The following is a 59718-nucleotide window of genomic DNA, read 5'->3' on the forward strand; positions in this document are numbered from 1 at the left end:
GAGGTGGAGGGGGCGGCCGGGCGGCGCGGGTGCCCGTCGGCGCTTTAATGCGGAGGAGCGTCATTTGTAGGGCCGTCCCGGTGCGCTTGCATTGGTCCTCCATCAAAAGACGAGACCCGCGCCATGTTGCCCGCAATTATACACACACGCGCGCACGCACGCACACGCGCGCACGCACGCACACGCGCGCACACCACGCGCGTAGTCCGACAGCGGCACATCTCCGCCGATTCCCTTCCGCACGCAATATATTATACGTGCGACCTGCGCGAGTCGGCCCCGCGGTCGACGACACTTCCGGCACGACAATGACAATGCGTAGACGATATTATGATGGCCTCTGCGGCCACACGATAATACCGAATAACAGGGCCAGGATTAGTAAATAATGCGTACCCGTGCGGTAAAAAAAAAAAAAATTGTAAGACATCATTATTTTCACAAACACGCGGAGAGAAAATATTTTTGATCCTAGCAGACGGAGTACGTTGTTATCGTACGACACTGTACGAGTGCAAATTATACCCATGATGGACTAATTAATAATTACATACATATAGGTCGATGTTAATACAATAATAACTGCAGTCTTAAATCGCAATTGCATAAAGCGTTATACCGCGACAGCGACAATACCGAAAAAATAATATTTACCTCGTAAGTGATACGTACACGTATATTACGGATATATTATACAATATCGAATACTTTTGTGACACAAAATATCGTTGTTCTCGTATTATACATATTTTATACATTTTATATCATGTATATAACACACGGGTAAGTGTATAGGGTATTGACATTAACCGACAACCGTACTTGGTGTTGGTGGATGCTTTTTTTTTTTTACTTTTTCTCTCGTACGATACGAAACAATTTGATGTCTATTTTTTTTTTTGGCAAATATAAGCAGAACTTTGAAGCTCTAAAGCGTCAATTATAATATTATTATTATACTTACATAAACGTTTACGACAAATATATATTATAATATATTTTCTTTTGACGTTTGCATGAGCGTTTATTCGATCGTAATTATTCGTATAATTATTTTATTGAAAATATAACAATATAATACGTGAGTGCGACTTTACTACACGCGTATAATATACATTTGTTTATTGTATTAAATTAGTATATGAGAGGTAGGTATACGTATACATTTTTCCTTTTATAGCGACTATATATATTATCTACAACGAATTTTTCAATTATCATTTGTATTATTATGGATAAATATCTACTTTATATACGAACGAGCGTCACAAACACAGGGTAACGTTTTTTTCTTTTTATCGTGAACCACTTCCATGTATCCTGCTATAGGTACCTATACGATTTTATTGTTTGTATTTGTTTTTCGCCAAATGCGTACGCCAAACCTTTCACATTTTTGTTTCTCATTAATATAACTCCAATCGTTTTGCTCTTCTCATATTTATAGCCGAAGAAATAGACCTGTTCAACGCTAGGCTTGTGACAAAAATATAAGACCCGCTCCCTGTATATAATTTTACATGTATACACGTTTATCCGTATCATAATTTAAATTCGAATTGTAAATAATGTACTTCGCCGAGACAGGAAGAAATGTTAATGGTCCTCGCCATAATAGTACCTATTGTGTATTAGGCCATCATCAGCAGTAACGCATATATATAATATCATATTATTATACTTTACGTCCGAGTTTTACGGTCAAATACTTTATCTAACGTCATTTATTATACAATAGACGGAAAGCTCATAGTGGACCGAATAATTGAGGTATTATTTCCTTTCAAACTAACTTTAAGAGTCGTAAAGATTTTTTTTTATCGTGCCCTATTTGTACTAATGTTGAATCGGCGACGTCGTGATAAATTAAACTATAATTTAATAGAAGACGTAACGATATAGTCCGGCGAATGAGAACAAAATAATAAATAAATGGCAACTAACATTGTATGATATACATAATACTTAAAGACACTCCTTCTTATACGTTTTATAGATAAAATTACCTAATCCAACCGAATAACCCAAGATGTGTTTGAAAATATTTGTTTAACATATTATAATCCAATAGTTCGTGAACACCGAGATAATTAAATTATATTTAGCTCTTATTATAATTAATACACATATAGTAAATTAGTTACTAGCAAATCGTAGAAAAAAGTGTTTAAACGAATTTGAAAAATGACGTAAAGTTGTGTATATAGATTATAGGTACAAAATACGGATTAAAATATAGCACCCGTGTGATATAATATGGGTACGTTTAGTGAGGAGCCAATGAATAATAATATACATTTTGGTCTAAAGTAGCGAACATTAATAGGCAGTACATAGGCATTATAATAGCCACCTATTTAAAATATACGCAAATGTATTGGATAACATCAATCTTTCGAGTTGTCCGAGAAATGACTGGAAAATTGGAAGTTAACGCAATTTATTCACGTGTAAGTTTCACTTTTATTTATCTGCAACTTGTATTATATGTGTATATAAATACCTAGTTTAAGGTGCATAACATTATTATGTATAAAAATGATGGTATATGATACCATAAAAGTGTACGAGAACGTTTTACGCGCTGTACGACGCGTTTAATGCAGTCGAATCCGGAAACACCGTTTTTATTGTCCACAGATAAAATCACCTATACATATTATATATATGTATACAATACTATCGTGAGATTGTACATAAACATCATGCATTTATATTTTATAGTAAACATATATAGGTGTGTGTGCGTGTGTGTACTTCGAAAATTGTTTGCCCAAGTAAAATTTGAATATCGAAATCGAATCCATTTTGAATACATTTACACTTGTGGTGTGGTCAGGTATATACACTATTATATTATTATAATAATATTATGTAGAAACAATACCCAGCACTATATATAGTAATACTGTATACGAACACCGTATAAATTTATAATATTATTGTGCTGCGCGTCGTGGTTTGTATGTACCTATGTCCTATACACAATATTATCCGATTATTATTATTATTATTATTATTTCCTTTTTAGGAGCGATCGTCATGGGTCGTCGCGGAGTCGTGTACACAAACATCGCACGCCGTTCGATATATTCGTTTTAACACTTTAAAAAAAAAAAAAAAATTACACACAAATATATATGTATATGGAATTTATTCATTTCCGTGTCCTATGTCAGAGATACACGCGTATAATAATGTACGATTTTAACATGGACTCGAAACTATCTTCGTGTGCAATGAAAACTGCAAACGTCGTCGTTGTCGTTTTTAGCTTACTCGCGGCTAAGTACACGAGAAAACGACAACAATCCGGGGGATTTACAACCCTACGACACGCGTGGTACATCGAAATTGACAGTTGGCCGAAGAAAAGTTTTTTTTCTATATATATACATCCATTATCCACACACATGTCCGTTATACTTGTATTTGTTCCCGAGTCCATCGTCTGTATATATGTACAATAAGTATCGCAGCTACACGACCACGTGGTGCACTTTTAACCCGATACAATGTTATATATATATATATGTATATATTATGTATACAAAATATTTTCAAACTACAATTTTCGACGGGCGTGTTTAAAACGTAAGTCACGTTTTGCATGCTCTGGTAAATCAAAAGAAAATATGAGCGCATTTCCTTCCTTTAGCTTTTGATTTTCTTTTGAAATTTGACCTGACCGTTTCCACACACCCCCCTTCCCCTCCACGCCACCCACCTCCTTACCAGCCGGCGTTTGTTATTGTTTCTTCTCTGCTACGGCGGCACATCATAGCCCTTCGGTATTTTTCACGCCGTAACTGTTCTCATTAAAATCAAAAGTGTAGAGTTTAAAAAAATCCCCGACAGTCACTGATCCGGCTCGTTCTCCTCTTCCTTTTGTTCTCCACACGGCGGCGGCGGCGGTGGCGGCTCCCTTTCATAAAAAGGCGTCATCCGAAAGCTCTCTTTTCAGACACGCTATAGGTGCTACGTACATATCGATCCACTAGCGCGAAAAAAAAAAATACCGTAGAAGAATAAGAAAACACCATTCAATTGCCTTCGTTTCCATAAACAGTTTTGAGGGCAAAAGTATATCTACCATCTCGAGGTATACATCATTATTATTACGACGGAAACGTCATGACGAGAAGAAGTAGAAAAAAAACGTAGTTTATTCTGCATGTACCTACGCGAGAAGGGAATGTGTGTCTGTGTGCATATAATATTATATATGTTGATAAATATTCGTCGATTTACCGAGACGTTTCCCAAATCTAATAAGACTCTCGCACCAGGTATATATTCTCGAGTTCGTGTTAACATTTTTATCCAGTTTAAATTCAAACCACTCGAATCAAGCTTTTCGCTCCCATTCACCGAATATGACGCATATAATATAATATGGGAATGCGTCATAAAAAGGCGTTCTCGTGTGTATTATAATGCATTAGGTAGAATATAATATAGAAATATATGACGTGTAATTAAATTTTCCGATGGTTCAATGGTTGTTTTTTTTCTTTTCGTTTTTCATTTTCTGTTTACAAGTTAATTTCCCGCCCTCCTGATCAAATTATTCCATTAATTACGAAGTCCTTAAAAAAACCTCCCTCCCCGTCGCCGCCATAACACCGCTCGTAATTGGACCGTTTTTTTCTTGGCAACAAGCAATTAAAAAAAAAAAAAACCAAGTCGGAGGAAAATAAATAAAAGATCTTCATCCCGCGCGTTTGTGTAACCGGATACCAATTAAAACCGCGGAACGAATTTCAACGAAAACCGCCTTTTTAACTTTGCGAGGTTTAATATAAGAAAAAACACCCACTCCGACGACGGAGATTACAACTACTGTGGATTTTTATTTTTATTATTATTCCGGGGTACGAAAAGTTTTAACGAGGAAAAATAAATTAAGAAACGACGACGACGACGACAACGGGAGCATTAATTTCTTGATTCCTCGAGTGGTGCGAGGGGGAACTCAAGTATTTTTTTTTTCTTTTTAATTAATATTACAAGGGTCTTTTTATACTTCTTATTACTGTACATTAATCTGCGTCTCGCAGACATTAAGCGTTTTTAATCCTATACACGACGCCTTCATTTATCACCCCGAGAAAGATAAAGTCAAACCCCGAGCAGCATTCGCCGGCGGCGCATATCCCCATCAAGATGAATTAAACACATATATTCATAATATGTATACAATGTAAGTACTGTGCACAATCGCAGCCGTCGCGATCGCTAGTAAACGATGCGACGAACAATTATATTTTATCATCACACCGTAAATCGCGCGTACATTTTTCTTACACACAATAATATCTATAAAATACAATAATAATATATACTTTACCTGTACGCGTTGTATTGTTTTATATGGCTGAAAAACTCGTGCTGTCGCCGTTAGTCCGCCTGCACCAGGACACGTCGCACAAACGCACAACATTTTTCAGGCACACATCGAACCGATCTGGTTCGATTTTTTTAGTAGGTCAGGGTGTCGACAATAGGACACACGGGGGTAAAATATATAGGAGTAATAGTAGTCGTAGTAGTAGTACAAGTAGTATTTTTTTTTTTATACCGTTGTGTGCCAGACCCAGAGGGGTCGAAAACTACTATAGTGTGACCCCACCGTGTGCATGTGCGTGTGTGTGTGTGGCACGGTGTTCAGGGTCAGGGCAGACAAACGCGAAAAAAACACACCCAGATAAACAACAGTTTAACAGCTCGCACAAAAAACAGCTTAAAAAATAATGTCTTTTCCGGTTGTCGAGGAAAAATAAAACGCCGCTCATACCGTTTTCTCTAAACGCCGTTCGGCCATTACGTGTAATGTACTTACAATAGATATTAGGTACATACACCTAAATTAGACATACCGACTTTATCGATTCGGGCAAAACCGCGGCGGTAACGAATTCGGTTAAAATCTGGTTGTATATTGAATACGCGTATACATCACGCTCGTTTTGAATGCGCCGAGTCGAGTGTTAATTTTTTCTGCGCTGAAAAAGCAAAATTTAAATATTTGATACTTTTTATTTAAGAGAATAGGAGCGTATATGTATAGAAGGTTGAGCACTGCACCAACGGTTTTCGTTTTATTAGAATGTGCACTGTACAGCATTATAAAAACAACAAATTTCCATTAAAAAATAAAAACGACTGTATACTTCTGCGCGTAAATATTATAATAGGCAAATGTTTTCCAGAATACATAATAAACTCGAGCTTTTAAAAAGGTTTAGAAAGAGTAAACCGTCAAAATCGACCAATAAATATTACACGTGTACCAAGATGTATATTGTCATTAATTTCAATTAATAATATTTGTCGTAATTATTCGATTACTTTAACCATAGACCGGTAAGTTAATGTAAAGTTAAGTGAACGTTAAGAACATCAAGGTTTAACTAAATGGTTAACAACAACAAACAATATTTTTAACTAAAAAAGTTGAGTATTAATATAGAGAAAAATATCAATTCAACTCAGTTAAAACTTTTTTTTTTAATTACCACCCGGGTTACTTACAGTAACCCAATATTGCTGTACACTTTTCAAATTATTGAATAAGCATTTAGTTGAAAATTCAGTAACACACTATAGCTGTAGAGATCTAGGCAATTATATGTTAAATAATCATTTATAGTGTCAACTAAATGATGTAAACAAGGAATATTTATTTGCTATTTTCTGTATATAGAATAATGTTGACTATACCGTTCGATTAAACTAAAAATACTTATTAAGTCAGAGTTATAACTACTTAAATATTATAAATTATAAATAGTTATGAATATAAGCTCTGGTCTCTGATTATAGCTTTAATTTACCTATTCATTTAAAAATTTAATTTAATTTGTTTAACTCTAATTAATTGAGTTATTAAATTAATTAATGAATTAACTAACTAGTAAAGTTGAAAAGTTAATAAAAATTAATTTAATACGTTCAATTTCGTCATTATCCGTCACATTTGAGTGTAATACAGTTTTCTGATCATCTTACGCATCACGATGACAATATTGTAAATAACAAAATATCCACCGTCTGTAGACTTCTAATAATTATAATGTACCGTATTTTCACTATCAGTTCTGTAACGGTGAATGTTTATCATTATACCGTGAAAATAATCTTGCCCGCGACTACCAATAATATTCATAGACGAGAAATATTGGTCAACATAGTATCAGTCGGTAATACATACGAGTAAATATATCGATTATATGTACCTACCTACCCACTCACCCGATAATAATTGTTATACATCGAGACATCAATAATTATAATTTACCGTGATCGAAAACGCTGAAGCTCGACCGTATACCTCAGGAGTCTCCGTCGATCTTTTTACACGGCGTACAGCATTTGTAATAATTAAAGCAAGACGTACGCATTGAGCGATTAAATCTGTTTTAAAAAATACGTGCGATGCTGGCGGACTGGAGACGACACTGAAGATATCATTCCTGGTATACGGGTAGGTACTTACTGTGATATCTCATAACGAGTCTTTTGTTTGCAATATCGCTCTGAGCACGGCCGTTTTGAGCACGACGTATATTATATAATGCACAATAATAATTATAATGCCACGTAGAACTTGTACGGATGCGTATCGCGGTGTATAACATTGCAGTATATATCTACACAATACGATATTTTACCGTATATATATATATATGTATGACGTGGTTAATATGTGCATCGCGCCGTGCCACCGTCGTATATTATATTATTATTATTATTATTATTATTATCGTACGCCGCTGCCGAGGAGCGGCTTCTCGCCCGAGACCCTCGGGCCCGGGGTATACGGTATTAACCCCTTTGTGAGCGCGCTCGTCGGCGAGGGGGTGCGGGAGGGACTAATGAAAAAAAAAAAAAAAAACAGGAACCGGCGGAGGAGTCCTTCGCACCCCCGTCCGTCTGACCGGTGGGGTTAGCCCGGCCCGTGGGTTCCGCATGCATATATATACATATACTTGCGCACCGTACACCGAGGGCGATTTAAAAACATAAAAAAATGTATATACGGCGCTCACCCCTAAGCGCGCGTGCCACGTGTTCCGGGCCGCAACCCCACGTAACTGCAGCAGAGGTCCCGGTCGGACGGGATGTACATTTTTTTCACTCTCTTACCTCCACCCCACGAGCACGGTTTTTTTTCCTTTTTTAACCGGCAAGGGTTCCCAAAGTGACGACCCAAGCCGGTTTTTTTAAACCGTTTTTTTTGTACATGAGTGTAGGTACTATGGTACGCGACGATTTTTTTCGTTGTTCACCTGCATAAAATTATATCGCATAGCACGTGTGCTGTAAACAAATTATAATATGTACAATAACAACGCATATTGTGTCTACAGACCGCAGATGACTGTTTTAACACCTAATACTAATCAATTATTACAATGCGCGTACGTATCGTGTGAAGTCGAAGGATATAGCGCCCGAAAAGAACGGAAATAATTCGCAATTTTTGCGATTTATTGCATCCATACCAAAAGCAAGACGATCACGGCATATAACGCAGACACGTTAAAAAAATGAAAATATGAGTTGCCATCACTCGATTTCGATATGCGAACATCTATTGAATAACATTCAGTGTCGCCCAAATTGTGGGTTACGAAATGGGAGTAGGCGGAATGTAGTGCTTATACAATTCACAATATATTTATCAAGAGTTATTTCAGCAGCTACATTTCAGTATTTCAGTTGATGTCGCTTGTTTTGTCGGTGACGAAATGTTTTCAGGCTATTTTAAATCTTCACCAGGACTACAGTTATTGGCTTAATGCGGTATATACTTGGTACATTATACAATATGTAGTAGCATGCTGGCCAGCTGGCGACAAGACTTATATGATATAATATAAACAACAGAGAATGCAATTTTTATACATCCTTTTTCTTTTTGCACGATGACGGGAAATTACGAATGTTTGTGATTTCTCATTAACATGCTTTAATGATTAGGTCTATACGTTCTAAAGACAATTGGATTGTTATTTAAACAAACGACAACATTGTGCCATGTTAAAACTATACCTTTTGATTATAATATGACCTATTACTGTCATTCAAATTTGTTTGAAAATTAATAAAATATGATTTGCTGACTTGATATCAGATTAAAAACACTTATTGGAGCATTTGTTTTATTTATAGCAGATCAAAATATAAGAGGCATTCTACAAAAAATAAATGCAAATTCTCAACTTGCCTTATCCCCCCCCCCTACCTCAAAAATGACGCTACTATATGTTGATTGGGTGATTCTTTATATTAAGTGCTTATTCTGTCCTCTATATATCTTATCCAGTTTGTGCATATTATAAGATCCTACTTTTTTTTAACTGAATACGCTTGAAACTGCCGTTCCAGTATTTTAAACGGTTATGACCATATGTTACTAACAGATGTGTCTTATGTAGTCATTCGGATTATTGTGGTTATTTCATACAACGAAAATTATATATTACAATTTACAATAGGTAGGTACATATAATCTCAACTCATTCAATAATAATATTTCCTATTGATTTTTATTTTTTATTAAAGAATTGGGTTTTCGAAATTATATTTTCAGAGAATATTATGTAATTTAAAAGATTCCCTGGTCAAATAATAAAAATTAGATCTAGTTTTGGCATTTTATTTTTTTCTCGGAGAAAAAAACCCCATTAAGGCCCAGATATAATAATATAAAAGCTCAACGAACCAGATGTAATCGAATTATACTGTTTTCCGCACCGATCAATAACAAATTTCACATTAGGGTATAATGTGCACTTAACTAATGTCGGGCGAATAGTAAACTTTAAAAATTAATGAACCTAACTGCAACTTCTATATACGACCGAGAAAATAACATCGTTGAATTCAATCCACTATAATAGGTAGGTAAATAAAATATATATTTATATATATTGTTACTTTAGTATAAAACATTTACTGAGTTATAAAGTTATTTCCCATTTCGAAAACACAATATTTTCGAGCTCGTACAATATTAAAAACACCATATGTATATGATGAATACATGACGCGTTTAACTAAAACAGTACAGTAGGTTTTAATAAAGGTTAGTTTTAATTTTCGCCGAAGGGAGCACAATTATTATTATTTCTAAGTCGAAAACAACGATATTAATATCCATTATATATTTATGTGCAATAGGTATTCATTATATTTAACCTATGAGCAAATTAGTGTTTTTGTGCCCTACTATTCCATTCACGGTAGATATTTGTTTATGTGAAAAAATAACCATTTTATTTATTTATTTTTTTATTGAACATAAAAACATCGGCTACTAGGCCATTAGTTATTGAATTACATTTGTTTTTTTTTACATTTTAGTTAATGCTTAAATTAGGTTATATAGTTTAATTTCTTTTAGGAAATTGACTACCTACCTAACCTTGATGTTTGATTGAAGATCGGGATGTAGAGCTTCTATTCATTTTTATTTTAAATATTGTATAAATATGCAAACCGTTTTGGAAAAACAAAAAATGAATAAATACGCCACAACAAACTATAAAAAAAAAGTTCAAAAATTACAACTTTCGGTTGCATTAACGAACTTATAATTAACGTGGTGTGGCTTTATTATATAATGCGTAAGTTTTTATACTGCTGAAAACCTTAAAATTGTACCAACACAAACTAATTGAAACTTTTATAAGTGGTGCATTATTATTATTTTTTTTTCACCCCACGCTCAGAGAATGCTTTTGAAATAAAAAAAAACCCTATATTTTTTCTCTTTTATTTTTGCGCCATTGATATAAGAGCGACCGCGAACGAGCGAACGCGAACGGAAATCATTACGTGACGTCATCTTTAAAACCGAATTAAAAATTTCCAAAAAGGAAATAATATATACTTTCTCTCTCGCTCTACGTGTCGCCGTTCCAAAGATGCAAAGCCCTCGGGGTGCTCAGTCTTTCTTTTTAGCCCCGTCGCTCTCACGTCGTATATACACACTATATACGTACTTATATATATATACGTAGTATACAAAGAATGAAAGAAATAACATTAAAAAATATCGGCGGTGGCGGTACCGCACGGTCGTTTAGGGTGTTTTGTCGTCGTCTTTCGCGTGTGTGTGTATATATATATATATATATACACAATATACATATATACATATATAGATGACAGGAGGGTGAGTGCTGACGGGGAGAGACGGAGAGAGCTGTTTTTTTTTTCTGTGGGTTTTAGCCCCCGGGGTAAGGCGGTTGCGGCGGAGGGACCCCTCCGGCTGTCCGGGGGCGCGGTGGTCCGGGAGTAAAAAAAAGAAAAACTACTTGCACACGCACACAGACACACACACATACACACACATACACACATACATATATAAGGGGTGGCCGATCATAAAAACACATACACATTACACACAGCAGTAGAGCACAAAATGAGAAAAAACAGCGGCCGTGTAATCCGTAATAAGTATTGATCAATTCCGCGCCCGTTTTCTTCGAGAGAGATTGCGAGCAAGAGAGTGAGAGACCGAGTGAGAGAAAGTGACCGGGCGGCGATGGCGGTGTGGTCGTCGTCGGTGTGCTTAGGCCATTTCGTTTATATATATATGATTTTTTTTCCTCTCGCCAAGAATTATTGTAAGCCTTTAAACGCACGACGAAACGTTATTCCCATAAACGTTATTGTACGACGTTTCAAAGTGTTTTGATACCTTTTCGCGTGTGTATGTATGTATATATATATATATATTACATACAGTACGAGTACATATAATATACTTTATGTGCATGTGTGTATGTATGTAATCCTTTTGGTTAGATCGCGAAAAAAATAACGCACAAGTTTAAATTCCGACGAAATACCAACACAACTTAGGCGTTTAAATGTTTAAGAGAGGTCACTGCAGTGTGTGTCTTGAAACTCCACGCCGATCGCCTTCCGTCTATGACAAAGTGTGAGGAGGTCATATTGTCGGATGAAGAGATCTAAGGTATGAAGACTGTCGACAAAACCAAACGAATAAATATGATCTTTATTTTATGTATGTGTCTGTGTGGATGGGTGTGCGTGTGTGCATTTTCTTAAAAATACTACGCGTCTGAAAACCTAACAAAAAATACAATTTATTTTATTGCCATAAAAATATTTTTATACAATTTTTTTTTTTATAACTTATTGTCAACTGCAGCTACAACAGTAGTGTTTATTGTAAAAACATAATGTACGAATATATGGCAGTAGTTCAAACATATTATTTAAATGTAAATATATATTTTGTAATCCAATAATTTTAAAATGACGATAGAACCCTAGCTGATAGTATAGTAATGAATAATAACCTATTATAATCAAGCTATTTATGCAGTTTATAGTCATTGTCATTTTTGTATTAGGTACTATTCGAGAGCTGTTTTGGTTGAGGTTTAAGATGTAGGTAAGATCTCAGCATCCCTATAGAAATTATATTATGTTTTCTGTTGTATTTGCGCTGTAATGAAGACTGCACAAGCGGGACAATATTAGACAATAATTTTCCACACGTGCAAATTTATGCATATTTCGTTATAATATGTAACATTCGTGCTCTTCAAAATTTAAACAACAAATTAACAATGAACAGTGAATAAGAAAAAAAGTAAAAAGATACCGGCAATCGTATATAAAAAAACAGGCCCTTTTCTTAATATTTTTTCGACCGGCATAATCTTGTGAACATTGACGGCACCTGTCAGCAGTAGGTACCTTTACATAGCGAGATGAACATTGAGTGTTGGTCATCGTTAACTATAACAACTTCTTGCTCAATAAGCTATAATTTACCAAAAAATCGTTAAATTAAAATGTACATTCATCGTTTATTCTTACTATATTCTATCTTAAGCTTATCTCAAGTAGCCACTAGCCATAATCATCTTGTATGCTATCTACCAAATACAAGAATCTATTTCATGTTGTATGTATGGTTCAAATCAAGTAACTGTAGTGTCATTTATAAGTGTAACACATATTTTCATTTCTTATGTTAATAAAAGACAGCCTCGTCAATGTCAAATGATATTGGATTTCTATTTTCTTAGGTTTATATTGTTTTTATGTTATTACAGACAACTTCTAACACAATATCTTCTTTTATTTTTAAATTGATAGCCACCAAACTTCTGCAGTTAGCAATATAATATTTTTTGTTTCATCTTGCATTATTCCATATTTTACTTTAATTTATTATCCAAAAGCATAATATGCATATGCATTAATAGTTTGATTTTATGAACAATATCGGTATACCAATCATAGACCAGCATAGTGACTAAAACCTAACGAGTTTTTATGGCCGTAATCTAATAATATTTATCAAAATAGCTGATAGTTAATACTTAATAAGTAATAACATATATTAAAAATAAATATAGACCTTAGTGAAATTATTATAATTGGTGGCATATAATTATTTTATGGTAGGTAGCATACAACACTAGCTGCATAGTAGTAAGTAGGATCGGCGACAAGTACCCGAGTACCCTAATATACTCAATTCGTACATAATTTCCTATATTATATATTTTTTAAATATTATATTCGTTTGTTAAGAAGTAAAAGACGTTTTCAAAATAGCATCATTAATAGAATGCAGGAGCCGGCAAACTGCGGAGTGAACTGACCAGCCTAAGAAAAATGTCACGGTCTGTTTATCACAATCTACCTTATGTATTATTTTTAAAAACTGGAAAGCAAACACCGGTCGGAAAAACCCATAGACATATATAAACAACTAGATAGCCGACTAACCTCAAGCACTGTACAGAATTTTGAAGTTTGTCCGCCATTTGCCTAAACGGCAAATTATAATATATAAAAAAATAAAAAGGAAAAGACTGTTGTATATTTTTAGAATGTTCTTTTGAAACTTTCAAAGCTACAAAAAATATGTTCTTAAGATACAAAGGGAAATCAATGACGCATTGTCTACAGAAATACAGAATAACGAATAAACAATAAACGCAATTATATACCTAATTCAGTTCAGCAGATGGGGTTCTTAAACTCAAGAATGGAATCAGAGCAGAACCGTTATCGACAATGCAGGTTTCCTGCAAAATCTCACCTTTTTTTAGGAAGTACAATTAAAACTCATTAAAAAGAATTTGGTAACCTTTATATTTTATTACCAATGTTTTAATATTGAATTTGTATGAATCAATAATAAATAATCAAATGTTGGTATTTTTTTAATAGTGATTTGTATAAATTTATTTTGAACAGAACCGTTGTACGCAGTGACTACGGACTATTAATAAATTAATTAATATCAACAATCGTAACTATGTACCTATTGTACCTACTACTAACCAACGAAAATACGGACACAACGGAGATTTCATGTGTGCTAAAGTTATGTATAGAAACCTATACACTGAGTTTATATATTTTAAGATTTTTGGTTACAGAATAACTAATAAGAATCTGTTTTAAATTGTCCACCCTTACCTATAAAAGATGAATATTTTATGATGTTTTTGCTACAAGATGTTTACTAACTATTGAAAAAAGGAAATGGTTTTTGTTTATTTACAAGGTTATCATCGGTTATATATTATATTACTATCATAACTAGTAGAAATATGGCATGTGCGTATTTTTATTCACAAATATATGCATAAAAAAAATAAAACCTTTGCCTAGGCTGGAACATCCAGTATAAAATATAATACATAATATTATAATAATATATAAAGTACGCTTAAAAGGAAACTCAATATATTTTAATATTTTTGATATCGTCGTATCATATTTAAGCAAAAATTCATAGGCAAAAATAGTGTTTGAGATTTAAGGGGGGAGAGAGCAAATTAACTGTACCTATATAATGCGACAAAGCCCATTGATCGACTTAATATATTATAATAGACTTCGATCAAAATCAAAATACAATAATAAATGTCAGTGTGGTGGACTTAAGTATTGTGGGGGGTCTCCTTACATTGGTTGTTGCATCCGTGTCGAATTCAACATAAAGCTTTCGATACAGGTAACATTCAAATCTCCTATTCCAATTATTTTCTTCAAAACCAAAACGTACTGACAAAAAGAATTGCTGATAAATTCTTAATAACGATGGTAATAATTTTATGCCTGCAAATAAATGTAGTATAATAAATATTTCTTAAGAAGTTTGTTCTCTAAAACGCGTTTTAATAGAAACTGTTCATCATTGATTTTTATAAATTTATTTTACCTTTTTCTTCCGTTTTCTCACAATTTACTGGGAATTCGAATAATTGGCTTTTTAAATTACGATCTTACATTTATAATCTTTGTTCAATTTCTTAAAATGTTGCAATGTAAATATTTAATAGGTAGAGCAATATATTTTTAGTAGTTTCCATATAATTCGTCTATTATACTTAAATACTATTTGGCGAAAATAACACTTTTAGAGATTATAGGATTTTTAGGAAATATTATTAAACTGCGCATAAAGAATTTTTATTTTTCCCCATATGCAAATAACGTAATAACATTAAATTATAGAATCTTTTATGGCGATTAAATTTGGATGTAAACATAAATAATGCGGAAGTTCGGGACTAATAGCACCCACCTCACCCGCATTTATTTATGTAGTTATAAATCCTCTGATTTACCTGTTTTATTTTAGATTTTATTAAACGCCAAAGTGAATTCAGAAGTATATTTAATATTGCAGATTGCTGTAGTTTATGAAAGTCACCATCGTAACTCTATCCAAAGTTCATATAAAACACATATTATTGTTCCCAATTTCGTAATTCATAAATTCGTATCAGTTTAGTACCATCTGGTAAAATATTATCTACCAAAAAGAACTTTGAAACTGCTCTAGCATAACACTTTTCTAGTAAAAATATAAAATAAGTGTTATATTTTATTGTTTTATCACTAATTTGTAAGTTATGTTTTTCTTTGCCGATTTAGGTTCCTGCCCAAAATGTATTTTTTGATTGCTTTTGTCTGATTTTTAAAACACTAATGTGTGCAGAAAATCGAAAAATATATTTTTAAACATAAAATAGCTTTATAAACAAGCAACATAAGTATAATAATTTATTAAAAGACTTCTTTGTGTGTTAGTGGTTCCATTTACCACCGTGCAAGTTTAACATAAATCATAATGCCACAAAAAAACAAATTTATGAGAAGAAAACACACCATTTTTATTTTTTACACAATATTAAAATGAAAAAAATACATAAAGAAATAGATATATTATTAAGTAAAACAACATTACGTTTTAAAAATCAGAGATAATTGCATAATATGAATATACTAAATATTGAGTTTAAATTGCATGAAGACCATCAGTTGTAGGTTTGTGGGAGGGGGAAGGGGATGCGTGGGAGCTGAAACACCCTCCATTCCATATATTGAACTTTTATTTTATTATAAATTAATTATGTATCATAAAAAACCAAAAGTATTAGTTATAGATTACTACCAAAAATAATTTAAATTTTGTTTTGACCCAAAAGTTGTTCATAATAAGCACCTAAGGAACTTTATTATCAATAAAACCCACCATAAAAAAACCAACATCCGTCACTGAAGACTAGTAATATACTTATTAGCTTAAGGCTTAACTACGGGTGATAATTTTTAATCTTATTCCGAGAACATCGAGGTGAAAGTAGTATGATTAAATTGCTGTAATTATGAAGGCATTTGTTAAGGTAAGTAAGTAACGTAAAGTGTTTAAGTGTGCCCTGTTTGGCTATTGTATATTGGCTAATATAACTGCTATTTAGTTCTTAGTCACTAAAGTCTTTAATAAAAAACCAAAAATCATACATTTCCATCAAAATATAATAATCAAAATTTAAAAATGCCTCCAAGTTTTTACATTTTATATTCAGTGTAGGTTAACTTGAACGCGACATGCATTCTACACACAACTGCCCTTAAATTGCCTATCTTGTGCGCCGGGGGCCGCACAGATTTTTTACGAGAAGGTGATATTATTTTACTGATATGTTACACAATTCGGTAAACTTTCTTTCGACAAAACACTGAAATTATAATATAAGATGTATAATATATCTCAGATTTATAACTATTGACTTGATATTGGTCGCTAAATTCTTAAATATATGATTTATAAAAATACACACAATAATATTATTTAACAAGATACAATTTAATTATCAAATACGTATTGTGCACTCTTATATTATTGTTATTATTCATGATAATTGACCAAGTATTTATTTTATATTAACTTAAATCTTATAAATGTATTATGCAAGCCATAAGGTACATACTTCGGTCAGAAGATCGACAAATCAAAAAAATAACTAATCTTTTAGTAATTTATTTTATTTAAATGAATATACAAAATTTTTTTTTTACCTGTTATCAAATGACTTACTGCTGCTGTTAGTGCTGTATACTTTAAAGGTGTAAGTGAGCAAAGCTGGGCAATAAAGAGTTAAGAATTGAAATTAAATCAAAAAGCTAAGTTTATGTAATCATGTAACTCAATGTAAGTTAAGTTAGTTAACTCACCATTTAATTTAATAGGTTACTCTTGCAACATATTTATTGTGTTAACATCAAGTTAATATTTTATACAGATTAAGTTAGAGAATACATTTTTATATCAACCATTCATTTAAATTGTAGTTTAAGGCATATTTTTCATTTTATTTTCTATCGTAATACTGTTGTCCGCTGGATATAAAAATTATAGAGATGTCCAAGAATATACAGGAAATTCCTAAAATAGAGAAATGGGTATCATTATTAATCGTCAATTTGAATTTGACATAATAATTAATGTGCATCATACATATTTTATACATATCGGTGGGCTTCATTCTCGTAATAGAAAGTTGATATTAAATTAAATATTATTTTTTAATGAAATTTTCAAATATTCAAATAATTAAATATAATGCTTGGAACCTGCGTAATACTAGATTAAAAACTATAGACCATATGATTGTGTGTACATATTATTACACGTTCGTTACCTTATCAGTTTTCTTGCAAATTATTAGGTAGTGACACCACAGAATATAGGTAACAAATAACAATGGTGTAAGTTTAGAAAATCGGGATCTAAAATACAAAAGAAAAATGTCAGTTGATTACCACGATTTAGACTGTCTTAGTCCAACACAGTACAAAATATATTTACATAATATTATATTCACATTTATTAGGGTCGCATTGGACTCAAATATTTTTTTAATGGGAGTCGAATGAAACCTGCAGTATTCATCTTTGAAACGATGAATAGAAAGTCAAAAATCCAAATAGTCTACAAGACTTCGAGGCATGATCGTTTTTCTGTAAGGCCCAAGTGTTTCCACTAAAAGACGTCGGCTCCAACCCCGTAACGGTTATAATATTCTAACACTCACGTTTTAATTAAATTTTTTCAGCGTTTACAAATTGATTTTTACTTATGATTGTTTACGGATGTAAAGCATGTAGCGAATGTAAGCACCTGACTTTGGTCTCCCTCTATTACTATTTAGCTACATAATAACAATAACCTAATTGATGAGCATTAATTTTTTTGGTAACCCAAAAATATATGTACTAAGTAGGTGGTTCTTGTCTTATTTAAGATGTAATAAATCAATTTCTCAACCTTGAGGTAGTTAGATATAGCTGTATGTGGATTTTCTAGCGTTATAGGTAACCACACATTTATAAATATATTCTATACAAAAAATATATATCTTAAATTTTTAATTATTTGCTCCAAAAATATCTCCAAAACTACCTATCCAACTTTTTTTTTTAATAAAATGCAAATTTAAATTTAAAAAAAAAATACCTATCCAACAATAATGTTTATATAACTGCCTTATATTACCTGTATTATTATTTTTTTGAAATGGAATACTTTTATGGTAAGTCGATACGATATTATTTTTAATATGTTATAATTTTTTTTTTTAAATATTGCGTCCACATAACTAACATAGTACTATACTAGTGAAAAATAATACACCTAAACAGACAATTACAAATAAACAAATACTTAAGTAGGTAAATAATCGTTATTTTTAACATTGACCCTAGAATAAAATATATGTTGCATTAGCAGAACTTGAATTTATTAATTATTATTAATTAGTTTTGTATTCTGCTAAACAATACGTCATGACTAAAAAAAAGGATCTAACAAACAAAGCGACCAACCGTTTTTATTTGTAATTCCTAATTCCTATCAAGACATTTAGATTTATAGATCATGAACAATGAATAAATTAATAATTATTGAATAGAATCAATTTTAACTTAATTTGACAGAAGTTACACTTAGTGTGAAAGTGAAATATTCAACTAATTACCTTAATTATTATTTCTCAAACACAATAAAATTTACAAAATATTTTGAAGAGTTTTTAGCTATTTTGTCTACAAACGTTCATGTGCAATAACATATTCTATGTTTGGTCAAAAATCTTAAAATTGTAATATTATAAAATTGTAACATTATAAAATTAAAAATTATATTCCTCATACAATAAATTTATGGCAATTTAAAATGCCTGAAAATAGATTCACACATTTTTTTAAATAAGAGTTTGACAAAACCTATTTTGTAGTTAAAACTAATGATTTCAATACTTCAATTTCAAAAGTACAATTTTTCTTCTAACAATGTTGTAATTTGAAAAATATTAATTGTATGAACTTGAAACTTATTGTCATCATTATTTTCTATACACATACAATTTGTAAAATATTTGAACTACATATAATTGTATACTATTTATACCATGAACATATTTAAGCTGTTCTACTGTAATACAGTAATCAGTATTGACTTAAAGTTAATAACAACAATGTATTATAATATACTTAATATTACATACAATGTTTTTAGCAATAAATTGTTTTATCAATGATTGTACTAAGATAATATTATACTATTTTACTATAATATAAATAGTAGAAAGAATAAGTATAAGAATCATTTCGATTTATCATATTTTAGTTAAAATGTAACATGCCCATTACAGTTACCTGATCAATGATGAGATACATTCTAAACCTACTATACAGCAAAGCGACTTCTACAGTCTGAATTTTCATGTCCTACAACAATTCAATGATACAATATCTTTGTCTTAAATAGATGTTGAATGTTATAATGTACTTTACTTAAACAGGTGGCACTTGTTGCAGATGTGTAACTACTTGTATATTACTGTAAGAGTGATTAATGATTATACTGTAATGGCAGTGATTGGCCAGTATGAATATACAACATTTTTGACTAAAACATGATTTGATTTTTATGTTTCTACCAAACTGTTCAAAAATTATACCAGTGTCCAACAAGTTATTCATCTGGTGTGTATGCAAATAGAGCAAAGCCATAAATAATGAAAACATTAAAAATACAAAATAATTTTCAAAAACAAATAACACTTTTAATCGTTCAAACCGATTAGATTTACAACACAATGATATATTGAACAATGTATCATAATTGAGGAAACTGCAATAAGTGTGGTTAAATTTTGTTAATTTCTGTCTGATTTTAAAACAATTATTTTATAGGTACACCGGTTGTATTAACACAATCAACATTATTATTTCAAAATTATTATTATGATAATACCACGTTTTTACAACGTGTGAGCACAATAGTAATATACATTTGAGTACAAATAATAGTAATAATAAAACAATGATCAGAAATTATCAAAATTATATAATTTAAAATAGTAAAATTTAAACTTTGTGAAAATGTTTTATTACAAGCAACTGCAAAACATTAAAAAAAGTAATGCACCAAAACAAATATGTCTGCTTTACTAGTATTGAATAACATGAAAAAATGTATTATATTTAATCTTTTTTTTTTTAATATCAAACAATTCATTTCTTTCTTTTATCATACGTATTGTATTTAATGTGTGAATGACTAGTTGCGCACATAGTAGTTATGTAATAATACAAAATTGATTAGATGCCTAACTATAGTTATTATTGTTTATAAATAAAACAAACATCTATTAATTATAACAATTCAAGATGACAAAAAAAATATAATAAAATAATAATAATGTATATTATAAGTAAATAACAACAATGATTATTTCAAGTCGTATAGTCCATTTTGAGCACAACAAACAGAAAATAATAATAATAATAATAACACAAGAAAAAGATATAATAAAATTGTCAAAAAAAAAATAATCTTAAATTGTTTTAATACAATTGACCAAATCATCTTTTAATTTTCAGTGCGACAAAGCGGCTTTCAAACCATTTAAAAATAAAAAAACAATAAATAAATAATAATACAAGATAATGCTTACGTATTACAATATAATATGCGGTGCGTAAATAATGATGTGACTGGATGTTTCACAGGTTAATTTATCTGAGAGAGATCAATGGTGTTGTTTATAACAATGACAAAAAAAAATTAATATAAATATATATGACGATGAAATGAATATCGTTTCCAAATTGACGAGGTTTATATAGGGAGCCTTAATTGTCCCATAGCAAAGATCATTGGACGAAAACGATTGAAATACTTGCGGCGTGCAATGAAAGCACAACAGTTCAGATATCATAATATATTTCACTTTTTTATTAACTAAATATATTCAAAACATATATACTTGATAACAGATGTCAACACTAATGTCATTGTGCACCTCTATGACTTTATAGGAACATTGTTTTGTGACTTAATCGTTCATTACACGATGGACTGTCGAATACTCGAATACATTGCTGTTTCATGACACAATGATACGTGGAGAGATAAAAAATATAAGAATTCTTGATAACAAGCTACATAAGGATCAACATAATCCAAACACCAAAATATATAATTAACAATATTAGTTTCACGGTTTGGTAATGTACGTCATCACATGAGGAGAGCAACACTTAACATTAAACATTATATAATATATAAATTAATATATATTAATGTTGTAAAAAAATTGAATTGTTATATAATTTGGATGTGTGTATAATAAATATATAAAACTTTGTTGGTCGGACAAATAGATAACAACATCGACAGAGACCTTTGACGACAGTAGATCTGTAATATGACTATTAGGGGCAATGCATGTTCCGTACGATGAATGGAAAGCAGCAGCACCACAACAGAAACGTATAAGGTGTTCAGTCAAATTAAGCTTTTTCATAAAACAAAAAAAGCATTAAGCTCGTGAATACTCTGTAAAAATAAAATAAAAATTTGGATTATAAATGTGTACTATTGTATTATTAGTTTTATTTGACTTACTAAATAGAACATAATCTTAGATTTACACACTTTGGGCGTTATCTATTGTCTTCCATCACCACCTGTTTAAACAGACTGTTAGACATGTGACACTTGACGTCCTGACTGCCGAGTGTGGTTGTACCATCTTTGGCAATGAACAACTGTAGCCCCGATCCTATGAAACCAAAAAAATAAACATATGAGATACAATATTATTATTAATTAATTTAATTTGAATTTGAATTTGAATTTCATAAATGTATACCGGCCCCACTGAGGGAACTCAAGTAGATTTAAAGTTATGAATCAGCAACAGCTAGTAATTTAATATGTACAAATAAGACTTTCTTTGAGCTTAATAGCATATACAAAATTAATATTATAGAAAGTACAATACTGAATACACCTTAAGATATTTCGGATTTGTATGGTTTTATAAGTAAAACACTTATAGTTATTGTTTTTGATAATATAAGTTTATGTTTACAATTTCAAATTTAATATTAATATTTTGTGTTGAGTATTTTAATGTACGTATTAACAATATATTGAAGTTATATATTCATAAATTTGATAGTTTTTTTTTCCATTAGTTGTTAATTTATTCGTATATTTTTTAAGTTGTATAAATTATAGCAAATAGCTAAATGTCATTCAATACTACAAAAACCAAATAAAAATAATGATAAGTTGCATAAAATAAATGTAATCTGAAAGCAATGGATATCGTTAAGTATTTATATAAAAAAATGTCTTTAACATCAAAATATTCAATAAAAAGAAAACAAATTAAGTATAGTACAATGCTCATTTTTCAATTTTCAATTTATTTTTAAATGTGAGTCTGAAGCACTGAATCTGTAAGTGTGAAGAAAATGCCACTCTTTGTTACATTTGAAACAATAGTAAATGAAAAAATGTATTTCTTCAAAATTGAAAAAATTTCTAGAACAGACTTTTTTAGTATGGTTTTTTAGACTTAATTTTATTGAATTATCAGATATAACCACCGTACTTACAATAGTTTTTTTTTTAATAAGCAATATGTTTTTTAAAATTATTTATCATGTGATAACCTCGCGTAAGTAAAAAGAAAAAATGATATAGTAATATTTTTAGTAGGTATTTAAAATTTAAAGTAACTTGTATTTCCAGAGTAAGTGCCTTTCGAAATTCTGCTGATGAGTAACGACGACAATAACAACAAAAACGACGGCGATGACAATAACGGAATATAATTAATATATAAACATTTAACTTACTGTGCTTGCTGTCCTCGTCAGCCGAATGGTCATCCAGATTGGTGGCCCTGAGCAGCTGGTCAATGAGACTATCCGGGTTGACCCTGGTCACCTCCACGCGCCCGGTGACCTTAGCGCAGCTATCGTCGGTGACACTGCCACCCGTCGCGGCCGACTTCTTGTTACGCCGCTCTAGGGCAGCTTTGCCGCGATCCAACGAACCGGTCTCGACACCGCTGAGCACGGGCGATGCTTGGGACGCAGATATGGCCGTGCCGCTAGCAGTTAGGCTGAAAGGGACACGCGGAGACAAAACGATCAGAAATACATATCACGAAGAACGAACAGTGTATGTAAAACAGAACATCGTAATAATTTACCTAACGGTATAAATATATATATGAGGCATGCAAGCATATTTTATATATCATGTTACATATATAAAATATATCATATTATATATAACATGATTCATGTATAATATATACAGAGGGTTTCAAATTTTGTATGCTTTAACAATAATAACATTGATGGAAAGTTTCGATAAAAAAATTTAAAAAAAAATTTTTACTCATTATATTTTACTATTTTATTAGACAGGTTCATTTTTACACGTCTGTACTAAAAATGTACGAGTTTAGATTTTATTTAAAATTATTGAATTTAGGAAATTTTCTGAAAGTAAATTTTTTCAAATGTAATTAATCCTCACTGTCTCACTTGTACAGATATAAGACAAAAGACCGCACTCTAGGAAGAGAGCTTGGCCGCAAATGAACACAATCCATACCAGTTTTTGACGCACACAATTTAGAACACTCCGTATATAATAAATATGTATATATTTGGCGCAATACATGGGGTGCAAAGCGATACATAATATAATATTCCTACTTATATTAAGTATTATAACATGATAATATGAAGTGATATGAGTGTAATGCGTCAGCTAGGGGTGCTGAAAAGCGAGACACGCGTGAATAAAGATCGTTAAATGTCACCATATTATTATTATGCCCAATATGAGAAACTTGATGCAGCTGAAATATATCACATTATTATACTCTTAAGATATTAAACTGAAATTTAATTATTGCGTCGAGAAGCGAGAGAAACAATATATTATTAGTATTATTATTAACAGCGGCGAACAGAGGAACGGCACCATCATGAATTATAAATGTTACGACTTTATGAGTTTTATTTTATTTTTAGTAAATTTACGACTGCGTAAAATGATTAAAATCGATAATTTTCGAAAAACTTTGCCCCGTAAATATGCAGCAGCGCAGGAGACGAAGGGAATACATAATACTATTATAGTATCATTAATAATTTTCGAAAAACACTGCATTCTGTAAGTATGAGTATAAAACGTAAAAGCAAAATAATATTAATAATAATTCATGCAATAAAAAACAATAAGCGCTTTGAGGATGATTAATTCCATGCAACATGAATGTTAAGCACTAAAACATTTTCAAGTCTATTATGTAAGCATCATATATTCACACATTTTCTGAGACCTCTGTAGTAAATACTCCGTAACGGTTATGTAAACAAAATGTTAAAAAAAAACTTACAGAAAAATAAACAGTTTTTTTATAGTCCATTAATCGTGTCGATGTCCATATCCAACGGATTAACTCAAATTTTAAGAAATCAGGTAAAAGTAAAAAATTAAACTAAATTAAATATTCACAGTTTCGATAAGTTTATCTAAATCCCGATTAAATTTTTTGCACTTTACAAATGAATTGTTTTTAATAATGCCGATAAGAAGATAACATATTAACATAGGTATTTCTCGGAGTCATTATAATATTATACTGCATATTATATTCTCGTCGACTAAACTCATATTATAAAAAAAATGTTAACAAAAACAGTAATTAAGTCACCACATATTTATATGTACATTGTACATACGACATAATATATACATGATGATCTAATTACACGGCTACACCAAAATTTCGAAGTCAATTGCTGTGATTTTAAAACACAATATTTCCATACAGTTTTAATAACAACCTATATTTTTTGCTTCACAATTAGAATCAGAATACTTTTCTAACAAATGTCATGTATGAATATTGAATAAATGGTTTTTTAAGTTTTTTTTTAATTTTAATATGCATTTAAAATGTTGATTAATGCAGTAAAATGATAAGGGCCGAAATATATCCAAAACGAATTATTTAAGAGGATGTGATACCCGCATGTGTTGTCTCCGTCTTACAAGTGCATAACATGGCAAATTTTACGCTCAGCAGAACACGTGTAGCTCCGTTGGTTTAAAAATTAGTGCGAATTGACCTCTGATAAAATCTAAAGGTAAGATTATTATCTAGTCAACCTCATAGGTTTTTTATTATATTTTAATTTTAACGCGAGTTATGAGTATTTTAAGATGTATAAAAAATTTACAATTTTAAAATACTCATAACTCGCGTTAAAATTAAAATATAATAAAAAACCTATGAGGTTGACAAGATAATAATCTTACCTTTAGATTTTATCAGAGGTCAATTCGCACTAATTTTTAAACTAACGGAGCTACACGTGTTCTGCTGAGCGTAAAATTTGCTATGGTACGCACTTGTAAGACGGAGACAACACATGCGGGTATCACGTCCTCTTAATATTTCAATTTGATAAAGGTACATCAAAAGTCATAGAAAACTATTCTGCACCAGATTCTACAATTAAAAATAAGTTATCATTAAAAACAAAAAATAGCCTTCACAACTAATTAAAATAGAAAAAAATTTAACTTTTTTTTATTAAAATGGAGTATTATAAATACTTCATTACATACAAAATATAATTTTCAAAATCACAATAAGCTACTTAGAAAATATGTATATAATACGAATATACATATAACTGAAGCCACGCTATAAGTAAATATTATTGTACATATAGGTACTGTGTATTATTTCGAATCATCGAAAAGATGGAAAACAAAAGAATATCCATGCAATATTATCATATCGAAACGAAGAAAAGTCGAACGTTTAAACTCAGTAGCGACACAAGCTGTAAAAACGACACAAACGAGTGCAAGTATATAATATGACGTATAGACACATCTCATGCATGCGAGCACACACACGAGCACACACACAAACGCCAACCAACTAACATTTGGCTCGGCCGCCTGAATGGAGACGACACTAAGGTGTCAGAAGTGCTGAGCGATTTGTCCAGTTCCGGAAGCTTTTGAAGCGAGTTCATGTTGAGCAGGCCCGGTAGCACCGCGCCGCAACCACCCGCAGTTGTGCTTTCCAACAGCAATTTGCGGTGGTGCATACAACTGTTCCTGAACACGCACAACACACACACAAACAGGACGATGTACAAGAGTTAAGTGCATTTAGATTATGTATATAATATTAAGTAGGACTTAAAGGTACGTAACTCAAAACCTCTTATAGAGCTAAAGAACCCTCCACCCCTCCCCAAACACCCACTCCTTAGTCTTAAAATCGTTTGTAAGCATAAATTACACACATTATCGTATACGCTGCACAGCGCGGAATTAATATATCGAGATAATCCATCACAATACAAATATAATATTGTAAATCTGATTCAAATTAATACTTTTACATTTTTTTTTAAACATTTTTACAATTTGGGTATATTGTGCATATGCATCTTATTATCATACAATATTCATAACTCGAAATTTAAATTTTAAACAGATTTATGACATTTGGATAGCGATAAGGTCTATTTTTGAGTAGGTCAGTCAAAAAATAAATCTCATAATGAATACCTACATATAAAAATAAACGAGTCATATTTTTCTATACTCTTCGACGTAATTGCGTGACATACTTTACACATACGTTATATACCTCGGAAAAACTAAGACATAGAACTTACATATTATATGTATTATGTATAGGTATACATTTTAACTGTTATAATGCAGTCAAAGCTCGTCAATTTATGTTTATACATATTTTTTTTTTAACAAACATACGCAGACAAAATATAATAATATATAAATATATATAATACCTAACAAAGTATTAACGACTATCATGACTAAACATATCTTGTATATTATATTTTATTAAAATCAACAACATCCGTGATGCGCAGGGAAGGAATTGAGCGATTAAATTTAAATTTTACATCGGTTTATTGCTGAACAAAATCAGAGATCACGGGAGAAAAAAATGTAAAAACCTCCCGATTTATGGTACAATTTCTTAACATATTTTCTTCTCTAACCAATATATTATTACCTAAAAAATATTCGACTTTATAGGCAATATATTTTGTGCTTTTTAGATACTTTTTTAAACGATAACTACTATTTTTTTCTTCTGAAATTATTATTATTGTAATTCGCAAAACATTGATTATTGAAACAATTGTTTATTATTTGTGAACATTTAATATTTTAATGTTTAGTTAACACCGTGATGTAATAGTAGCGGCTGCCAGCTATATCTTATAAAATAGTTTTCTATAATACCAACTACGGTCGTCTAAACTCAAGTTTGAATATTAATAATCAACAGTTTTGTATAACCATACTAACCAGGTTATCGTAAGTTGGGTAATCAGAAACATTTCCAGTGTATTTACAAAATCATTAAAATATAGTTCAAGTATGATACATAATATAGTTAAATTTTTAAATAAACACGTTACCAAAAACAAAATCCGTCAGTGCAAAAAATCGAACATCTCAACGCCAGAAACACATATCCCGTGTTACATATTATGTATGGGTGTACATAAAATGTAATTAAAATTATTGCAACAATATAAGAATACATAAACGGAAGTCCACGTGAAAATATATATGCTATAAACAGGTAAGTCCGTACCGACGATGATGAGAGGTAATATACGAAGGTAGTTAAAGTGAAGGCTGAAGCGTGTTATCTCAAGAAAAAGACAGCGGGTGGCGTAGCTCGAGGGTGCCGTGACGGCAGGAGGATCGTTACCTATTAGGGGAATCTGGGGTTGGGGGCAACAGGCCAGGCGACGAATTGGTCCGGGGCGACGGTCCGGACCACGGCGGGAACCGGAACCCTCCGCCGTGCTTGTTGTCCGGTGTCCGGAACGCGTCCTGGTGGGTACACACTTGAGGCGACGCTTGCTGATGTTTGGCCTGCCGGAGCGACCAGAATCTGGACCGGGGGCTGCTCCACAGGGGCGTAGTGGGAGGCTGCTGCGGGTGCTGTTGATGCGGCGGTGACGGTGGCGGCGTGGCCGGAGGCGGCAACAGACTAGGCGACCACACGGGCCAGGACGGCGACCTGATGTAGGTATATCACAATAGTAGATAGGTACATCGCGATTTAGACATTCGAGTAGGTACGTAGTAATTATTAAATACTTATAAACTATATTAGTCATCAGTATTCGAACACAATATATAAGTAATAATGTAATATACTTATTTCCGAACATTACTGTTATGTCTACAATAAACTAGTCATAATATAATATACGATAAGAAAAAAACAGCTCTGCGGCGGTTAGCGGACGGAATTCTACGCAGATTCTATTCCTCCCCATAATATAATATACCTGTATAATTTGAATACTGTCCGAACGGAACGAAAAACGAATGTATCAATTTTTACGAGACCGCGGTTTATAGATAGCGATATAAGTATAGGTGCGTTAGTTTTATACATTTCATTCGGCTGCAAAAATACTTTTTAAATGCACTCATTCAAATAACTAATAAGTGATAACACCGCACCATAACAATATAATACAAACGTATACATAATTCATAGTATACTAACTGAAGTGTACGTGGTATAATAGTAGTACACTAGTACGTATATTATAAATTTATATCGAACAACGCAATAGGTATCCGACCGCTGTACAAGGATATTGAATTATTTTATTCAGCATAATAATTATTATATTACCGGACGTGCCCGCTGTCACCGGAACTGCTGTGTCTCGAATGAGAGTTGTGAGAACTAGAGCCTTTGCTGGTGTTCGATGAGTTACGGGAATGTCCACTCGAACCGGTCAAGTGGTTAGTGGCCGTGGGCGCGGCGGTGTTGTCGTGCACCATCACCATCCCATCGTCTTCTAATTGTTCCGAATGATTTTGATTCGACTCAGACACGGCATCATGTTTCTCTAAACCACTCATGGATGGAATGTCTGCAAACATATGTTTTATATCCGGTATCATAATAATATATCACAGATCAGCTGCGAATACACGGCCCATTCACCGCGGATAACCAACAATAAGCACAAGGTTAGGTTGATATTACTTTATTCGGCAAGACCGCTGAGGTGTATTATGTATTATAAGTTATTACTATACGATAAAATGTGGGTACCTACTCATCATATTGTATTTCAAAGAATAAAAACGTTTGATTTGACGTCCCGTGTGGTTTTTGAAGCGCAGAAAACCGTATATTAAGCAAATTCAATTAAAACAATTTGTGTGGTATCAATTTTTTTTTGTAATTACAAAACACGCTTATTATTGCGTTGAAATTAATTGCTTTTTACATTTGAAAAAATCATTAATATCTACCGCTTTAAAAGGTCAACTCTTAAAATGATATACTAATAACTGTTATCCACATTTTATTGTTTTCATCAAAATGAATAAAATAGTAATTAATAGTTATGTTTTGTCCTCTACAGAAAAAGTTTTCATTTCATAATAATGCTATTAAAGAAAAACAGTCTAAACATTTTTAGAAGATAATTTAATTATACGACATAGTTTCTTATATTATACTTTTAGCGAAAGTCGAAATGCATTTAAAAAAGTAGTTAAATAGAATTCCATTATCATAATGAGATCAGGGATATCTTGGATCACATAATTATTATTGTATAATGTTGGTTAATAATGCGATCTCTTGTTTTCCATGGTATTATTCTAGTCTTTAAGAACCTAGGCAAACCTATTAAACAGCGAAGTGGAACTATAGAGAGACGACCAGGATTTGTATGTATAAAGTAACTAAAATTTATAGGGCATTTTGGAAGTAGGTCAACAAGTCACATTTAACTCTATATATACATCATTTATAAGTATAAATAATATTATTTTCGTACACAAATTAAAAATTCAAAAGTGAAAAAAACACGAAATCGATATTCAACTACCCACGTAATTTAATCGTTGTATAAGAATAACGCATCGTTAGTTGGAGACAAATAAAAATATGTCAAAAAACTCGTAGTATGAAATCAGTTTCCTCCCACTGAGGCATTTCAGATGTACCTATATAATGTCATGCCTCCATTATCATAATATATTGTATTATATATTGTTTCCGTAGTTTAAAAAATAATTCAAATCAACCAAATAACAGCGAAAACTCATTTGAATTACTTTTATAAAAAATATTTATAATGTTATATAAGCGTCTAGACCGATTAGATCTTATAGATTTATAGATACGTATTAGTTTATAGAAGGTTAAAGTCATCAATTGGCGGCCATCTACGTGTATCTGTGTATGCTACATGGTGTATACTTATACCTGATGGAAACAACGATCGTGTATTCGGCAGACTGCCGAATCCGCTGCTCGGGTATTCGGTATCTTCGCGTTGTGGGATATCACCGTTGGTAGTGGGTTTTTGATTTAAGGCGGACGTTGGCCTGCGGAAAATCGAAAATATTTTTCCAATAATAGTCTTGTACAAGATAAATACGTTGGAGACCAAAAACTTGTACTCATTCAATAAATACCCGAGCACTATATAAATGGTAAATTAACTAAGCACTTACAAAATATATAGTGGAATACATACTGTAAACATATAAACTTAAAACGGTAAACGTAATTTCTACTTACACTTTGAACAATATGTCTCCAGCTAACATGTTCATAGACACGGATATCCGGAGCATCGAATTGTCCTGTCGATGGTGCCGGGTGTCGTACCCTTCCAGCAGACAACGCCTCGAACTCAACCCAGCTCCAGCCAATTCAGCCAAATTAACGTCGGTGAAACCGAGTTTTTGGAAGCTGCGACCGCCTTTTAATTCCTGTAAGACACGAGCGATTAAAATCTTTGTTTACTGTCAAAACGATATTTCTGCATCCATGAGTATGTTATACTTTGCGGACAGATATCCGAAGGTTGCACGGGTCCAATATTCCGGTGGACGCGTTGGCGCTCATCTTACAGACGAACTCAAATTTAGCACCCCACCGGACCGTATGATCTCGAACCTCCTCTCTGTAACACATCACACGCACGGGACTCAGTACAAACAAAAATATTGGTACGTATGTATAGTATATATATTATTGTAATTAGGCAGATAATTGACAACGGAAAGAAATATAATGCACACACCATGACTTAAATATATTAGGTAGGTTATTGCATAAAGGCCTACCTATTTTGTTATTAAACAATGTAAAATGGAAGCGTAAGGGTACAGACTACAGACTACGGACTACAGTCCAGATTAAGAATAGTTCGTCCCTTTACGCTGCCATTCCTTAACGTAGTAAAATGGGGGTATTATTGCAATAACCTAATATATTTAAGCCAAGGCACACACAAAAAATCATGTACATTATTATGTATTATTATGCAGTTTTTTTTAATTTTAAGATATTGTAAATTTTAGACATTTGGCAGTTAGACTTTACCACTGCTTTGTAAGACGATAGTGCGAAAACTTTAAAACAGACATTTGGCAAGCGAATTGGATCATTGACTTTGCAGTCATCACTAGAAATGTTTATGCTTTTTAAGACTCTTAAATTTACCTATAAATAATTAACCGACATAAATATACATATCTCTAAATTATTTTTAACGATTATGTTTATATTTATACTAATATTGTATACGTAATACATTCATGTATATATACTATATGTATTTAATAATGTGTTAGTATCGATTATTATAAATTCTCCCAAAAAAATACTATGTAATATACAAATGCATACGGCTCAATACAAGTATAAACATGTGCATGTATTTAGAAAATAACATTTTTTTCCACTATAATTCTATCATTTTAAGTACTATATGTATATGAGGCAAAAAACCAAGAAACTAAAAAGGTGTTTATAATATTATGTACTTATCGTACTCATAAATTATGAAAAATAAGCGCATCTATATTATATAATTTAGCTTAATAATATACTTAGCTATCTGCTATTTTTCTTTTTAGTTACAAGTCCATCACTATATTACGGCACTACACACGCCTTATATTATATCATATAGCATCTACTATAAATACACGCATCTTTCCTCCAAATCAGTCACTTGAAACGTGTTTGACAGAACACTACCATATACTTTCCTGCACTCGGCAGACATTCCGCAAAACTGTACACGGGTACTGGGTAGACACATGTTTCTCGTTTGTTGGCTCCTAGGCAGCACATGCGTATATTTACGTGTTCTACCTATATACGTGCAATACACTTTAGTTGAGGAGACGATGAAAGGAATTTAGCGCCAACAAAATTGGCTACCGTTTGCCGAGAAAAAACTGTTTACTAAGGAAGGATTTCGACGGTTTGGACGGTTTCCAGATACTTTTTTTTTTCAATGCATCAAATTTAAACGACAGCTCATTCTTACACTATATGGACCATTATTATAACATAATAAGTACATAGATTTAAATATAATAACGGAAAAATCGATAAAATAGATTGAGTATATTCAATATTGATCGTATGCACTATACGACCGAGAATTTTAAGAAATAGCATTTATAGGTAGGTACTTAGAAATTTGTCAGGAATGTCTCTACGATAAACTTAATCGACATAATAATACGCACTATTTTTGGTTATCGGATTTTGTTTTACAACGGTATCAATTCAAATTTTCTGCAATAAATATTTAAAATAAGTTGGAAGACAAAACAATATCGATAGGTGACAAACGAAACAATAACAAAACGCATAAGTTTTCATTTGAAAATCGACTGCAATTTCTAATTAGATTAACTAAAGAGAATATATATTATAATATTAGGATACACTTGTTCGATGTTCTTTGGGACAAACAGTTATCGAACGGAAACCCAACTGACAACGCAAATACCTACGTAATAATAATAATTAGAGACATGTTTAAAATGTTCCACTTGAAAACAATCACCTAACAAATTTCATTTTCCAGAAAACAAGACTACTTTAAGAGATGATCAAATTATTGGTATTATTAGTGACAAATGTTAATAATAATAAAAAGATGGATAAGTTGCACTCCAAAGTTTTGTACTAAAAAATATAGTTAATTTAATAACGAAACAGAAAACATAAATTTCGTCTTCCACGTACACTTGGGTTTTAAACGAGCGTAAGTGCAGTAAAGCAACGACAAAGATTTTCAAACTTCTAGGCAAACTTTCTTTAAACGACATAAACTGTTTAGTTTGATTAATATTTTTTTAAATATTTATCATTAATGATCCATCAATGTTTTGTTAATGATATAAATTATTGTTCATTATACTGCCAGCGTATAATATAGTACGGACCTCGGTCTTAGAAGATAAGGTCAGGACACTTTCCTATTTAACAACGTTAATCAATTCGGTCACTTAGAGAGGATATTTTAGTTGAGTTTCTTGCCGCTATTTTATCGGGCGCCTCGATCTGAACTTTATTAAGGTTATGTATAAAATTTAAAATATTTTAGCGGCAAACGAAAATTAAAATTAAAATATTACAATAAATTATTATTATCGTAATTCAAATTAGAAAACAGAAATATCATGTACAGAGTAATTCACCAAGCATGCTCACCCCAATTTTTCATTTAATAATGAAATCAAAAACTACCCGTAAGAATTTTGATACTGATAGGTACTTCAAAAAAAAAAATTCCGAAAAATGATATACTGTATAATTTACAGTTGAAAAGGGGATATTCTCAATTGAAAAATAGAAGTTTCTATCTCTACAGAACACTCTTTAAGTAGTAAGTACAAGATATTTCAAGAATTTAAAAATATGGTTTTAAAGTGTATTCAAAAAATCAAATTTTGAATAACTGCATTATTGAAGAAAAAAATTGCGAATTTGTGGATGTAGTTGAACATGACTATGCTAAAGCAGAAATTGTTGATTGTTTAATATATTATTTAACAGGTAAGTAACATAATATAAAAATACCACCATCGAGTATATTATAAATTATTTGTGAGGATAAATAGTAAGAATTTTTTTTAAAAATATTTTTGTTTATTAGCTTTCTACAATAGGTAGTTTTGGTATAATAAGTACCTACTTCAATAATTAAGAAAACTATTGATTTATTATACATAAAATAATAACATACCAACTTAAAAATATTATATACATCAAACATTAATACATTTTTTTACAAATAGTATTAGTATTACACTACTATACTCACTGTTTGCATTGGTTAAATTTCAACTAAATCTATGATTCAAATGATATTTCAGGTTATTTATGTAAACAATTGATGTATTATACAGAAGACTGTCAAGTTTATAAGACATAATTTATATATCATCAAGGACATTCACAGTAAATTCAAGCAGCTTTAGTTAATCTGAAAACCCTCGGACGATTAATACAAATATAACTTTCTACTATTTAATCAAAAATATTAAATAAAAATTTGAAAAATATTGTAATTCACCTTATGTTTTTGACTTGATTTTAGAAGAGATATTGAGTGAACATAAATAAAGTTTCCTATGTGCTACACATGCCAGTTATAATTTCTTTTTTAGTTATATATACGTATGAGTATGAGACAGTTTCCCCGACAATTAAATCATAAAATTAAAAAATTGAATCGCAATAAAAAAAAATTGCAGTTATATTCTAAATAGGTAGTACATAGACGGTAGGTGCCCAACTTAAACTGTAAATATGTCTGTAAATACTAAAATTATAAAATATATAATATGGTTAATTATTAAAGTAAATCATTATCATCAATTTATTCATTTATTTACTAACTTACTTTTAATTAGTTATTAATTGGTGACGGTGTCTTGGTAACCAGATTTTGGTTTTTTAATTTTTAACAATTTTGCCAACCAGCAATCATTCCACTACTCAATGAGTGATGGTAAGAAGTTGGTAAATAGTAAAATTCAGAAAGTTGGAAGAGAGGCGCTACGAAAATAGCGGATTAAATAAGTAGGTACTAAAATGTCCTCTGTAAGCAGACACAATGATGAGTAAAGAGTCCTGACCTTATCTTCTAAGACCGTGGTACGGACGCAATGTTACCACCCCCGTTAATATAATACAACACACTAACTTGTCATAATAATAAATGATTTTACGATTTCGGTTTCGAGCAAATGCGTCGACGGCAAGGAGAGTAGCATATTATATCATATATATAATATATATAATATACTCTCGTATATAACTATATGTTTATTATTATACAGTATTGTAGCAGTGTTAAATGACAACCGTCGTGTAAATCTTTATTGCTACAGTATTTTTACATTTAATCAATAATACCTACATTATTATCTCGTTATAAATGGGTAAACCTATAATCTAAACATAATTGAACACACGCGGATATAAATCAAATTACGAATCCTTACAATGAAAATCAGTATAAACATTTAACAATAGTACAGCATTATTATCGTGTTATTGGAAAAAATCACTATGGCGATTTCGTCTGTTATTACTTATTAGTAATATCCATGACATTATTATAATGATAACGTTTTGTGTCCGGCCCTTCGGAGTAGGTTTATTATATTGAACGAAATCTAATTTTTGTTTGTACAGATTTTTTTCCCCCCAAGCGTTACAAATGTATTAGTTCTAGTTAGGTTACAGGCGTGTAGGCTACGCGCCGTATCAGCAAACGTAAGTTTATGCCACAATAAAAGTAGTAGTATTATATTGTAGTACCTACAAGTACATAGTAAATATAGAAGTAAGCAGTGGTATTCTACACCTAATTATGCATCGTGGTCAATGCCATTTTTACAAATTATATTATTATATATTAATTTTTTTTTTCGTCTGATATATAAAAACGAAACCAACCTACCAAACCATCACCAAGGACAATTGAAATGATTACTGTGTTAAGCGTGGTATTGTTTCAACTAAAGTGTTAAACTATAATATATGCTATAATGCTATATACTACACAACCATCACTGCAGATGTACGATCTGAATAAAACATTAGAGTAAAAGGATTATGTTATCCGATGCCTACGTGAAAGCAGCAGATCCATCCAAGGTTCAGATTTGACTAAATATTTTTTTAAAAAAACAATATATTATATGATAGTATGGTGTAAGTACTAACACATAAATTATAAGTTATTGTAGGTAAATGTATGTATGAGTATCATCGTTACGAAGCTCATATTATATCTAGATATAGGTAACTATAATATAATGTATTGTCTTGTTTGTTTCGTAACTGATACCATGTACAGTATTTATAACAAATAAAAATCATTGTTCTACAAAAGATCTTTGCATCCCAGTCCATTTATATCATTTCATTTATAAACACGACGCACAGACGTGAAGTATAAGTAATAAAATAATGATATAAACCATATCATTTAAGTCAAAAACATATAAAATATCTGTTATAGGTATAAACTACACTATCGAATCATTGGACTCGTATTGATTTAGATGGTCATTGAAGGGAGGAAATTCATATCTATTATGTATAGTCGAACATATAGACGCTGCAAGTCATCGGTATTTAAAAATCAATTATTACCATTAAAAGCAATACATTTAAATATGTTGATTAAATAATAAAATCGATCACGTAATGACTTAAATTTATCCGGTTATATTATAATTAATTTCAACCATGGTTCAATAAACATGTGTTTTTTTTATAACCAGTGATAATTAATAAGAAATAATTTACAAAATAATATTAAGCTCAAGTTGTAAGTGGCGAATATTGCACTTGCAACAATGATGAGAAAATAATTACGTATATACGTATAAACAACCTATGGATAAAAATAAAAACTGTCAAATAGTTATGAACGAAATAATACTATACTGTATTTCAACACGTAGGTACGAGTACATAGTATTAGTATTATAATGAAAAGCAATAGTTATTTAGAATGTACGCATCAAACACATTACCTGCGCGTAAAGTAATATTATGCTCTAATTATATATACAGAACATATTAGACACTATAGTTCGACCAATTTTTTCGCCACAATAGCTTACGGATAGCTTACGGTAGTAAGCTACTAGATATTCCCAAAAAACGGATGAATTTTAACGGACGAGAACAATTATTATTATTTATTATCGATGTTCCTCTAAGATTTGAATCGTGTTATAAAAGTATAATATCGTTATGATGTATTTTTATATATAATATACGCCCTTAGTGGTTACTTAACAAAATAAAACACAAATTGTATACCTAAGTACATCAATACACGATCAACGTTTAAAATTTGCCACGTGAAAAGTCGTTTTTTAAGAACAACAACCTTCGGTGTTTTCTTTTATTCGAGGAAACTGTTCTTTATTGTACAAAAATGGTTGTTCGATTATTATTATTATTGTTATTATTATTATAGTTTTATAATAAAGTTAATATTATCTTATGTGTAGCTATAATGTTTTATTGCTTTCGGTATGCATCGATGACGCACACGCGTATCTACACAATGCAAACATATATATTTTACATTATTATTAAGTTTACCTATACCTCCTAGTCAATATATGCAATTTCCGAGTTTCGTACGTTTCATCAATTGAACTACATACATATTATATAGTAAATACATACACACCCAGATCAGAGTATATTATAATAGTTTATGATTCCGTCTACCTATATATTACTTAGGTATTTGCCTCTCCTTCGGTAGCTCTCTCTCTATATATATGTATATAAAACTATGTATATTATATAATTATATAAATTATATATACTTACTTTAGTGAATGGATAAAAATTCGATGCAAACTAGATACTTTAGAGTAAACATGGTGTACCTAGTCTATACCATAAAAATACAATCAACTAAATACATGGATCGGGAGTGGCTAACAAAAAATACCCGTGTGACTGTATGAGTGACTACACACCGATAAGTGCAAGGAGAGCCAAAAAAATTAATCATAACATCACTAGGTAGTACAGATTAGATTTCACTTAGTTCTGAATAGTCTTGTAGTAAAGGTATTATTGGTATCGTATAGGTGTTTATATAGATAGTTAAAATAGTTGGTGTAGTTGGGAAACATTTATTATGAGTAAATTTGGTTTTTAAAAAAGCAGAAATACTAATTTATTAGATATTATATAAATAACTATTATAAAAATATTTAAATTTAAAAATCTAAGGAAAATAAAAATATATTTCATAATGTACTAAATGCACACACATACCTAATACTTTTTTTTGTAAGTAAATAAAACCGCAGCTATGACATGAGCAATTATATTCGAGTTGCAACATTTATATAATGCCACTACTATATGGTATATAATCATGAAAGCATATGCAATGGGCCAACATAATATTCAGAAAATATTGGTTATTTTCTCAAGATTCCATTGACAATGTTAGCTAATAATTATTACTAAATGGACCGCTAAACACTTCAACTAGGTACCTACGAAAATTATATTTTAAGAAACAATGAATATTAGTTTTAAGCTTAAAGCTCGTTGACAGAAAATAAAGAAAGGATTAAATAATACTTCAAAATATATGAATATAATACCGTGTTATAATATTTTTTTAAATATTGTGATGGTGAAATATGTGCTAAAAATAAGTAATGCAAATAAGAAAATAATATGCACAGAAAAAGATCAACTGATGATTGTTAACTCAAGTCTGAATGCAAACAAATACTGAAAATATATAGCATACATATAGAGAATATGGATCAATGCATGTATTAGAATAATATTTGTTGTGGTTAGTAAGTATAGTAGTGATAAAACGGTAAAATAAAATAGATAAGTCAGTTTAGAAACAACATAATTTATTTTAAAAACCAAGGGAGCTAGTTTCTGGTAAATATCAGATTTTGACTAACTTCGTCATAGAATATAGATCACTGTCATATGGATGTATTCAATTTTAAATCAATTATATATTATGTCGGTATATATAATGAAACGATTCTTATATAAGCAAAGATCAGAATAAATTCCTAAGGAAGTAATTAGTATACCAATATCATATATAAACATATCATAATATATTATATTTACTTGATTTTAAGTATTTTCTTAGATCGGCAAGTTGAACTAATTGTTGCCAAAATATCACACGTGACTATAAGTATGAGAAGTGTTGTAGAATGGTGTGAATAGATTCATGTTATAAATAGTATAAAATTAGTCCAAATATATTGAAAATAATAAAATACAATGTAGTCGTATAGGCGAAAATCAATTACAACATTAATTAAAATTATTTGAGAAAAATGATTTTCTCCGTATGAATAATACATGTAAGCAACAGAAATCAAATGCCAAAAAAATCGAGACTATAATTTTCCATATATTATAACTGTAGTACGATCAACTAAATAAAACAGATGAAAAACCATGTACCTATTACATCATCAAGTTTTACAAAAATGTTATCAACATAATTTATTAAAAAAAACTAAAAAGTTGCATTGTCCATTAAATACTTAACAACAACAAAAACAATGTTGCGTAAATATTCCAATATTTTTCCGTTGTTAATACTCCAATTAAATAAGAAAAGTACTGAGTTTTTCTAAGTACCTACCTATCTACCAACCAGACAAAATGTTCTACTAGAAACCATCCTCAAAGTCAAAGATTGAAGACAATTTTCTCCTCAAAAACTTAATTACATAGAAAAATTAAAAAATAGCATTTTAAAACTAATACATTCCATACATTGGTGAAAAATATTACCAACATGCCAAAAAGTACCAACATATAAATAATCAAGTTCTAAAATTCTCTTTTTAGTTATGTAACATTATTTTATCTTGCTTTAAATTTTAAAAATAAAAGAAAAAACTGCAAAATTGTCGAGTCAGGCGGTCCTCCTGCTGAGAGACTTACTATTTCGACCGTTAATATTAGGTCCTATGTGTCTAATCTGCCATCAAACTTATAAATTGTAATACCATACTGTATAGATTCTCAACATATTTTTCTTTAATAAAAATACAATTTTTTATTATTTTTTTATAAATATACAAATGCTTACTCGATAATATTACAATAACAGAGTATAATAATAGAAAAAAATCCAAGACTCCAATTAGTTTACAAAAAATTAAATAATATATATTATCATCATATTATGTAGGAACCTACATATAATAATAGATAATTAAGTACTCGTATTAATATTTTATTTCTAAAAAATTGTACATTTTAATTTAAAATCTATAAATCCAAAAACAATTGTTATTCATTTTACTTGTTCCCTATATTATCTTAAATTGATCAATATACTAACCACGAGTAACCCTCACAATATCCAACCGATATTGCAGTTCCGAAACCCTCTCTAATATATCAGGAGACAGTTTGAAATTCAACACCGTTTATTTTATTCATCCACGTTCTGAGACAAAGGTGGGTTTTGAAACCCACCTGTGTAGGCATTATGAAACTGAACGTCAGAATTTAGTATACAATTCGGACCCGTAAATAAGACAAAATAGTTTACAATAGTTCCATCTAAAAGCCGTAAGAGACCGATGAACATCGGTATTACATACTGGTCATAAATAAACCGTTACCTAGTGACAAAACGTAAGTATTAATATACGTACATTTAATTCGTCAATCTTCATAACGTAAGAATTAGATGATTAGAAAACGAAGATTTTCATAGAATTTCAAACTGTGAGGTCATGTATGTTAGAGGCTTTAAAATTAACTGGAGTATCGGTTGAATTTTTTGAAGGTTCCTTGTGCAGGGGCCGCTTTGAACAACTTTATACAATACGATACAATCATATTTGAAGACAAGTCAAATTAATACAAATTGTTTTTTAATTAATTGTTTTAACAATGAAGCTCCTTGAAACTACTATATTCGTTTTGTAACTCCCTGAACACAATAATGCACTAGATTTTGTTTTGAGACCAATATAGAACTAAATAAAAAGGTGTTAGGCATTTAAAAATAATAGGAAATGGGTTTGATTAATCTCATACGCTGAACATGAAAGCTATTATTTATGACTGCAAACGCCTCGTCGGCGCCTCTATACTATATTAATATTATATATCCTTATAACATTTTGTGATCTTCTGACATAATATTAAATATCTATCCCGCATGCGAATATATATTTGTAAATCTAATATTAAATTCAACGTATTTATTATAAAGTGAATACTTGTTTATCCGGTATATTATTCAATTATTGTGCTTTTATATAAAAAAAAGTTAATAATTATTATATAATTTAAATTAGGTATCTTCAGTATAGGGTCATAGTTTTGGAAACTAATTATCAATAATAAAAAAAAAAATCAATTTTGTAAGTATTTGTAATTAAATATACATTTTTCTTTACAATTTTTTTTAAAAACACAACAATTGACTGAGAAATTATAGTTAAAAATCACTCTGTATATAATTTGATTGTTAGCATGCTCTTTCATGATGGCCCCTCCCCCCTTTTCTCATATTTCAATAATGCAGTTATTTAAAATCTGATTTTTGGTATTTGTAGGTATACTTTAAAGGCAATATTTTCAAATTCTTGAAATTTTTAAACAACTTAGGGAGTATCCTGTGGAGATACAAATGAGAACCCTCCTTTTCAACTGTGAATTATTAAGTAGATCATTTTTCTAAAAATTTTGACGTATAAAAATCAAAATTCCAACGAGTGGTGTATGAGCTGTTGAACTTTGTGAGCTAAATACTAGATAATACTAGTAAATACTAGATCCAACATCACATAATATAGTTTATATTTTTGTAAAACCAATTTTAAGGCCTATTATCCTTAGAATAAATATGTTAATAACTCAAAAACTACTCGTTCGAATTTTAAATTAAGTAGGTACATCAAAACTAATAAAAAAATTACATACACAAAATAATTTACAGTAAAAAAGGAAAGTATTTATTTGAAAAATGGAAGTTTGTATCCTCACAAGTCATTTCTAAAGTAATATAGAAAATCTCAAGAATTTTAAAATATGATCTTTAATAGAATATAAAAAAATTCAAAAACATGAAAATTTCAATAAATGTAATATACAACGAAAAAATGGTGATGAGCATGCTTGGGTAATCAGGTATCGCCCTGTATAGTAACTATAGTAACAACATAATTGTACAGCGGTAACAACAAAAATTAAAACATCAACTAGTAAGTTGCGCGCGTGCGAAGCGCATATATAGTAGATACTAGAATACCCATAAATAAGGTAGAAAATTAACACTTATAGATTTTACGAAACATATACATTGTTTTAAAAGTTGGTTTACTACTGTGCATAATACACAGATACAATTTACAAATATCATATGTTTATTATGCAAAATATTGACGGAACCAGCACTCACATAATAATATAAAGTATATACCACGTCAGCGTTCACCTGCTGCTCCTCGCCTCATCCTAACCTGCCGCACTTGTATACATTAGACTCATTAGATGTAGGTAATAATTATTTCGCGCCGACTGTGGCTATAAAACAATTCATGGATACAACAGTGTTTTACCGTGCAAAAGCCACAAAAAACATTTTTGAGGCAATAAACGACGAAGAGAAAAGAGATAGGTTATTACGAAGGTTATTATTGTTATTAATTGTTATTCAATTCGTCGCAGATATTATAATATTGTATATTAATCCTGCGACGTTCGTATAGTTGCATATCATTGTTAAGAGAGCCGGAATGTCGGACGGTCGTGTAAAAATTGAATTGGGAATATGAGGAGGTGGTGATAGCAATGGTCGTTTTTTTTTGACTCTCTATAGTAATTCGGTTGTAATAATTATGATCCATGACTAGCACGTGGCCTAGATTTTAGACGTTGTGTGCGAATATAATACAGCTGTATTGCGCGGGTATATTTAAATTACACGTTTCCTCCGCGAGTAAATTTCAATCGGATCGACAGTATGGCACGAAGACCATTACTTGCGTAAAAATTAAACGCCATTAATTCCCATTTACGTATTTGAATTTAAACACAGCTGTCGTGCGAAAAAAATACTGCCGGTTCGCATGCGAATAAACATTTCAAACACAAGTCCACTGTTACATGTATAATTTACCAATAAACAACTAAAATACATTATATCCGATTGCCCCATAGAATCTCGAGATCTATACATTATTTATATCCAATACATTATCTTCCTACATAATAATATATATATGTATATATAGACGATAACAATGTCTGTTGTTATCAAAGCGTAATTAATATCACACGTATAGTTCCATAGAAGTACTCAGATACCTATTGTATAAAATAAACAAACTAAAATAATACCCTAAATTATTGACCTATAGATGCCACGCATAGCTTCTAATAAATAAAAACTACACTTTTATCATTACTATAATATATTATATATTATTCTTTATTTAGCTTTATTTGTTATATACTATTTTCGTGACGGTAATATATTTAATTAATTAAATAACGTTTTTTATAAAAAAGACAATTTCTTTTGAGAAAATCAATATAATGAAAAAATACACCTAATATATTTGTTGTTTTCAGACTGACAGACAATGAGACAAACCCAATGTATTACTTATATACGTACATATTATAGTATGGTTCGAATGAAAACCTACTACCGAGGCATCAGTTCAACAGCAACATTATAGAAATTGGATTATACCTACGGATTCAATATAATTATTGATGATTTTCGATGAACCAAGGTGAATAAGAACAACGGTTTTTATTTATGACATTATTCTTTTATTATTTGTATTCCTTTGAAAACAAAAATTTGATTCGATGGTCACACTAATTGGTAGTTAAAAATCGTTATATTAAAATCTCTATTATTACCATGTATGCATTATAGTTTATACTATTCATTTAAGTCAAACACACGATATAACAATTTTAATACAACAAAATAAATCGTTTAGTTCTATTATAAAAAAATAATAATCATAAAAAAACGCATTTAGACAGACTGTTAATTGTCCCATACTCCCATAGTACTTGTTAGCTTGTACGTATAGCTTATATCTATATGTAGCTCGTGCGTAATATACATTATTGTTTGCTGCTTAACGACTTAATTAAACGCACTTTTGAAATTATTTCATACCCACAGACACAAATGGAGCTCAGTGAAGTTCAAAAACATTTGCCACACATTCTTTGTTTAGTTAATTTACGTAGCAACTAATTTACCATCACTAATGGTTGTTGTGTGTGTTCATACAAAATAAAGACGAATGGAATTAATATTATCACTGAAGTATAGTGAATTATACATATAATAGTAAATACTAACAATATTTGTTACACGTGGAAAGAGATTTTAACCAGGGAAAGTTAATAGAAAAATAGAATTATATAATGATATTACTAACAAAATATGGAACATAAAATTAAAATTAAATTGATATATAATCAAGAAAAATTAATCATCAAGTGAATTTTTTCGCTAAGTTTTTGATTCTGAAAATTTTTAATTAAAAATGCATTTCGAAATATTTTATACAATATCAATGTTAGTACGGAGGGTAGTGGCGTAACCAGGGCCTTTCTTTTTTAGGGGTGGGGGTGGTGATACATTTGTCAATAATAGGAAGAAAAACATATATTTATAATATATTTTAATATAACTTAAATTATTAATTAATGTGTTAATAACAAAATGGCAAGTTTTCTTGGTTTTGGGGATATTAGGCGAAAAAGTCCCCTAATAAAAAGTTTACCATAGTAATTCGGCGAAAATTAAACTGGAGGTACATTTAAGAAAGTTAGAAAAATAAACACTGGAAAATCAATTGATTACAATGATGCGATTATTTTGTGTGTCTGTATACCTGCACAATAAGTACCTATAATCAAAATAATTATTCGATTTCCAATTTCGATGGGAAAGGGAATCTAGTAGGTGAATTCGGGAGGTCAACATTTAAAATTCCCAGTAGTTTTAAAAACACTCAGAAAACAAAAATTTAAATTCAGCAAAAACGGAAATTTTACAAAAATCGACTTTGGTTTTTGGTCTAAAAAAAATTACCATAGGTACATGAGCTTACACTGAATGTTTATATTAGCATTTTCTATACACCTTCCAATTCTCAAAATATTTGGACTCATGTCGAGCTATATTGTTATGTGCATACGACATTTTCGATTTTTGTTTGTTTTATATACAAAATGTTTGCTTGGTCAAAAACTTGAAAAGATAATACAAAGTCTCTTGCAAGTTGTTATTAGTGGGAATTAAAAAAAATGAGCATAAATACACAGTAATTTTTAATGAGGATCAGAAGTTTTGATCAAATTCGTAAAAACTATGCAAATGAAAATTCACAAATTTTTTTGAGTAAGAAATTCATAAAAATTATCATTTTATATCTAAGAATTCAAAATCTAATACGATATTCATCATAAGTTTATCAAAAAAAAAATGTCCACTGGAAGGTCAAATTAAATGTTTATGAGCGTTTAAGAGGACGTAACACTAGTATCTGTTGTCTCCATCTTACCAGTGCGTAATATAGCAAAATTACGCTCGGCAGAACACTAGTAGCTCCTTTAGTTTAAAAATTAGAGTGAATCGACCTATTATGAAACTTGATGGTTAAAATATTATCTGTGTATGTACGTTGGTCTTTTGCAATAATTCAATTTTTAAGTGAGTTATGACCATTTTTAATTTATCGTATATTATATACATATAACTTCCCAAAAATTTGAATTATCGTAAAAAGCAACGTACAAACACAGATGATGTTCTTACCATCAAGTTCCAAAATAGGTCAATTCACTCTAATTTTTAAACTAAAGGAGCTACAAGTATTCTGCTGAGCATAAATTTGCTGTATAACGTACTGGTATGACGGAGACAACAAATACCAGTATTACGTCCTCTTAAAGTTCAAACTTTTACATTGGATACTAACTAGATTTCTCATGTAACGATTTTCTTATTTTGTTGTACTTCAAAATCAAATAACCAAAATTTACCCCAAATATTTATTTCATCATTATCTATACTTGATAAAATGTTCAAAGTATTTTATCTCGTTTTTAGTTTAAGTACATTTAAAGTAAAAGGCCCTCCTAATACAATTAATATATTCAATATTAAATTTGTTTACAGCTTGATTTGTTACATTTCAAACTATAAATTTCATATACTGTATAGACAGAGTATGAACAGTGATAAACATACATAACATTTGGTTCGAAATTTCAGATGTTATACTAATTAATAGTACAAATATATCATTAATTAATTATCACAGGTGTGAAACTATACAGAACGATAATTGATAAGTAATATTTATCAAATTCATACAGGCTATTAATAGCTATAGGCACCGTCATATAATTCATATTCTACTTAACATTGAATATTTATGTGCATTTGCTTAATACTTATATGAGTACATCTTACATTCTATATTTTACAGATAAATATCATTAGTCATTTCTAAAAATAAAATGACAAAAACAATGAAACAATGATGCATAGGGAGAAGTAGTGCTAACACAAACCTCCCTCATGTTTGAGGGCCAAAACCATAAAATAAAAGATATACCAAATGAAGAATAGAATATTTAAAATGTAATGGTATAAAACAGAGGTTCTTAACCTGCGGTCCGCGGCTCCCTGGGGGTCCGCAATACTTATGTCGGGGGTCTGTGGCAGCCTTAACACCTAACATAAGTCAATATGTGACAATATAAGAAAAATTTTAGGGGGCCCATAATTTCCAAAAATCTTTCATCAGGGGTCCGTGTTTTACAAAAGGTTAAGAACTGCTGGTATAAAATATACAAGATAATGTAACCGATAAAATAATTTATTTAATGCTCACTTAGATGAAATGATGTCATTTAGTGTGAGTCAGAAGTAGTAAGACCTATTTTTTATTTATTTATTTTACCATACATTAAATAACTCAAAATAACTTTTATGAGACATCCTTACATTTATCAAAATAAACAATATATCTGTAATAAAAAAATAAAAATGGACCATATTTTTATAATTCAATTAATTTTAGTTTCTTGATAATTATTTCTACAAAAATGTATTTAATTTTTAAACAGCAAAGGAACTTCATGCAGGCCATCAAAGAATAACAAAAAATGTTAAAACCGTATTTGTCAGAACACATGAAAATGTTATAGTAAAATATTCTATACCAATTCACAATGTATATAGTCTTACAAAGAACGATATAGTATTTGATTTTTTAAGGAAGTCTAATAAAGTTCTTGTTATCTCAGAAGCAACAAAAAAAACAAAGAGCATCTTATGACTCACTCTATCATATATACTTTGTAAAAAAAAAAAAACAGATTATATTATATATTAAATTTAGATATCAACTTAGTGTACAATTTAAAAAAAAATGTATGTTAAAAAATTCTAGGTATGCTGATAATTTAAAGGCTATTTAGTATAAGTATTAGTATAACATATTATTTATTGTAATTTTAGTTTCAAATTCTTGAAAAGACAAATATTTGGAATAACTATACGAATTTTGAATTTTTAATATTTTTTTTTGATGGATACTTTACTTTTTTGAGCCTCAGAAGTGTCTCATTTTATTTATTTGAACTCCAGTTTTTGATGAATATATTTTGATTTTATAAGTAAGCTCCTTATGCTTAGGAAAAACTATAAACAGATTGTAAATGTAAAAGAAATAAGGAAATTTAAACGAACACAATTTTAACTGATTTCTGATCAGAATATTATTTTTTAGTGCTAAAAATATTGGTATGATAATTTTTTAACGGTTACAATTTGACCAATCCATCAACTGCAGTATAACATTGTACAGCTTATTTTAAAGGTATACAATTGGAGTAAGTTTTCTTTTTTAGATAAATTATTAAAAAAGTTTCAAATATATTGGATGACCGCAAAAACTGAGTACACTTTATAACTCAGTACCCTATACATATTTTAGAATTCTATCTTAAGATTGATGTAGTATAAAGATATAGTCTAGTTTTGTGTCACATAAACATAATTTAAAAATATGTATAGGGTACTGATTAAAATAGGTAATTTAATTACACAGTGTTCCCTGTTTTCACGGTCACACGGTATATAAATATAAAAACATTTGAAACATAAGCGGAAATATGAATAAAATCCATTTTGCACGTGCCATTTATTGGGGATAAGCTGACATATTTAATTTTAAATCGAAATGTTTATTAATAGGTAATACAAAATATCTCACTTGCATAACCTTGAATATAAAATTGATGGATATTATATTCTTAAATATCTTATAAATTAATGTAATTCGAGAATAAGCCAAAATATATTTCCTTGACTACCTGTACATGCTATTTAAATTTAAGTTATCATAAGAATTAGATATGAAAATACCACACCATTAACAGATAGCCACTTTAAATAAAATTATGTTTATCTAAAAAAAGTAAACAGAGTGAGAATCTAACATGAAGACAGAACAGATGATAGGTAGTGAAAGTACAACATATTAATACCAATACATTTTAAGCTAATATATTATATATCTAGGTATCTTTTTTATAAGTAATACTTTGAATACTGAGGTCATAAACATTTTCTGACATATTCCATTGAAGCTTATACTTTTATAATATTTACATTTACCATCCATTTATTGCACACCAATATACCATCAAATAATATGCCTAAACTTGAAAATAATTATTGCATCTCTTTTCTTTGGTAGATTAATAAATTCAGTCACGCTTAAAACAATCAAACAAATTAAAATATGTTCAATTTAATTATAAACAAATTATAAAACAATACATTTCTACCATTTTTCATTTTAAAGTAAAAAACAATTTTTTTTTTCTTGTGTATTAAAATGTTGAGAAATGAAAAAATATGACCGTTGTATGAACAAAATAAATAATACAATATAAATAAGAAATATAGGCTGAATATTCTTTAAACTTTAAAATATGCTCTAATATGCACAAAACATTTTTTTATACAAATTCTGTACAGAATAACTTATCCAGATTATTAACCTCAGTAGAGCTGCATAAAACCAAAAAATATATATGTAAAAACTTACAAATCTGCTCTCTAATCATAATAGATGCCTATTAGTATCAGCATTTAGTTAAAAAAGTATTTTTTTTAACATGATATGCTTTTAAAAGTTTAAACTAATTACAAATTTATTTAAATCTTAAGTTTCTAAGTTTAAAAATAACCTAAACAATATATACGTATAGTGAAATTCTCGGAAAGTAATAATAATATATGATATAATACAAAATCAAAATAGTATCATTAGTCCATGATCAATAATACTTATAAAACAAATTTTAATTTTCTAATTCTTAAAAACTTACTGAATTAATTCAATGCGAATAAACTTATAAGTCTTTAGCTCAATATTAAATTTACAATATTAATTTACTGACTTTAGGCTAATAATGTAGACACACTAATAGGGGGGAAAAAGAAACAACAACAATTTATACTAACAGTGTCTCATTAGTTTTGAAATTTTAATTAAACTTTGTCACAAATACCTAATGGAAATAAAAAAATTATCCTAATGGTTAAAACTTTCTATTAGTTTAACATACATTACAACTTTGTGGTTAGTAGAAGTTTAAAAAATATTTATGAATAAAATCAGAACATAAACAGATACAAAAATAGTCTATGCTTAGAAAAAATAAATGGAAATCTGCAAGCATTAAAATAATTTCTATTAATGTTAACCGACAAGAATAATATTAGTAAAATAATGTTTAACACTTCTTAATTACCAAATGATTAGGAGTTGGTAATTTTGTTTTATACTAAACACTAAAGACGAAATCATTAACTATATACAGACATTATTGATAGGGATACTATTATTAACATTTAAACTTAAATTCTGTTCCAACAATTATTTGGGAGGGCCTAAGAGGGTAAGGATCTTTTAACCACTATTTCCATTTTACAGTCATATTAAACACATAAGATAATCAGTTATTAGGCAATAATATTATAATAAATGCAATAAATCACAATAAAAAAAAAAAATGAATTCTAGATACAAATTTTTTAAATTAAAAATTATAATATATAAGTTTACTATTGCGGTACCTACCTATAACCATTCATAATATTTTACTTCATAACTGGAAGTTACAAGTCACTTTCTCCCATGCCAGATATAAAAAATATATGATACTATGTTATAATTTAGAACTAGTTTATTTTATCCAAATCTAACGTTATTTATTAATTTAGTATAAAAAACATATTATAAACCGCAGGTAAAAACACTTCTTATTATACGATAGTATACTAACACCCATATTTACCAAAATTATAATCATGTGGGTATTTACATGCTTATGCATACTACATTACTAATAAAATAATAAATGTAGATAGACAATCTTCAAAAAAAAACCTTACCTGGATGAAGTATCACTAAAACTTCCGCCATCCAGTAAACGAACTTTGGCAAACAACACAGCATTGACAAATGGGACGGCTGTTAAATCTTCAAGGCAAAGATTAACAGTAAACTTGTATCGTTTCTTCTTCACCATGAATGACATTTTGACCCTGTACATGAGTATTAATGTTAGTAAAAGCAATACAATTTGAACAATCACACATTTCATATGTAACAAACTAATATATCACAACTTGTTGTAGAGATCAATCAAACAAAATGTATATATACTTACTCATAATGAAATAATATATTATAAGATGTAGTGACAATGAAAGGGAAAATCAAAATGCATACTACAACCATTAATCATGTCAAATGAGGGTATGTGTCTATGTGCGTATTTGTGTGTACGTACAGCTGTGCAAGGCACAACGAACAAACATTGAAAAGTAAAAAATATAAAACTGACGGAATTGACCAACGATGACAAGTTTGTGACACCAATGATATAGGTAAGTTATAAGTACAATACCTGCAGGAGTGTCTACTCGTTAGGCAGCATAGACTTCATATCCTGGAAGTTTCTTGACACAAGAAGAAGAAACACACTGCAACACTCAATTTGTTTGTACAGAATGTGATAAATGTAAAAAAATGACTATAGGCGGTTCCCTCCCGAGCACACAAAACGATAGGAAAACTATTGTAAAAATTAAAAAATGCAAAATGTTTAGCTAACGACCGACGACGTGCGATTTTGCGGCTACAGCATAAATACACACTCACATTTCACTGATACATATTGTGTGCAACGTTCACATACGTATATACATAAAATATAATATAAATATTAAATATGTAATATGTATAATATATTAAACATCATTTAATTGCTACTCAGATCCCTACGGGAAAGTCGACGTCGCCGTCGGGGCAAAACAATAACACTTGACAACAAATAACAATATCGGACGGATGGCAACGACTGAGACAGAGACACCGCCGCCGCCGATCATATGTTTTTCATTGCACGCGTCAACGCCATCTACCCGACGAGTTCCGCCCACGTTGCTTTATTTATAATATTATTTTAGCGCGTTGCCGAGCATAATACATCGTATAGGGTAGGACCACGGTTTAAGACATAACTTAAATTAAGATATACCTTAAACCACGGACTAAGGTATACTATTTTCTTAGTCCGTGCCTTGAACCCTGGATAGGACCATTGATTTTTAAGACTAACTATATAAGTGTGGTATAAGGCTGACGGTACCTCAGATACATTCAATTGTATACATCTGTGAACGGTACACATCACGGACGGTATGTAATTCTTAGTCCTCAGACATAGCCATCATACGACGATGGACGTATTATATACGTATATACCACGACTACAACAAAAGAGAGGCGTAAATGTGGATTGTCAAGAAATATAAATTAACACGTATTTATATAATTTATAATTTATTATTTATTATTTACATCCAAAGTTTGGAAATTATTAGGGGCTTCCGCTTCAGGAGTTTTTAGAGGGCTAAGCAGTAAGCCCCCCGCCCAAGTTCTTCTGCCCAATTTACGCCTAGAAGTTTTATCAACAATTTTAGAAAAAGATAGGTAGCATAGGGACACTTAAGATCTCATATTCCCATCATAACATGCACAATTGCACAAGTATAATTATATAAATATCTCTTTCTAACGATGTTGGCCCGTGGCAACCCCAGGCACGTCCTCGAGGGGTGCGAAGGGGCATTTTGCCATTTTCATGCTTGTTGACTAGTGATCCAAAACTTGCGATATTCCAACATATCTGCACCCACTACACCATCCAGTGGCGAGTTTAACGAGGGGGGGAGATAGGGGGCATTTTCTCTCAAAATTTTTAAATTCTTTAGACGGCATTCGTATACATGGAGGTAATTCGGATTCGGAAGTCATATTTTGGTTTTTTCGTAATACATTTATGTACTTATGTATTTATACAATTCTTCTATCAGAGATTTTAAATTGTATTGAAATATTTAAGAATTATATGAAATATATATTTTTTAATAATAATAAATGTGTAACTATACAGAAATCTAATTAAGTTAGATTCGAATTCGGAATGAATTCATAGGTACTCCGTTGCTGTCGAGACTCTATGGACGAGGACACGAGCCTATTATTACACAGCTCTTGTAGTACCTAGTTAATAATACTTATTATTTATTAACTATAGATAATTCTATCAACCCTAATATGGATATTGCTGTATTTTACTATTACGATTTGTGGGTACCTCAGACCCCAGTACGGTGGTACTCCCAAAATTGTGAATTCGTGAATATAGGACTCAAGTATAATTTTCCCTATTATGGTGAGTCATTAATTAATTTAGTACATTATGAAATACGTGTTTTAAATTTTAAAAGAATATAATATTCCAATATTAATCAATTTCAGATTCATTCCTAACTTGGAAAATAAAATATTAAAACCATTAGAATATGTTTGGACTGTGAAGAATCTTATTAAATGATATATAGGAAGGTACCTAAAAGGTTGTTGTTTATATATATTTCATTTTATTAATTTATCATACTTCATTACTATTGCTTAACAGTTAACATTAACTAACATACTTCTGTAAATTTAATATGTTATTATGTTAACATAATGTATATAAATAAAATAGGTTTATACATGTATTTTCATGTACTTTATAATACCTTCCAAAATCTACTATTCTACTTATTAAGTCATAAACGATTATACAACTCAAGACAAAAAAATGTTAATATAATTACTCAATACCAATATCTTTTGAAGTTTTTATTTAAATATCCACAATTATTAAACAATTTCATATTCCAAGTTAAGCAATGGCCAATGGATAATATTCTGGTTTTATAATGATGTAATAATATATATATTTATTGAATAATGAATATATTATGATATTTGTGCTTTTTTTGTGTACTATAACTGTCTATGTATGTACCTAGTATGTGGACATGTGGGTATGTGGTTCCATTTTTGAATTGTAAAATATTAAATAGATATATAAATGTGTCATTCATATATTAATAATTACTCTCTATATATACTCTATAGATCAGGAATGTCCTCTATCTACTTGGTATTTTATGCAGGAAATTTTGTGAAATAATCAATTTCTTCCACACATAAAAAATGAGTTTATATATTGACAGCATTTTACAAAATATAAATTATACACAATTAACCTCGAAGAATTGTTTCAATTATCGATTAAATTGTATGTAGTTCAATTACATACATATAATAGTGGTAAGCCCATCCGAGTCATCCAACCAACACAAGTCACAAATATTGTATATTTTGTCCAAGGACCAATTAACAGTTAAGTAGAAGGTAGTTTTTTCGTACTCCGGGAGGGGGGGCTCCACCTTCCGCAACAAACTGCGTTACATCTTAACACGACACTAACGCCATCACTCACCTTTGCTTATGTGTCTTACTACTTCTTGTTTATTTTTCCAAAGACCACTTTGAACCATTTTTTTTCGTTATTATCAATATGTCTTATTTTTTATTTCTTTTGTTTCTAAATTTTAAACCACGCTTAACAATTACATTTTTTTCCGTTATAGGTGGCTCAAATCCAGTTTTTGACTTTCCAGGTTTTACATATACTTAAATGAAACAGCCTTGCCCCACCATCACCCCCAACTTAAATACCCTTAAAATATTAATTTTTTTCTTACCCTCTTTCCTACATTCAATGTATTATAATGCATCTATCTATTACTAAAATAAAAAATATTTTTACTAAAACAAATTACAACATTTAGGATTGATGTAAGTACTTATATTATATATGTATAATATATTATACTTGTAACCGTCGATTGAAAATTGCAAATTTACAGAAAAAAAAACAATACTATGAAGTAGGTATCGACTATATTCTAAACAAATTGAAATGTTATCAAAAGGTTATGTACTGTAAATTATAATTAGTAATTAGTAATTACTAATTCGTAATAGTATTATTAACCCTATAAGCCAGTGGTTGTCAACCTTTTTGGGTCCACCGCTCCTTTTGATTTTGGAATAAAATATACGGCTCCCATACATTTTTTTTTTTGAGATTTATTTTTTACAATTAAAAATTGAATACAATAATAATAATTTTAATATTTAATGGGATGGCTGTGCTTGTTTTTGTTGCATAATATTATCGAATCATGGAGAATTTTGAAAACGTGATTCTCATTTCCTTTTCTGTATTCAATCTTGCTCTTTATTTAGTTTTAATAACTGCTAAAGCCGAAAAACCCATTTCACATAAGTATGAAGAAGTAAATGGAATCATATCCCTGGTAGCCTTATTGGCTACGGTCGGAAACTACTTCTTTATAGCTATTCAAAATTCTGGTAAAGATGATGATGCAAATTTGGATTTTGATACTGAATCTGAGGATAAGTCTATCAATTAGCTTGTTCAGAAATATAAGATTAGATTAGATTATTATCTAGATCAGTAGTGAAAGGATCTTTATTCTTTAATCCAATTTTTTTTGTTTATCGTCCTCGGGAAAATAATTTTGGAAATGAACAATGAGTTGTGATAAGTATTCTACGAATAATAATTTGACAGATTCTATCAAGTTTAAATTATTTTCATGAAGGAACATAAACAATGTAGGGAAACACAGAAACAGTAATTTAAAGCACCTTCGTTAATTTTATTCTTCCCCAAAACTAATTTCCTTTTAAAATAAGTAACTTTTTTAGTTAACTACAAAATGTGGATCTAATTACCTTGTATGTCACATGAGTGCGATAGTTTTATTAAAAACTTTATTTTCAAATTTTTCAAAATGTTTTTTTTTTGTTAAAGAAGAAAAAAAAGAAGTTTTTTGGAAGTTAAATTACCTAATTCACGGTTATCGCCGGCCGATCTATCTCACATGCACGGACGTGCAGCATGTATTGGTGCGCGAAATTAATGGCCTCAAAAAAAAGATAGCAAAAAATATATTTAATATTATATTAAAATTTAATTTTTAGTTTCAACTGCGAACACAGCGCCCTTGATAATATCCGACGAAGCCCCTGGGAGCCGCGACGCACAGGTTGAAAACCAAAACCACTGCTATAGGCTATATTATTATGTTCTGTTGGCAGATCCGATATCTACTTTGCAAAACACACGAATAATAATAATCATTGTTTAAACTTTAGAAATTAATTTCTTTAAACAACGTTTACTGAATTTTGTAGGTTAGATACGAGTATACGACATTGGTAACTTACGAAGGATGCGTCAATAAAATACACATTTTTATATAGGTAGGAGTTAATTTTGATATTTCAGGAAATAAGTCCTTCCAATAAGCCCATCCCTCAAACTGCAATTATATCTAATGAGTAATAATGGTTATAGCTTATTATGAAATCAAACAATTTCTGTATGTGTTACTTTGAGCTATATAAAAAATTTCATTTGAGCCACGCTTATTGTTATACTATTAAAATTAGGTAGGTACTGCTTGCAGTCTACACAACTAAATATTGTTCCTTATTTTTCTATATTTTTATTTTTATTTATTTCAACAGAATAATAGGCCCCACTGGGTCCATTGAACATGGCTCGTATGGGGCCCATGAATAGTTAGCCAACAATATTTTTGTTACGTACCAAATCTCATTAAAATGTATTAAGGTGTTTGCCACGTGAAAGTATAAGTTAACCGGTGTGGACTTGTGGTGACTCTTATGAAATATAAATGGAGGTATATGTATACATATATATTATATATTATTAAAAACAAGGCTGATGCTTTTCTTGGTAATAATAATAATATTTTGCAATAATCAATAAATATTTAAATACTACTTTTAGACTAATTGGTAGGTATCTATATAACTACTTTTTAGATTACTTGAGTTGAGGTATTCCTTATATTTAAAAATTATAGAATAATGATTTGTTATTATTCGTGTATCATATATGAGCAAAATTATAATAGAACAGTGAATAGTGAGTAGTGACTAGTACTTTATAAAGATATATTGACTTAATAGGTACTTAATAGTAAATACATTATCTGAACATGGCCCACCATCTTTAGCCGATTAATTATTGCAATTGATATTTTTTATGTAACCATAATTATATAATAACCAAAGGTATTCGTTAGGCATTAGTAATTTCTTTATTTGTTAATAAATTTCAATATTTATATCATCAAGAATGAGTAAAATTTAGTAACTTGTTTGTGTGCTTGTTTTTTTGTACAAATATTTTGATCAAGTTCAATAAGATAATAATTTGTATTGTGATTTGGTGATCTATAAATCTAACTATACTAAAAAGTGTATTGTCATTATCTAACCTATTTAGTCCATGTTCTACAGATTTAAATTTTTGGAATTTTTAACATTTTTAGTAAAGTCGGCGACACTAAAACTGGCCCGTGATCTTATAGCAATTGAGTGCAACGAAGTATTAAAACAAGTACCTATAGGTAACAAACAATAATTTCTGTATATAATTACTATACGGCTATAATAAAACAAGTAAAAAAATTTAAATAAGTTCTGATTAAATTGTAAGGGGGTGATGGATAGTTTTTGATAATATTTCTTAGGAAGTTTTATACAATTTGGCAGTGGGTGTCATTATGTGAGTAAAACATATTAATAAGATCGTTGTAATTTAAATTTCATTTTTTCATTGTACTAAGATTGTTTAATGAAATAATAAATATAATTGCTCGTTTTATAATATTATAGTAACAAGTAGGTTTATATTTTAAGTTATTCATCGGTGATTATCGTAATTTAAAGTCTCATATTAAACATGTCACCAAATAAGCATTATGACTTCATTGTTGAATATGAGAAGTATATAACCAAATCTAAAATTTCTCATAAGTAAGTACCTAGGTACTAGTATAAGTTATAAGTTTATAACTATTATTATACTTATTAACTATAAGCACATTTTAATATAGGTAGGTATATAATTATTAAGATGAATGTACTAATTATTATAGTATAAAACATATATAATTTATTATAAACTGTTTCGCTCCCTTCATTGTTGAAGCTGTAAAAAAATATTTAAATACAAAAATAATAAGCATTATAGCCAGTTCAAACTGCAGTTTTACTAATAACTGGATAAATTACTCAATTTTACTTAATAAAATTAGTATTTATCAAACTAAATTAATAGTTATACATTATCTAATACTTATAGTCTTTAGACTATATAGTCTATATAGCTAAGAGATAAACTGATATATGATATAGAACAACTGAAACTTGCAACGACGTAGGTACCTACCCATTTTTTTTTCTTATGTAACTTAGTAGATACCTACTTAACTAACAGGTACCTCAGCCCGACATTTAAATAAAATATACATATAGCCATATAGGCCAATAATATTACATAATAACTTATAAATAGCTTAAATGATAGCAAATATGAAATAATAAGATTAAAATTGTATTTACACAATAAAAAATATATCAAATAATATATTAAATTGAACAATTTGATAATGAAAGGAATATTAGGTACATATGGAGAAAAGCGATTATACAAAACCTCGGTTAGGAGGGAAATTAGTGGACTAATTAAAGATTTTAAATTAGAAATAAATTTCGATAGTGATCATAGTTGAGACCATTTTCAGGAGAGAATTTTCAATAATAACAAGAAACAACTAGCATAGGATTTTGTCCGAGATTGAACATGTATTGAGAATCTGAGACATCGTTTGACAGAACTTTTGGAAATGTTTTGTGATTAAAATATGATTTCTTATTGTGAATTAATTTTAAATGTTTGTACGACGGTCAGTCTTTAAAATTGATGCGTGTGTGTGGTCTGGAATAAAGAGTAGGTAGGAAGTTCATGCGACTTAATGTAATCTCCAGTGAAATTAATGATCCAAGCTACATTTAGCACAGTGAGTATGTTTAATCAATATCTAAACATTCTAAACGTATGTGGTCGTATGACTGGCACACCTCGAATTGTGAGCTAAGTCAAGCTTATCTTGATATAGGTCTTTTGATGATGACCTTATTAAATGCAGTAGTTTTGTCAATTTAAAAGGTACCTGCTTAGCTACCTATATTATAGTACTATATGCGAATATTATATTGTCAAAACTTAAAAGACAGAAATGCATAGCAATAAGTAGGTATACTGCCTATTTAGAAATCTTTTAAATTATGTAATGTTATTAACGAGTAAAACTCTACTGGCAATTAGTGTGTCTAAGGTGTAATTTATATAGGTAAAGCTACAGTAGATGAAGACATCGATGGCCGCAAGATGGTCAAAAAATACTTGAGATTAGTACCTATAGGCCAAAAACTTTCAGGACATGGACATCAGGACATGTAGGCAGTATAGGTACTAGCATTAGCCACTTTTATAAAACTATTTGATGATCAAGTTTCATACCTATGTAAGTACACTATAGTTGATGACTTAATGTTTAAGTCTAGGAGTTAGGACACTGCATATTACAATAAAACTACTTAGGCGATAGGCACCTACCTATAATTAATTAGGTAAAATGTTTGAAGTACGAAAATTAAATAATTATCTTTTGTATACATTTTTCATTGAA

At 30.1% G+C, this 59718-nt stretch overlaps 1 protein-coding gene across 4 annotated transcripts; it reads right to left on the bottom strand.

The window, feature by feature from the left end:
* Positions 1 to 20735: 20735 nt before the first annotated feature.
* Positions 20736 to 52072, bottom strand: LOC111029539 (protein FAM102A). 4 transcript variants are annotated; one of them, XM_022308561.1, is made up of 10 exons: positions 51621 to 52072; positions 51103 to 51255; positions 31602 to 31722; positions 31335 to 31528; positions 31017 to 31138; positions 29421 to 29664; positions 26651 to 26827; positions 23524 to 23792; positions 22280 to 22436; positions 20736 to 22210 (listed from the first exon to the last, which is right to left on the bottom strand). In XM_022308561.1, the coding sequence occupies exons 2-9, from the start codon at positions 51246 to 51248 to the stop codon at positions 22318 to 22320; spliced, it is 1392 nt and encodes a 463-aa protein (XP_022164253.1). In that variant the 5' UTR covers positions 51249 to 51255; positions 51621 to 52072; the 3' UTR covers positions 20736 to 22210; positions 22280 to 22317. The 4 variants fall into 4 exon arrangements, with proteins under 4 accessions (XP_022164253.1, XP_022164254.1, XP_022164251.1 ...); XM_022308562.1 differs by lacking the exon at positions 26651 to 26827; XM_022308559.1 differs by lacking the exons at positions 26651 to 26827; positions 51621 to 52072 and adding an exon at positions 28476 to 28790 and having other exon boundaries at positions 51103 to 51248.
* Positions 52073 to 59718: the final 7646 nt, after the last annotated feature.

Source organism: Myzus persicae, unplaced genomic scaffold, assembly GCF_001856785.1.
Source record: "Myzus persicae strain clone G006 unplaced genomic scaffold, MPER_G0061.0, whole genome shotgun sequence".
In the NCBI taxonomy this organism is placed as follows: Eukaryota; Metazoa; Arthropoda; class Insecta; order Hemiptera; family Aphididae; genus Myzus; species Myzus persicae.

Bases quoted from the DNA above. Each gene is read 5' to 3' on its own strand.
- LOC111029539 (XM_022308559.1), bottom strand. From the start codon at position 51,248: ATGTCATTCATGGTGAAGAAGAAACGATACAAGTTTACTGTTAATCTT. The intron at 28,791-29,420 runs GTAATATAATAA...TACCTACATCAG, and splicing joins GGTGACAGCGGGCACGTCCG to GTCGCCGTCCTGGCCCGTGT. The intron at 22,437-23,523 runs GTAAGTTAAATG...TTGGTTTCATAG, and splicing joins TGACGAGGACAGCAAGCACA to GATCGGGGCTACAGTTGTTC.